At 42.8% G+C, this 72,089-nt stretch overlaps 1 long non-coding RNA gene across 1 annotated transcript; it reads left to right on the forward strand.

The window, feature by feature from the left end:
• Nucleotides 1-16,653: 16,653 nt before the first annotated feature.
• LOC149868029 (uncharacterized) lies at nucleotides 16,654-45,996 on the forward strand. Its single transcript, XR_016440942.1, has 4 exons — nucleotides 16,654-17,122; nucleotides 30,270-30,328; nucleotides 43,785-43,909; nucleotides 45,700-45,996. It is a non-coding gene; the product is annotated as an uncharacterized LOC149868029 (long non-coding RNA).
• Nucleotides 45,997-72,089: the final 26,093 nt, after the last annotated feature.

A 72,089-nucleotide genomic window follows, 5' to 3' on the forward strand; every position in this document is an offset into this window, starting at 1 on the left:
GCCACACATGCATTTTTTGTGTAATAACTGTGTGGATTATTCCTTGTTTTATCACACCATTAGGTCCATTCACGTGTGGCCAGGGAACAACTTAAGATGTGATTAACTGGTTAATCATGCGTTAAGTGCAACATGTGCCAGGGCCTCAGGTTCATGTTCATGGGCCCCAGCATGCCCTGCAAATTATCAATGCGAAAACGGATTGTTTGGAAATCCTCTGGTCTAGCTTTTCTGGTCAAGCACAGTGTGTTGTTGAATGTGCTTTCCTGGGCAGCTGAACTCTTAAGTAGAAAAACGTTTTCAACATTATTTCCTTCAAGATATAGCGAGTGCTGTGCATTAGGGTAAAAGTAAAAGAACTAACATATTTTGGGGCACAGTCTGAGGAGTGGAATTATTTTATATGTTCATAAAGTTCTCTAGCATAAGAAGTAGGAATATGCTAATGCAACATTTTGGTGTGCCAAGTCTGAGGAGGACTGGAATATCAAAAAAGCTGAATGACTGAGGTCAGGAGTAATAGAGATAGGATAGTAATAGAGTAATAGAGAGTCAGGAGTAATAGAAATAGGATTAGTGTAGTGCAAAATCAGACATGTAGGAGACTAACAAGAATGTCTCCTATTAAATGAGGACTCAAGCTACTAATGGAAAAAGGGGAAAAGATTCAGGTCAGTCATAGGATAACTTCATAACTACTAAGTTAATATGGCTACGAAAAAGGCCAGTGTGATCCCAGGATGCATCAAGCAAGACACTTCCAGGAGAAAGTCACCGTGCAAGGTGTTGGAAAGAATATTCTTCAATATTATGTGCAGTTCTGGTCATCTGTGTTCAAGCAAGTTGCATTGAAACAGGTGCACAAAAGAGTTATTAGGATGGCCCAAAGAAAAGAAGTGAATGAAAGAGCTAGCACAATGAATGCTGAAAGGGGACACATCTGAGCTTTATAAATCCATCAGAGTGAAAAAGAAGGGGCAACACCAGTGAGGCAGAAGAGCCATTTAGCTAAAAGATAATGCTAGCATCAAAATAATAAACAGTAATAAATTTATGTTGGAAATGAGGTTTCTAATGGTCAGAGCAGTGAGGTTCTTGTATGGTTTTCCTACTACAGTAGTAGGGTCAGGAAATCTAAACAGTTTTTGAGCTGGAGTTTGATGAGTTTATAAAAAAGGCAGTATGACATGCCTGCCTGCAATGGAAGGGGATGGGACTTGGTGACCCAGGAGGTTCCTTCCTATATCATGATCCTATTACAGGCCCTGCTATAGTACAAGGATATCTGTAAAATTTCACACCCTTCATATTTCACCCACCCTACAGATTTGGGAAGCTGGGGTTTCTACATCTGAGTTATCCTTTTATGGTTGCTTTTTCTATTATTAGATTTTACTCAGAGGCATGGTTTTAGTAGAGTTTGAATAAATATCTCTCTCAACTTTATGCCTTATCTGGAGGAGCAGCAAGCCCAGCCTAGGACAGCACTCAGCACTGCCTCTGAGCCCAGCTGGTCAATTAATGTAATAGGTGATGCATAGGGGGTGCACATGGGTGCACATGCACCCCCTGAGATTGGCAGTGCACCCCCTATGAAAAGCTCTGCCGATGCTGCCAGCAGCGCCTGCAGGTGAATGCCACTTGCCAACCTGCCTCCCCTTGTCACTGACACCACCGGTGGCAACTGCGGGTGGTCGCTGACCACTGGTCAGCACTTGCCCCACCCCTCTCCCACCACCGACACCATCACAGCTGGCCTGTCCCCACCGCCAACACCACCATGGCTGCCTGCAGGCAGTCACCATGTCCTCCCAGCCTCTGGGGATGCACAGTGTTCATGAGTACTGTTACAGTCTGTCAGTAATCTGATCTGCACCAGATGCACAGATGCAGTCCAGGTCATAGTGAAGTAAGGTTGAAAGGGACCTCAAGAGATCATCTAGCCCACTCTACTTCCTAAGGCAGGATCATCCCTATCCAAACTATCCCATACAAATCCATAGTCTAAGCTCTTACCAAAATTACAGAGTCAACCCTGACACAACTCAAGACATAGCACCTTAATCTGCCACAGGTAAAGCAGAGGAACCACAGCCACCAATGTCATGCTGCTGCAACAGTTGTTAAAATATGCTTGAGCAATCCCAGGAGGAGAGTCACATTTTGTATTAGAGAGGATGACAAAACCCCCCGCAGTCAGTACCAGTCTGACCATGGGCTAAAATTTCTTCCTGACCCCAAAGATGGAAATTGCTCTGACTCTGAGCAGAGGGGATCTGGCCAGAAGCCTCTGGGTTTAAGTCCGAGGGAGTATTGGCACACCCCAATTAAAATCTTCACCCAGTGCCTCCAAGAAAGGCTTTAAAAAACAAAACAAAAACCTTGACACATGTAGCAGCAGGAAGGGAGAAAAAATGCCCACCTTGCCTCATGTGACAACCAACAAAGCCCAGAAGCATGGGAAATGCTTATGGTGAACAGAGGCATAGCTATGCTGGCTCATCCTCAACCAGTGCCTATCTAATTTCTTCTTGAATGCCTCCTACAGTGGTGATTTCACAACTTAGTTTATTCCACTGCCTCATGGCATTAACAGTGAAGAAGTTTTTCCTGATATCTAATCTAAACCTACCTTGCTAAAATTTCAAGCCATTGGTCTACTTCCCAAGACAGAAAAAGTATTTTCCCTCTTCTCTATGGAAGCCCAGCAAGTATTTGAAGACTGCTGTCATGTCCCTTCTTAAGAGGCTTTTCTGCAAACTGAACATGCTTATTTCCTTCAACTGTTCCTTATATGACTTGCCTTTCAAGCCATCATCTTTTTTGTCACCTGCCTCTGGATCCTCTCTAACTTCTCCAAGGCCTTTTTAAGATGTGGAGCCCACAGCTGCACACAATACTTCAGATGAGGCCTAAGCAGTACTGAATAGAAAGGCACTATCACATCCTATGTTTTGCACCTAATACCTCTAGTGATGCATCCCAAAGCCACATTTACCTTCTGCTGTATCACATGAAACTCATATTGAGCCTGTGATCTACCAAGACACCACGATCCTTTTCTGTAGTGTTGCCAACCAACCAGGTGTCATCGTATTTGTATTCGGGGTTTTTTTGGTTATTTTTCTCAAGTTGTAGCAACTTGTATTCGTCAAGCTTGAACTCTACCTTGTTAGCTCTAGCCCAGGAGCTGGGATGCAGAAGGGTCTGGTGTTAGAACTGGAACCAGGATCTACAGCCAGAGTCAAGAAAGACCCGGGTCAGAAGCCTGATTCCCACATAAGAAAACTGTTCTTTGACACTCCTTCACCATGTGCAGAATATTCCTTCTTCCACAATCTGTACATTTTAATTACTCTTCTCCCGCAGTCATTTAGCAGGAGACTGGTATTGAAGGAGGAGGAATCTTTATGAAAAGGAGATGCCTGTTGTTGTTAGTGTTCTCCGAGACGTTGTCAGCCAAACTGTGCATGGCATCTGTGTGGCTACGTATAGAAGGAGGGGGTGTAAACAAAATATGATTCCTATATTCCCTAGCACTCCCTTTGATGGGATTCCCAGTGAAGGGACTTGGTGCAATGGCATCCTTGGCACTGGTGCATGTATTAGCAGTCCCAGTGATTCAAAAACTCAGTCAATCCCCACAAAAAGTCACACGCATACATACACATGTCAGTTTGCCTACTAATAGTATAGTATAGTATAGCACAGTATAACAATATAGATTGTTACATTGTATAATATACCATTATATATTATACTACATAATATACCCATAAAAATATATAATAGTAATATAATAGACCCATCAATAACATTAATGATCCATAATTCATACATTATATTATATTATATTATATTATATTATATTATCATTGGCACATGTATATTATATATCAACAAAAATTAGAAGGCAATTTGAATTATATATATCCAAATGCCTCATTTTTGAGACTTTAAGGTGCACTTAGATTCAGATTTTCTCCCCACACAAAAGGGCTAGAAATATACATTTTCCCAAATTCACCTGGCTCCAGCTGCTGGGTCTGTAGGGGAAACACTAGATACCATGAAACTTGGGGTAGTGGGAACTGTTTCAAAGGTTATTCACTGTGAACAGCACCCCTGGCATGAGAGACATGGGCAGTGCCCTTCATTCCCAGACCTAGGAAGACCAGGCTAGGTACAAATGGGTGCTGACACTGTGCTCTGAAAGGCATCGCTGTGGTTGTCCTCTCCCTCCTTGTGCAGATGAATGGAACTGCACTTGAGGTGGATGTGCAAGGCTGAGGCTGACAGAGCCCCACTGCTGACACTGTCAAGCTGGCACCTAGTTTAAGGTACAGAAGCCCTGAAGGCTGCCTTACATTGTGCAACATTTGCAGTGGTTGGCAGAAAGCTTGTTGTTCTTAGGTTTTCCTTGGGGAGGTAGCAGTTAGGGCTTGCCTACACAGGAAATGTTACCAGTATCATTACATCAGTATAATTAAGCTCAACATCATGTCACTTGGAGCCAAAACAGTTCTAGGGCTAGGATGAATTCCTTTTGATTGGCTACTATCTTGAACATTGTCTATTCATTTGTAATTAGGACTGTCAGTTAATCTCAGTTAACATACTCAACAGTTAACGTGAAACAAATTCATGTGTTAATTTTTGCAACGAGCATTAAATGCACACATCCATTTTGACCAGGGGTGGGCAAAATACAGCCCACCCTGCACCGTCTCCAGACTTGGCCCAGTGGAGTGGACCAGAGCAGACCAGCTCTGGACCAGCTGGAGCTCATGTGCACAGCCCTGACCCCAGCCCACCCTGTGCCTGCTCCAGACTGCCCACCCACACCGAGCAGCGGCAGCAGTGGTGGCAGCCAGGCAGAAGCTGCTGCTTGATGCAGGGGAAAAGCAGCCCCTGCCACTTGCTTCTGCCAGGCCCTTCTTGCCTGGGCTGCCCTGCAGCTCCTCTCTGCCACCATCACTGGCACCTCCGTGCCGCCCAACAGGGCAGTGGTGGCAGTGCAGAGGAGCCGCAGTGCAGAGGAGCCACAGTGCAACCTGGGCGTGGGTTCCAGGCGGCTGCAGCAAGAAGGGCCCAGCAGCGGCAAGGGGAAGAGGCCGCTTTTCTCCTGCACTGAGCAGCAGGTTCTGCACAGCTGCCACTGCTGCTGCTCAGTGTGGATAGTGCGAGTCCAGAGTAGGTGCAGCACAGGCTGGGGTCAGGGCTGGGGCGGTGTGCTGTTGTTGGGGGGAGGCGAGGAGCCACAGGGTGCATGGGCTCTGGGGGATGCTGACTACTGATAACTGTGTGATCAAAATTTTGATTAATTTTGACTTTTTAAAAAAATCTCATAGTTAATTACAAATATTTTTTTTTCATCATTTGGCAGCCCTGTTTGTAATACATCATGGTAAAATGGGTGTTTAACTAATAACATTCTCAGTCATAGCTTTTCACTCGGGTGGAAGGACTGCACTTGGAGCTGGATCCATGTCTACAGAAAGCAGACTCCTCTCATCTTAGTGGACTTTGGATGAGTATTGCAGTGTAAAAGAGGAAAGCCAAACTCTCTGTCGAAGCCTCCAGACCAGACACTTGCACATCTACCCCCAGTGCAGGCTCTGCTTTTGAGTTTAATTCAGGCTTCAATGGATTACCAAGTGCATACAAACTTCTACTGTAATAAAAGGAATGGTGGGTTGTTCTTTCTAAAGTCTGGCTGAAGGAGAAGCATCCAAAACCAAGACTTTCCAAGTTTTGCATCTCTTGCTGTGTATAGTGAGATGTCCCAGATTAACCTTCTAGGTGGCTACCAGCATACAAGTTAAATAAGTGCTTCTGTAGATATGTAGAGTTCATAGTTTCATAGTTACTAGGGTCGGAAGGGACCTGAGCAGATCATCTAGTCCGATCCCCTGCCATGGCAGGAAAAAGTACTGGGGTCAAACGACCCCAGCAAGGTGTTCATCTAACCTCCTCTTAAAGACCCCCAGGGTAGGAGCCTGCACCACTTCTCTTGGAAGCCGGTTCCAGACCCTAGCCGCCCTGACCGTGAAGTACCGCCTCCTGATATCTAACCTAAATCTACCCTCTGCCAGCTTGTGACCATTATTCCTGGTCACTCCTGGCAGTGCTTGGGGGAACAGGGACTCCCCCAATGCCTGCTGATCCCCCCTGACTAGTTTGTAACAGGCCACTAGATCCCCCTCAGCCTTCTCTTTTGGAGACTGAACAGGTTCAGGTCCCGCAGCCTCTCCTCATAGGGCCTGCCCTGCTGTCCCCTGATCATGCAAGTGGCCTCCTCTGGACCCTCTCCATGCTGTCCACATCCCTCTTGAAGCGTGCCGCCCAAAACTGGACGCAGTACTCCAGCTGTGGCCTGACCAGTGCCGCAGAGAGGGGGAGGATCACCTCTCTTGACCTGCTCGAGATGCATCTGTGGATGCATGACTAGGTGCGGTTGGCCTTCCTGACTGCCTCTCCACACTGCCGGCCCATGTTCATCTCGGAGTCAATGATGACTCCAAGATCCTTTTCCGCCTCCGTGCTGACAAGAAGGGAGTTCCCCAACCTGTAGGTATGGTGCCGTTTGTGCCTCCCGAGGTGCATCACCTTGTACTTGTCTGTGTTGAATCCCATCCTATTCTTATCCGCCCACCCTTATAACCTGTATAGGTCTGATTGTAGCCTGTTGTCCTTCTAGTGTGCCCACATCCCCCCACATCTTAGTGTCATCAGCAAATTTGAACAGGGTGCTTTTTAACCCCTCATCCAAATCACTGATGAAGATGTTGAACAGTGCGGGCCTGAGGACCGAGCCCTGTGGATCCCCACTGCCCACGTCCTTCCAGATTGAGAAGGACCCATCCACCACCACCCTCTGGGTGCGGCCCTCCAGCCAGCTGGCGACCCATTTGACTGTGTGGGTGTCTACACCACAGCCCCCCAGTTTCTTAATGAGAACGGGGTGAGAGACAGTGTGAAAAGCCTTCCGGAAGTCCAGGAAGACTATATCCACTGCTACCCCTGCATCTAATGATCTGGTGACCTGATCATAAAAGGCCACCAGGTTGGTCTGACAGGATCTGCCACTGATGAACCCGTGTTGGTTGCCCCTAAGCATGCAGTCCCCTGCTGGCCCCTCCTGGATGTGTGCTAGCATAATTTTCTCAAACAGCTCGCCTAGGATCGAGGTAAGACTAACTGGCCTATAGTTTCCCGGGTCCTCCTTCCTGCCTTTTTTGAAGATGGGAACCACATTGGCCCTCTTCCAGTCCTCCAGCACCACTCCTGAGCACCACGAGTGCTCATAAAGCCCTGCCAGGGGTCTTGCAATGACCTCGGCCAATTCCTTTAGAACTCTAGGGTGGAGATCATCTGGACCGGCTGACTTGAGTACATCCAGCCCCTCCAGAAGCTCCCTAACTAAATCCTTGCTAACCCTTGGCCCAGGTGTGCCTTCCCCAGGGCCCGAGGGGGGCCCAGCAGGGAGGTGGCTGTTCTGGTCCCTACTTAGGAAGACGGAGGCAAAGAAATCATTAAACATGTTAGCTTTGCCATCTGGTGTGATGACCAAATTTCCCAACGCATCCTGCAAGGGCCCCACATTACCCAGGACCTTCTTTTTACCCCCTATGTATTTAAAAAAGGACTTTTTATTGTCCTTAATCTGGGAAGCTAGTCCTATCTCCATCTCTGCCTTGGCCTTCCTGACTGCCCCCCTACATCCTCGGGCGACTGTAACATAGTCCTTCTTGGTGATGACCCCTTCTTTCCATTGGGTGTAAGCCTCCTTTTTAGCAAGGAGACATTCCTGGATGCTTTTGGTGAGCCACGGAGGCTTGTGTGCTCTCCTGCTCCCTTTGATCCTCGTTGGGATTACCTTCCTTTGGGCTTGGAGGATCGTCTCCTTAAGAAGTGACCACTCTCCTTGGACACCTGGCTCCCCTCCCCTCCGGGACCTCAGCGCTTCTCCAACTATCCTTCTTAGCTCGCTGAAGTTTGTCGTCCTAAAATCTAGGGCTGCTGTCTTACTGCATGCCTTTGCCACCCTGCGCTGGATGGTGAATTCCAGCAGGGGATGATCACTGTCGCCCAGGTGGTCGAGCACCCGCAGCCCCCTCACCAGGTCATCACCCGTGGCCAGCACTAGGTCCAACAAGGCGTCAACACACTACAAATGATAAAAGTATTTTATTTAAATAATCAATTTTAAAACACGGTATCATGGGCTAGCTTTATTAACATATTCACATCAGAAACCTGACTTCCTTAGCTTTTCAGTGAGAAAAGATTGCCACAAATATCACTATACTGTGGCATTGACAGTCCAGCTTTACATGCATACATCTTTCATGCATAAATACTTAAAATTAGTGATTTTGATGACAGACAAATGAAAATAAAATAGTACAATTAATCCTCTTAAAAGTGTATGAGCACTTTTGCAGAATAAATCTATACTTTGATATATTACCACATTCTCGGGGCATAAGTTTGTGGAAGTTTGAAAAATATATGGTTGAAATTCTGGAGTGTGCTTCCTGGGACATGACATACAGCCCAGGTGGAAGGTAGGGCTGAGATGAATTAAAGCACCCTTTGCACCTATGGGATTTTGCACTGCCCTGGAAGCTAGTGCATCTCTCGGTGTAAATCCAAACTGGCACTAACTATAGAAAACTCCTGTGTGGAGCTGGCTAGCCTGCCAAACACCTTCATTGACGTGTGCCTTTGATGCCCCCAGTGCTGCAGCTTTTAAGGAGGCCAGCACAGCTTGTAATGTATTTGTGTATGCCACTGGTGAATGCATCCACTACCGTACCAATCCAAAGATCATATCAATCGTTATAGCACCCCACCTGCCTATGCTTTCAGCTGGTTTAATACCCAGTATGTCAGCCAAGGAGGACAGATAGTGCTCCTGCACAAGAGAAATAATTCTCTGGTTCCTAGGGTGACAGTTCAACAGTACAGGCCACCATTTTCCCTGCCCATCCACATGTTATCAGCTAAGCCTTGTTTCAGACTAAAATTTCAGGCGCAAACTCTTGGGCAGAAATACTCAACTTCCACCATCCTGATGTTCTTCCTCACATTGGCTTACACCTAAAGTATTCATAGCCTGCCTGGAACCTGGAAAAGTGGATCCAAAGTGAGCTCCAGCAAATTCTGGAAATGCAACTCCCTTGCAGACCAGCCACCTGTCAGCTTCTGAGAAAAGGTGAGTTAAAAGTTATGACACTGGAGGCACTTTTAACATTAGAAATGATCCTAAGCAGGGGAGAGGCCCTGCCTTTGGGAGATACAAGTACTGGTCAGAGTAGAATAGCACAGAATAAATCTGACAAAAGAAAAACACCTAGATAAAGAGAGACCTGAAGCCCCAATTAGCACTTATAGATTAATTGAATGAGTCACTGAAGTTGCTTTGAATATAACATTTTGAATAGTTACATTTATGTCCTGGTAAAATACTCTAAGAAACCTCTTGTCCTCCTCTCCCAGTGCTAATTTTTCTAATCCTCAAAGAATGATTTGAGGATTTGCTCCCTTTTTGGTAATAAAAACTGAAATTCACAGACCAGGCCTTTTTTTTATAATCATCCTCAACACTATCATCAGTGATGTCAGCACTGCTCTGAGAAGAGGGCATGTTAATTAATCTGTGGTCCCTCTTCTGGCTGTTTCTGCAGTCACAGAGCAAAAATGATTTCAGGTTATGCATCAAGACTGGCTGTTGTTTACTTTGTATTTGCCTTTCCTCAGTATGGTGCAATTTGAAAAAGAAATGACTTAAACTCTGGGGGCTAGATCCTCAGCTGCTGTAAATCAGTGTTTCAGCTGCATCTACAGATTTGGTCATGGACCACATTTCTAGATAAATTACTGTCCTGCTTCTTCTTTGTCACTGTGAATCCAAGAGAAGAGAAAACTTCAAATACAAGGGACGCAGGGGAGCAGTGTTTCACTGTCCTGCTCGTCCTCCCCATAGTACATGGCAGCAGGTGGAACCAAGGTGTTTTGGGTCCTAAGCAACTGGCAGAAAGTGACTGTGGTAGCGAGAAGTAAAGACCTGCCACTCTGGGAATGACACCCCACCCTTCTTAAGCAGCAGAATTTAACTGAGATTTGATGTGGCTGTCCATGCTGCTAGATGTGGCAGAAATTATGTTTGTACTCCTCTGTTCCCAAGAGATATAGGGAGGTCATGGCTGGAAAATACAGTGGCAGTACAGGTCTTTTGGGAGACTTATTACTAGGATGGAGGTTGCTGAGGTTAAGAGAAAGGAGGGGCATTGATGGCCTTTGCCAATGCTCAGGGATCCATAGCTCCAAGAGCATTGATCTCCATGAAACCTCAGACTCCTCTATGCCTGAGGCGTATATCCTCTGGAGCCAGGTAACCCATACCAAAGGACAGATCCAGGAGGATATGGTGTTGTGGTCGCACTCCCCCCAACCCCTTTGACTGTACACTAGACACCAGGCTTTTCAGTGTGGTTGCTGAAACTGTTCCATTAGCATGACTCCAGCACCCAGGGATGAACATCACCACCACTCCCCTCCACCATTGTCTGCCCACAACCCCTTGCCTGCCACCAAATTCAGGGGCTTCAATTGCTATTGGTAACTAAAAGTGATGATGGGGGCAATGGGGGAGGTGAAAGGTGGTGTTCACACTCCAGTTCTGGAGCCACGGCAATGCAGCAGTTCCAGCAGCCTCACTGACAAGTCAAGTCCCTGCCCTGCCATTGGAGGTGGGTTTTGTGGCCCTTGAGAGGCCTGTGGTCTGGATCTGGCCTGTGGGGCCATCTGCAACTCCCCCCCCCCCCATCAGAGTTTTGGACGACCTATCAGGGTCCTTTCCTTCCATTTGCAGAATTTAACCAGAGGATTTTCTGTTGTGGTAATTTAACCATTTTAAGATTGCAAGCTAATTTATGTCACTTTGGGAGCAGAGTTGGCTTGTTTCCGGCACAGGGTAAAACGCCACTTCCAAGGTTCTTCGTCAAGAGGTGGTACTTGGGCAACAAATCTGGCCCTACACGTGGAGCTAAGCAGCACACGAAAATAGAGGGTTTGTGTAAGTAGGCTACAAATAAAGCTATGTATCCATCTATCTGGTCTTTATTACCATAGAACCCGAGCATCTTAACACATTTAATGTACTTATTATTCTCCTGCCATGGCTGGCAGGCAGGTAAATACTCTTACCTATATTGGGAATTTAAGCATAGGCAGACTAAGGACAAAGTCAATATAGGTAAATTAGGTATCTAAATGAAATGGTAGGCAGAGAGGTGCACAAAATACAGAAAGTTATCCAGAATAACCCCACTCCAGTGGTCATAAAACACTTGTGGTGCCTCGGCATTCTTTGAACTTACATATTAGATGAACGTTATCATTTGAATTTGGTATGAGGCTCAGTTATTTCCCATGAAAAAAATGGAAGGAGGACAGTATTTTATGTAACACCCCCACCACACACACTGGGTTGTATGCTGTCTTTGTGTGTGTGTGTGTGTGTGTTTTGAAATGGGCAAGGTGGCCCCTGTTGTTCTGGCCATGTGCTCAGCACATGGCAAGCAGGGCCTGTATCTAGGGAAAATATGTAAAACCCTATAGCCTCATTGGCCATGGGTAGCAAAGGATTCTTTAGGCTGATTGGTTGGGAGAGAGACTGCAATGTGGCAGTCGCTGACTGGACAAGGCCAGGGTGATGTTATGCAAAGGGATATAAGGAGACCTGGGCTGGTTTGGAGGAGAAGCAGCTGCTAGCAGCTGCTGAAGAGTGATGTCTCCTCCAAGGGAGAAGGAGTTGCACGGTGTGAAAAGGGAAGCTTAGTTAGAGGGGAGAGAGAGGGAGAATTGTTTCAGTGTCCAGGAACTCCTCTCCTTTTCTTCTCCTCTCTTTTGAGGTTTTAAGGGCTTACTACTGGGGAAAGAGCATTGGTTCCTTGCATTTGCTGGGCAGGATTTAGGCCTGGCAGCTTTAACAGGGTTGGAACCTGGGAGTTCCTAATCCTGCCGGTTTTGGGCCCAGGTTGAGGCTTGCAACTTTCTCCTCCCAGTGGAGCTCTGATCCAAAACACCTGCATCCCAGGCCTAGAGGATAGGCTTGGTCTTTCCTCCTGTTTCTTTTGATGGCCTTTTGTTTTAGTCAGCTGTGTGGCTGGACCGCCTGTAGCCATTAATCAACCTGGTTCCTTTGGAGTTTTTTCTGCAGTTTTCATTTCAGCAGGCCATGTAATCCAGCCCAGGAGTGCATTCTGTCTGTAGCCACGGTCACTCCCCACTAGGGTTGCCAACTGACTAAAGCTATTTTGGGAGATTTTTTTCCCCAACATGACATAATGTCATTAATTGTACTGTTCAACCTGTTCACAATATCGATCTCCCTGATTGCTTTCAATAGATAGGATTCAGGTAGACTCCTGATCACTCCAGGGGGGTTGACAACCCTACTCCCCACACACATATACAGCAAAGATTTCCATGCCTCCATGAGCACTGAGGGCTCCCTTGCACTGCTGAAGGACCTGCGCTCTCAAGCAGGTTCCTCTGGCCCAGTGCAACCTATAGACTATGTTATATAGTTAGTAGTGTTTCACATTGCATTTGGTGTTTTCTTTTTTTTCTGTATTAAATCTGTTTTGGTTATAGTCCTTGTGAGGACAGGGGTTTTGTTTATGTGGAGCTCCCCAGTCATTAATTTAGTGTTCCCAGATTTCTCAGTGGTGGCTTGGGCCAAAGTAAATAAATTTAGTACCCCAAAAATTGAACTTGGCCCTTGTGCTGCTGGTTGACGCCCAGCAGAAGGGTTACATTTATATTCCAGCTTCATGGACAGAGCACTGCCCAAGGAAATGTGATCCTTAGGTTCTAGGACTACCTTAGCCTGGGGAGATTTGACCATTAATACCTTACCCACCCGGGCATGGAACAGGCTTGGGGTATCTTTTTCCTCTTCTGTTAGAGCTGGCTCACTATGCAACCCACAATGTAAGATTCATGGGTCCCAAAGGAAAACAAATAAGTGGGACCCTCTTTGTGTTACCCCAGTGGTTAGGGCACTGAGCTGGGAGGGTCTAGTCCCTGCTAGCAGGATTATTTGGGTTTGAGTTGTATACAATGGCTAATTTTTTCAAATAGTCTAAGAGCACGGACTGAACTCATTATTCTCCTTTCCCAGCTGGATCCTCTGTGATTGCTTGCTCACCTTCTGGTCCCATGACTCTCACATTCATGCCTGCACAATGGCCCAACTTCAGCAGGAGGGGTGGAGAGTGCCTCCTCCCTACCCAGACTATTCTACAGCCTTGGGATTATGGCAGATCCCTAGTCAGTGGGAGAGCATGTCATCTTGGGCTCTTGTTTCAAGGATGATTGCGTTAGCCACTAGAGCAGAGCAGCTACAGGCTATACGTGGCACCTGCATATGGCCCTGGAGCTGCACATTGCACAGGCTGCATGCTTTGGGGGAAGCTACCCCCAGAATGTCTCCCACCATGAGAGATGCAGCAGCAGCATGTGCCCACCCCCCTCACCCCCGCAACTGGACAGTTTTCTGGGCCCTCTCCACCCTGCAGCAATGGGAGAGGCAGCCTCCGGGGCCTACAGGCTGCATGACCCCAATTGGGTTGCATGCAGCCCACAGGCAAGCAGTTCGACAGCCCTGCATTAAACTAACCTTGGCAGCTAACCTTGGTTCTTTGAATCCCCAGAAGGTAGACCACTCCACTGTACCATCCCTCATCTCTATGTAGTTGAGAATTTAATTCTCATTATTAAATTGCTGTTCAATGCTGTCCATTTGTGAATTTTCTCACTTTTATTTTTTTGTAATAGCTTTTAAATTCTCCCAAGACTGCTGATCTCGTGAACTTTTTCATTTGTAAAATGATTAAAATTTGCTTTCCCCAAATTTTCACTGCTCTATCAGAAATGTCAACCCAAAGCTTTCCCCCACCAAAACCAAAATCTTTCATACAAGAGGATTAATAAGGAAATCTATTTTGCACTATTGGAATATATAGACTAGATAACCCGGGGGGTTCTTTCCAACCTATCTATGAATTCATGACATAGAGCTAGTAAATCTTTACTAATATTTGCAGTAGAAACAGCACAGCGATGAGATTAGCAAACTTCACAGTGGCTTACTTGCAGCTTTTGAATTTGTAAATTAGGGGTGGGAAGGGGAGTCTGGGTGGTAATACACAGGGAAAGCCAGTTATAAGAATTTATCCTCTTCATTAAAAAAATACTAAGATCTTCATCTCTGGTATTTAATGTACCAAGTTCAATATTCCAAGCATAGTTTGCATATAAAAAATTGCAATCTAGTATTTTTCTCAAATGGAAATCTTCCTTTTAAGGCAAAGAAAAAGTTTAAATAAGCCAGGCACTTTAATTGTTTTTATTCATCAATCCAGGCTTCAGGAAATATTTATCAGGCAATAATAAACTCTTTGCCATCACTGAGAGTTTTTTTCTTTTTTCTAATAAAACTTGAATTTTCTTGTAGGCTGAGCAAGATGCCCTGAAAAGCACAAATTTATACAAACCTTTGTTAAAAGAAAAAGATCTGTTGCCCTTAGTGCAGAAAGACTCGGCCTTGAAAACCCTGGATTTATAAATGAAGAAAATGCATGAATAATAAAAAACACACCACCTAAAATCTAATTAATTTGAATGAGTCGATAAGTTTCTGTTTCTGGATGCCTGTAACAGAGGCGGGGGGGAAAAAAAAAGATGTGAGAATTTCAATTTACCTCTTTCCCATTCAACCAGTTGGGAAAAAAAAGGCTGGAAAAAATCATCTATACAAAGCATAATAAATAGAAATATGCACTTTATTTAATGTGAGTTTTCTCTAAACTACTTCAACTCATAATCTCGTTATGTGCAGCCACATATTTGCCTGTCAAGAAATTTTATGAATCACTTTGGTTATGACAGACACCCTGTAGCCTTTCAGCAAATTCAGACAGACCTTACTTGTCCTTCAGAAAGGGAAAACATCCTGTTTTAGTTAATGGGCTTTAACAAAAATACAAAAGTAAATTGTGACAGCAATTACCCTGCCCGGCGCGCATGTTCGGTGGGTTTTTCCTGTTGCCAGGCAACTGGTGGGCGGTGTGTTCGAGAAGAGGGGCCCGTATAGAAGAGCATACGCTCCTCGGGCACGGGTTTCAAGTATAAGTGAGCCAGGTGAGGCTCTTTGGGTCATAGCTTTCTTTATTGTACATATCTGCCTTAGACCATTTCACCTGCTGGGGCAAGCTCAGCGTCCAGACAGAGGAATTTAAATAAGGCATTGCAGCTGGACCTTGCTCTTAAAATGTCTACTGAAGTAGAGCAGACCAGGCTTGGTTTTCATGCAGACCTCCAAAATGCAAAGTAACCCTACCAAAATTGTGAGAGTTGCCTTGGATTTACAGATCCGGCTGAAACAAAGCATGGCCCCGTAACTTGGAAGATACTCACTTTTCATTTGAATTATTTGCATTTCGCTCTTAAAGGCTGTACAATGCCTTACCAACATGTTACTGAGAGACTAAGCCTGCACGAGATCTATGTAAGCGCAGAAATATGACATTTAAAAACATTTCAAGGAAAGTAATTTTCATGTCACTAAATTACAGAACATTTCTAGTTAAACTCCGTTGCTAAATTAAAGGTTGGAGCCCGCTTTCAAAAGCCCATTCGCACTCTCCAGGGTTCAGCTGAAGAATCCATTATAGTAGTTAAGAGAATGATATGGTAAGTAAAAATGAAGCACCTACAGAAACTATACGGCACGTTAAGTCTTCAGCTATTATAGTGCCATTTCTACCAGTACCTCTAAACAGCAACCAAGCCTAACACCTGGTTCGGTCCGCAGTGACAGCTCAGTGCCTCTACAGTGGTAACAATTTAGAAGCAGGATGCTAAACAAGATATATACATGATGTCAAATATTGGCTGCACACATCTAAGCCAATCACTTCTAAATAAATTAACCATGGCACTGCCTAATATGATCCACCTGCTTTCTTCCTTGTGTTGTTCCAGACCCTACCTGAACCCCCCTTTGATTAAATGTCAAAAGCTTGCCTTGTGCCTGCAGATTTCACTGAAGGCGGATAACAGAAAGGTTCCTCCTGTGACTCCATAAAACTGAAATAAATTCCACTGGCATCTTGTAAATTTTTATTTTCTACAATGACTGCAGGCCCCATCTGCGACCCAGCTGTTATTAGAAGGGAAAGCGTTGGCCCTTCTGCATTACAAAACAGCATAGAACAGTAATTGCCAGTGGAAGAGATTAAGTGTAGACACTAAAAATGTTTACTCGCAATGAATATGCATAACGATGGGTAGGAAACAGCACTGGAAGATTAAAAAGAGAGAAGGGTTTGTTTACAAGGCTGGGAAAAAAAAAGAGTGGAATGTCAGTTGGCCCCGAGCCTGAAATAGGAACGAAAAACCTTTGGGCAAGGCATTAGGGAGAAAAACAGATGGTTTGTGAACCTTTTATTAGATAGAAAAATCATTAATCAAGCCCAGGCTGGAAATGGCAGGGTTTTTGGTAGTTCATATTTTAGTTTATTTTTTCTTAAAGTGACAGTATGCTATTTCTTTGACAGTGAGCGGTATGGATCCTTCTTCAATAGAAGAGCAGTCATTTTAACATTCAGCATTGAAAACATGTCTAACTTTAGGTCCATGCTTGCACCAAGCTGTTCTGCAAAGGAAATCCCTCAGTAGGGTTTCACATTTCAGCACCTGTTTTGCCCGTATACCAAAGCTATTAAAAAAAAAAAAAGAAGAAAGGAAAAAAAAAAAGGGCGGGGGGCAGGGGGAATTGCAGCAGCCTGGTGCATTTTTTCATGGCTGTTTATTTCTTCCCCAAAGTCGGAATAAATGTGGGGACAAAATCTTCTGCAAGTGGCCTCATTGATACAAGGCTGTTTAGCAGACTTGTCAAGAAGTGCATTTTAGATTGGGTGTCCTCTCACTCTTGATTCTGTCATCAGAAGAACTACAACAAACAAAAAAATTCACCACATTAAAATACTGATAAATGGAGCTGAACGCTGATCTGGCCACCTACTATACTAGCTGGAAATGTCCTGTAAGTAGTAACTCAAACTGCCTCACCCATTAAATATCCCATGCATGGCTTTTTTATCTCCTCTTTTCTTTTGCATTTCTATGCCATTCTCAAGACAGGCATTTCCTATAAATTAGTGGTCTGCTAGGATTCAGGTTCATCAGTTTCTATCCCCCTCCCCTCCCCCCCAGGCTTCTTATGAATCTTTATTAATCCCAGGAATTGCCCTGAGCTAAAGTCAGTATTGTTTAAGTAAAAGCATCATCACCAGACCTCTGATAAATGAACCAACTTTCTGGATGTTTTCTTTCCTTGGAAACACCCTATTAAACCATCATTCAGTTCATACAGGTTTTGCTGGACTACAGCAGGTAGTTTGTCCCTCTGTTTCTTTCTGTGTCGACGAGCATGCCCATTTTGTAAGTGTATGCGACTCCCTTTGAAAATAACACATAGAGCAATGAGTTCGGCGTGAAGATTGATGACAGCTGAGGTATCAATCCTAAGGACTGCTTTTTGGGTAGGATTTTCCTAGGAATGGCATTTCAGCACAAATAAAATTACCCAGGGGTACTCAGTAGATTAGCCTTTTCTGTTACCTTTGACAAAGGCTACAATATTTGTCCTTTAAGCTGCTCCACCTAATGGCAAGAAGAAGTAGAGGGAGGTGAAAATTTACCCTGTAGCCTGGCTAGGGTGTTTGTGCTCATATCTAAGTTTAATATATGCAGCAGAATTTGTTTAGCACATTGGCCCCGAGAAACATTTGCCCCTGTGCAGAGGATCAGAACAAGGCCTGCATATTTGTTTTGTTTGGGGAGATGGTTTGAAAGCATTTCATGGAAAGATTTTTTATTTTTTTTTACTGGAAATGGACGCTTGGGTCATGTGAGGTGTTTCTGTGTGCCAGTTGGATGAACTTAAATTTAAGACTCAGCTTTCTGGTGTGAATATTTCTAGTTACAAATCCAGCGTTCTGCAAAGGGATATTTACTCGCTTTCAGGGACGGGATATATTTGAGAACTGTGATTTCTTCGGTTACTGCAGTGCCAGTAACTGTAGATCAGGATTTTTAAAGCAACTGTAAAATTGTTAGAAATAAAAAAATATTTTTCTCCCTTCAGTTTGTTTAAGCCTTGAATTCCACAGCATTTAATGTCACTGCTTTTCTTGATGGTCACTTCCTGTCTCATACACTACTATGATCATTCCTTCATCTTTTTCCTTCCTATATAGGTCTTTTTCCTATGCTCAGGAGTGTAGTCCTTCCTTTGTGGGTAACTCATGTTAGCACCGTTCCCCATGTAATGGAAGAGGATGTATCCCCGTAACAGCCACATCGCAGCTGAAAAATTAAAGCGACGAGGCAGCAGCATGTGTGTGAACAAAGAAGGGAGGAGGGATGACTTGAGTAGATTTTATATTATTCTTTTGGAAATCACACAAAAGACCCCTAAAATAGGAGCAGAGAAGCAGGAAAACCCTCTATATTTTAAGGACTATTGCATAAAAAAGCCTGTATGTACTATTTATAAAGCAAGCAATTAGAAACCCAACTGGTACAGAAATCTAGGTTTTAAAATTGCCCAGTGACAGGATCCTTTTAGAACTTGCTTTTTCCATTAATGTTCTGGTCATTAAACATCTCCATTCGGAGCATACCCAGGAAAAGATCACAAAAGGTGACATGAGCACACACAAAGCTAATTAATTTAAAAATGAAATAAATATTTATAGGGATTTAGAGCATTTGCCCAGTTCTGAAAAAAGGCAATTAGGTCATAGAGTTGATTCCTTTTTTTAATGAAAACTCTAACAAATAATAACATCAAACATTTTTTGTGCTATTCATCAAAGTGCTTTATAAGCACGGTGCCTTACTTGCCAAAGTAACTGCATTCATTTGCCTACTAAGCACATGTTGACCCTTACACATTGGATGATTTGCTTTCTCTGATGGGCCAAACCACCACACTCTCTTAATTTAAATGCTCTCCCATCTCCATTATATCTATAACAGAAGTAAATTGTAATCACCTACAGCTCAACACCTATTTATTTTAATGTATATTGAAGGCATTTAGATCAAAACGATGCATTCAGCATCCTGTGGGAGATAGTCACCATAGTTGCCTCCTTTTTACAACAGGACTCAAAACAACAGAGACACAGGGCCTGATCCAAAACCTGATATAAATCAATAGGAACATTTCTATTAATTTGAAAAGGCTTTGGATCACACCCTGAGCGTCTCTGTCTCAAGAACTTATGCCCATACTCAACTTTAAGCATTTATGCAATTCTTTTGGCTTCCAGTGTTAATTAATTTGATACTGTTTGTAAAATGTTTTGAACATACAATGGAAACTTCTTCAATAAGCATCTGTGAAAGGACTAGACATGTTCGAATAACACGTTTTTCATATAAACATGGTTATGCTCTTTGAAGGGTTTCTATTTTCCTAACAAAAAACAGACTAACAGCAATTAGCCGGAGATAGTGAAGTCCAGTTTGGTAAAATTTCCTTCTGCTTCAAGCTGCACCATTTAACTCATGCCATATTTTCTGCTGCTCTATTACCCCGCTGAGTTTTGCTGCTTCTTCCCATCTCACAAGCCTACAACATAAAAAAGATTTACTTTGAGTGGGGTTGAGCATTCAAAACTCCTTCAAGCAACTGAACAGCAGTTTTGCCCTGGTGTAAACCTGCAAACATGAGTTGAATTGCTCCAGATCTAAGTTTGAGCTGGATGCAGGATTAGGCTCTTACTTTTCAAATTTGGATTTCATTTATGCTGCTGTAGTACTGGAAGAACTCCATTAACTTCTGTGGAGTTAAGTTGGATTTACACTTATGGAAATGAGATCATTATTTGGCCTGATAATTCTTCTCAAATCACAAAAAAAAGAAAAACCCCCCACCAAAACCCCCCAAATAGAAACCCCTCAGTTTTATCAAAACATCGAGCAAATAAACAAGGGATGACATTAAGGCTGAACAATAAAATATTTAACAATAAACTCAGGACCAAAAAGCAAGCCAATAACTTTCTTTGGGGAATAAAAGGGAATGGTTTCTTTTCCAATTTCTTTTATACCACAGAGGAGCTGCCCACACATTTCCTAATTCTTAGACTAATAACTCTGGGATGAACTTCCTGAAACATATGAGCTTCATCAGAGAGGTGGGGAGGGGGGAAGTGCAGAGGGGGGAGTACAAAATGATCTTTGTAAGAAATAGTAGCTCAGATTGCTAGCGTTGCATATGTTACGGCACATCATTAATAACAGTGATCAAAAGAAAAAGAACATCTTAGCAGCTGCATCAAATTATTATAGAAATTGGAATTTTCAAATGAGCTCAGAGGAAAAAAGAAGAAAAGGCAGCACCATGTACTGTAGGTCAGGTCACAGCGTTGTGCCATGGGATAATCCCAAAAGGTATTGAAATGGCTGGGATAAAACAGAAATTCTTCTTCCTATTATGGTCTTTGAAATATTATTAGAAAAAAATGCAAAAAAAATTTGACTCTTCTTCAGGGGGGAAAGGATTATTTAATGGAACATTCTTTCTAACAGGCTTGGGAAAGATATAAGGTTAGATTTTCAAAAACCTCCGAACCCGTTAAGAGCTGCTTGTTGTAGCTTTTCCTGAATTCAGCCCGACACATACACATACATACACACACGGAGAAAAACCCCCCAAAATGACTGGCCCATGTTGAATTTTTTCATATTCGTAGAAAAACTTTGCTGTGAACTGTCAAAGCTCCACTTAGAAAAGCTTTCTAGCTATCTTTTCTCTCAGGCTCTTATGCAGGAAAACAATTAATGCGGTACTTACATACACCTATATATATCAGGACTGATTCAAGTAATACATGTATTTAAGCCCTGTTCTGAATAGGGTTGCATTCCTGGACTGAGGTCTAAAATAGAGTAAACCTGTTGGAGGCAATGGACCTGATTTTTCTGCTTTCAGACCCTTGTGCAGTCTGTTTACACCTATGCACAGTGGGCATGAAATGCTATCTTTCTAGTTCAGTTTTATCCTCACTTTGCTATCACTAGCAGGGGCATGAAGGAGTAGGTCCTATACAGTCACTGCTTTGTACCTTGGGGACAAGAGAGCCCAGAACCCAGTGATTCATTTCATATTTATGTAAAACTGGAGTTTCTAGTAAAAATATTTGGTTTTTTTTCCTGTATAAAAATTCCACAGCCTTACAAAGCTACAGTCCCAAATAATGCAGTTACCCTGATGTACACATCAGTGTTTTGTGAGCACTGCTGGTAAATACTGAAGTATATTTTTAAAGAGAAGAAACCTGGGAAGTGCGCTTTATCGCTATGTTCCCCCCTTTTATATATAATTTTATCACTCATTGTAGTTGTAACTGAGTTGTAATGCCATCCTCAGATAAACCAAAGAGAAAGATAACTTCTTAAAAGGAAAGGACACCAGAATATAGGCTTAAGAGTCACAGAATCTCTCGATGATTTTCAAAGCAATGGCCTGGCCTGAGAACGACTCCTGCTTCCGCGGAGGGCAATGAGAATTTCACTACTGATTTCAGCAAAAGCAGGAGTTGGCCCTTAGAGAGCTAAACAGTCATAGCACCCGGACCTAACTCTAGCCAAAATTTTTACTCCTATATTTCTATAAACCCACTGAAGTACCAGGGAGCTCTTTGGAATGACCTCCTGGGCAAGATGATTTACTCCTCAAGAAGTCAGCTGGATGCGGCCTTCCTAACTAGTAGACACGGCAAGATTTATGTGGGATTCCTTAGATGTTTAGGTAAATGCTGTTCACTGTGGCATTCATATACTGTTTCAATGTCCTAGGTCAGGGATCAGCAAGCCTTCAGAGCGGCAAGCTGAGTGCTTGGGACCCAGCAGCTGCTGCTCCACTCCTCACCTTGCTCTGTGCCCTCCTCTACTTCGAAGGTGCCACCAAAAGCCATGCCAAACATCAACAGGGAATGGAAAATTCAGTGGCAAAGGAACAGAGTGGGAGGCTTGGAGTGGCTGCTTTAATGCAGCCCCTTTAAGTTGACACTTTAATGAGGCTCCTTTAAATTGGCACCCTCACCTTCACCTTCACTGAATCAGACTTTTGTGGACTACATACAGCTTGAGGGCCATAGGTTGCCAGCCCCTGTCCCAGCTCCATCTCCTATGGTGGTGTTTTACTTGTACTCCACAGGGTACACGGTACATTTCTAGACTATATGCAAGAGGAAGGAATAGGAAAAGCAAAGAAAGCAAAGAGATGTAAATAGAGGGAAAAGAAGGAAAATTAAAAAATAAATAAGAACTCTGCACTATCTCTTAGGTTGCTGGGGGATCACTGTGTTCAGTGACATAAAATGTATTTTTTTTCACTAACCATAATCTGGACTCATAGGGGCACATTGCAGTATAACAAACTAATAGAGAGGCACACAGTCCCAATCTCACTGAGAACCATTTGCATGATAATATAGTTCCCTCTGGTGATTTTGGCTATGCCAAAAGCAACTAGTCCCCAGAACCCTCTAGAAAGGGCTTGTTTGTGCATAGGAGCAGATTAACTTCGGCAGGATATATTTAGAGTTTTTAGGTGGCCAATTTATAAAGCAGTTACAAATAATGACTATGGGCCCCACCCCTCTTTCAGTGACTCTAATGCAAATCTGGAATAAATCATCTGAGTTCACAGAATTGCTTGTTTGCACCATTATAAATAAGGGCATAATCTGGCTTTTATTAACTCTCTCTCCCAAGGAAAGAAATAAGGGTTATGTAGGCATTGTTGTGACTGAACTACATAGCTACTTAATGTTGCACTGCACAATACTTAGGACAGGACATGATGAATACTGTATAAAATTGAAACTATCTTCATGAACAGATATTCCCTCAGAGGTCTGGTGTGGGATGAGGCCATGAAGAAAAGCCATTCTTTGTTTCCATCCCCAAACCATATCCCACCTTCTCTCTTTCTAAACACATTGATGCTCCCATGTAGACTTCCATGGGACCAAAATAAAAGGTCTGATGATGTTTCCTAGGATGAACACAAAATAATGCCTTCTAGGATGAAAACAGAAAAAGGAAGCTTACAAGAACTGGAAACTCAGACAAACTACTAGCGAGGAGTATAAGAGTATTGATTGGACATGCAGGGAAGGCATCAGAAAGCAACTGAAGTTAAAGCTAGCAAGGAACATGAAGGGTAACAAAAAGGTTTTGTACAAATGCATCAGCAACAAAAGGAAGATCAGGAAAAGTATGGGTCCTTTACTGAATGGAGGAGGCAAGTTAGTGACAGATAATTTGAAAAAGGCTGAAGCATTCAATGCCTTTTTCACCTCAGTCTTCACAGGCAAGTTCAGATCTCAAACTACTGCACCTGGTGGCACAGTTTGGGGAGGAGGTGAGCAGCCAACAACAGTGAACTACAGGTTTCAGACTATTTAGAAAAGCTGGATGTATACAAGTCCATAAGACTGGATGAGATGCACCTGAGGGTTTTCAGGGAGTTGGCTGGTGTGACTGTAGAGCCTTTGACCATTACCTTTGCAAATTCGTAGCAATTGGGAGAGGTTCTGGAGGATTGGAAAGGGTGAAATATAGTGTCCATCTTTAAGAAAATGAAGAAGGAGGATCCAGGGAACTACAGATTAGTCAACTTCACCTCAGTCCCTGGAAAAGTCATGGAGCAGGTCCTCAAGAAATTTATTTCTAAGCAAATGGATAAGGTAGTGATTAGGAACAGTTGGCATGGATTCACGAAGGGCAAGTCATGTCTGACCAACCTGATTGCCTTCTACGGTGAAATTACTGGCTCTCTGGATGTGGAAAGAGGAGTGGATGTGATATGCCTTGACTTTAGCTAGGCTTTTGATACAGCCTCCCACAGCATTCTTGCAAACCAGTTAAGGAAGTACCGGTTGAATGAATGGCCTGTAAAGTGGATATAAACCTAGTCACATTGTAGGGTTCAAAGGGTGCATTTACACATCACTGTGCTTTAGTGTTTCCAAAAGGATGCACCCTTTTGGAAGTCCTAAAGCATGGCACACATCGTGCACGGTTACATTTTGTTGCTACGTTGCCATAGTGGTGCGCTAAAACAGGGGAGTGCACCGCTACTGTGACATAGCTGCTGCTCACATGTAGCCCCACATGATCGCTATGTTGTTGTAGCACGCCATAGTGCACCACCTGTAGACGTGCCCAGGGAGTAGTAACCAATTGCTCAATGTCTAGTTGGCAGCTATTATCAAATGGAGTCCCCAGGTATTGGTCCTGGGGCTGGTTATATTCAATATATTCATTAAGGATGATGAGATGGAGTGCACCCTTAGCAAGTTTGTGGATGACACCAAGCTGGGTGGAAGAAAGTAGGTCTAGGATTCACAGAGACCTAGATAAATTGGAGGATTGGATCAAAAGAAGCCTCATGAAGTTCAACAAAGACGAGTGAAAAATCCTGACTTAGGATGCAACAATCCCACATGTTACAGGCTTGGGACTGACTGGCTAAGCAGCAACTCTGCAGAAAAGGACCTGGGGGTTACAGTGGACAATGAACTGAATATGAACTGACAGAATGCCCTTGTTGTGAAGAAGGCGAATGGCATACTGGGCTGCATTAGTAGGAGCATTTCCGCAGATAAAGGGAAGTGATTCTCCCCCTCTATTCAGCACTGATGTGGCCATATCTGGAGTACCGTGTTCAGTTTTGGGTTCCCCACTACAGAAAGGCTGTAGTCAAACTGGAGAATCCAGTGGAAGGTAACAAAATGGTTAAGGGGCTGGGGTACATGATTTCTGAGGAGAGGTGAGGGAACTGAGCTTATTTAGTCTGCAGAAGAGAAAACTGAAGAGGAGGATTAACAGCCTTTTGGCTACCTACCTGAAAGATGGTTTCGAAGAGGATGGAGCTAGACGGTTCCCAGTGGTGGCAGATGACAGAACAAGGAGCAATGGTCTCAAGATGAAGCAAGGGAAATTTAGGTTAGATATTAAGAAAAACTGTCCCACTAGGAGGGTAGCAAAGCACTGGAACTGGGCACCCAGAGAGGTTGTGGCACCTCCATCCTTAGAGGTTTTAAAGCCTTGTCTGAGATTATGTATTTGGGGATGGTCCTGCTTTGGGCAGGAGGTTGTGACCTCCTGAGGTCTCTTCCAACCTTGAGTTTCTATGATTCTATGAACCACCCTTTCTCTGATAAAAATTGGTACATTTCCATGGATTTTATATTCCCTCTGCAGAACAAAAATGTGGGAGGGGATGCTATGGCCCTGGTCTAAGAACACATCCAAACGTTGTCTTTTATCACAATGAATGTTTTATAATGGTATTGCGCAAATGGAAACTGCCTTTTTCCAAGTTCAACCCTTTTACTTTTCAAGAGCAAGTCTGAAAAAGTTTAATCTGTGAACAGATAAAGGCTTTCTGGGAAGCTATGCATCCTGGGAATGGCTTGGAACAGGCATTCTTGATGAGTTATGTGAGGATTAACACACATCCTGTTTTCATTCACAATTCACAGAGGCTTTCAAGTAGGTCCCAGTCCATTCTAACCCAGTCATTCACTGATCATATTTACCTTTTTGACACTTCCTGCAGGAAATGCTGCAAAGAAGATCCTCACCAAGGCAAAGGTCCCTCTGGAAGAATGCCTCCCCCCGCTCCCAATTCTTCATGCGCGTTTGTTGAGTTGTTGGGTTTTTTTCATTTATTCTTCTAAAAGTCTCTCAAGTTTGTGCTCCAGTCTTTGTTTCCCAAACATCCCAGCTGTTTCTGTAAGACAGAATTTGGGAACATTTGTGTTTAGACGTAATCCCCCAAAGTTCAGATCAATCCCAGCTCTCTGACCAAACCCTGACAAAAATGCAGCAACTTAACATAATTTCCCCAACTTGCCACATTGTGTGCATTATGACTTAGTTCATAATGAACGAAGACATCATGCTGTAAATTTTATGACAACCAAACAGGATACTAGGGAAATTGATGCAGTTCACACTTGAAAACTTCTTTTAAAACAGATCTTTGCAGGATTTCAGAGCTATGCTCTTTTAACTAAACCACACTTCTAGGCATGTTCATTTTTGCAAATAAAGGTGGCAGCAATTTCAGAATGAATGGTTCTTTTACTGCTAAGAGTGATGATGACGACTACAGGAGATAGAGTTTGGGATCAGTTAGCTAGCTTGAAGTGAAGCAGAACAGCTTAGAAAACGCAAATGTTCCCTGACTGAGGAGCAGTTGTGGGACCTATAAATCTTTAGGGCCAGATTCTGCTACACTTTCATCAATCAGCAGAAATCAGTTCAAGGGGCTGACTGGTATCAGTGAGATTACTTGCAGAGGAAGGGACTGCTCAGTGAGAGTGAATGATTCTGAAGAAATTCTTTAATGATCTGAGTTTAAGCTCAGATTTTAGCGTTTTTTAAAGCACTGCCCAAACCCCCTTTATTCACCAGTGTTTTTATAACCTGAACCAGTTACTAAGGCTCGGGTTACACATCTGCCTCCTGCATGTGCTATTACAAGTCCATCTTAGCAAGCAATAAAAATACAGGTGTTTGGATTTTAAAGTAAGCCTTTAAAAATAACTATGAATGGGGCCTCTGATTATTACGTTTTTATAGCTGGCTATGTTCCCACTGCAGACTGTCAGCTCAAGGGTTAAAAGGCAAAGGAGGCTGGTTGTGACTTCATTGCTCTTCCATCTGGTGGGAACCCTGAAAACCATTTGTAAATTAATTTTTTACTTTGAATGCACACTGCCACATACAGTCATCATTGGATTCTGCACAGACAGCTTGCACTGCTGCTTCAACATGTCTCCAGTGACAAGCTCAGCTCCTACTGATTTTGAATGCTGGAGAATAAAATCATTAAGTATGTATGTCCATTCTGCTTGCATGCTTTCCCCTGTACTTTATGCCATAATTATCATCACATCACTTTAGTAAATAATGTTGACACATGGTTCCATAACAGCTGTAGAATGTCCATCTGACACCCTAACAATCATAAGTTCAGCTCTTCGGGAGAAAAAACCAGACAGATTGAGCCTTAATTTTCTTGGTCTTCACTTTTTGCCTTCATAAGCATAACAAGGAAGACCTGGGATCATGGGTAGCTCTGTCACAGATGAAGAAATCTATTATTTCCTATTAAACCCCTTCAAATAATCCATTCATCTGATCTTTGAGAAATGTAAAGTGCTCATTAATCATACAACTGGTGAGCACTGATTTACAGATTAATCTAATTAGACCTCATTTGTTTCAGGTGAAAGCAGCTATATTAACAAATGCTGCCCAGTGCCCAAAGCTCTTTACATACTTTATGATGTACAAGTCAGGATCAATTATAAAATTGATTTTGGTGTACACTCTAATGGTACACGCTTGCACTGCCATAGTTAAGGGTCTGTCAACATTTCCATTACAAATTCAAACATTGTTTTAAAGGGATTTATCGCTCAGCCAGAACACTGGGTTGACTCCTGGCATTCAAGACTGAAGTTCAGAGATATTTTATATTGAAAAATAATCACTCCACCAATTTGAAATTGCTTAAGACCAAAAACAATTGGGCAGATTGTTCCACCCATTTTTAATTCAGGAATACTTTTGTTTGACACAAAATAAATTCTGTAGAAGTCACTTGGATTCAGGGCTTTATAGTACTTAGCAATAATAAAATGCTAATTTTAGCATTAAGTAGCAATAATTTCTTGCTAATTATTCTAGCCTGTACAATGGGTTATAGAATGTCTGTCCCATCTGGGTTCATATCAAATTTTGAATGGCAATGTGGTAGACCAGAAGCCACAGGATGGTAGCTTGGTGGTCACTGCATGCAAATGCTCATCCCAAAAGCACCCAGTATGTTCAGGGCTAGAACCCAAGCCCAAGGAAGTTAGTAGAATTACTGATTTTAATGGAGTTTGGATCTGGCCCTTTGGGCCTTTCTTGGATTTATGATCTTGATACCTTGATCCAGGCAGACCCAAACCCTCATCCAGATCACAACCTCTCCATTCAATAATTAGCAAATTTTATTAATACACAGTGATATCAGATAAGAATAGTGCAAATAAATCTATATCTACCCATCCTAGAGCTTTCACAGAGTCAAGGTACATTTGGCCAGTACGTGAGGTTCAACTTGAGGTCAAAGGCTAATGCCCTTCCCGCCCCCCCACCCCCCCACCGGGGTTGGTGAGACAGTGGTGTAACCTCTGTCCATGGCCTTGGGTTCCCCTCTCAGGGATCCTTTGCTGCTCTGAAATCCCTCCTTTTGTATTCTTTCTCCCTTCTGATGACTTTTCATCTCTGGGCATCATTGAGTGGTTTCCCCAGGGTTGTCATACTGTCCACATTCTGTCCAGCCACCATATTCCTTTGTTTCACAAACCCATAACATACACACATCCTAATTTGGTTATTTATCAGTTGCTCCTAATTTGGTCCATCTACCAAAACCAGAAATCCCAAGGGCTCTGCAGTTTGGCACTGTGACCTGCAGAGTCCCTTATCTCTGTTTGGATACACTGTTCATGTTATGGAACAGTGTGGTACATGTCTTTAATTCCCCAGCCTGTGTGTCTGCTTGCTGCCTTGTTGTATCAGACACAGAGGGCCTTGAAGCCTGTGTCCCTAACAGGCTTTTAGAAACCAATTAACTCTTCCCATTCCCCTGGACCATTGCTCTAATGCAATGTCTACTTTATCTACAAGCCAGTTACCAAAAGCAAACCTCTAAATATCATTTTCTAGCCATTAGTTATGGGCTCTGGAAAATAAACACACACTATCACTCCAAGATGTCACCCATGAATAGCATTAAGTGGAAAAGGTTATAATGTTGTTTCCCAAACTGTTGCTGTTCTATGGATAAGTTGATTTTCAGTTTCTAGATCTGTTACTTTAGTTCCTTTCATCAAGTCAAAATTCAGTTAGTTTTTCTGCTCTAATATTTGATATTGACAGTGGGAAAAAGTTAATGCATCTTCTTCCATCCGCAGACAAAAGCACATTGCATTGTGCCCCAATTCACAGTTGCTCCATTCCTCCTTTCATAGCAGGGGGAGAATGCAGACATGGAGAGTCAGATAAAGCAAACAGATCTGGCCAGGAAGCAAATGCTGTACTTCATGAAAAACTTAGAGGTTGCAGGATTTTAGGGGGGGTCTCTCTCTCTCTCTTTCTTTCTCTCTACCCTTCTTTCTTGGAGATATTCCATTTTTATATAAAGAAGCAAAAGTTCATTAGTGCAGGGGAAAAGACTGACTCAGTAGCCTGTTGTCAAGGCACTCACCAGGTATGTGAAAGTTGCCTGACTTTAAAGGACTTAAAGCCTCAGTTTTGCTGTCCTAGGTGAGTGCCATAACTGCACTATTAAAATGTGGCTGTGCCTCTCTTTTTCTGTCTCAGGCTATAAAGTCCATCCTAGATTTGAGGAACTTTCTCAATAAATATTTAATTGAAAATGATATGTTTCTGCAAAAAAGTTCCTGTTTTGATTAATCACTGATTATTATTTTTCAGTAGAAAAAAATTCATCAAAAAGTGTTTCCCCAGTTATACTGGCAAATAGCCCCTTTTTCAATCTGTTCATTGTTCAGCATTGACAACATCATGGGATGAGGTCTTGAAGGACCTCTTGAGTGAGTATCTAAGCCCAACAGAAATGAGTGAAGGATCAGTGATCAGCCTGGAGTTGCCTTGCTTTTGTGAGCTGAAGCCAGATTCTTAGAAACCATGCTGAAGTATTGCTGGGATTTAATTATATTGAAATTGGTATGTATAAAGAGTCTGTTTAATCTTTAATGTCAAATTATTTTGTTGATTTATTGAACTCTAGTGCAGCCAAATATGTGGTATAATAAGAGAGCTGGCTCCTTTTTCTTGGGAATATGGTGAATAAAATAGGGGACCAAATAAACTCAATTATTCAGCTTTTTGTTGTCCTCACTGCAAAAAATCAAAAGCATTTGATTCATTTGAGAAATATTTCAAATGACTGACATAATTTTTAGCCAGATACTGTCTTTTGCTTTAGCAGATGTGCATGTTGGCCTAACTATTAGATGGTAGGGGAGACCTGAACATTTAACTGACGTGGTAATTTTTTTTTAACCTATTTGTAGGAGGAAAGAAAGAATTCCACTATCAAAAATCCTTTCTATTTATTTTCATCAGCATCTGGGTAAGTATAATATAATGGGAATATTTCAGGACCTCTAATCTTATTTACAGTCTAAGCATGAATACGTTCCCAGCACAGTGCAGACATCTGTCAAGACAAACAGACAAGACTCTGAGAAGATATTTAAAAAGCTCTTCTCTTAAGCGGCAAGGATGCTGTTCAGGGATTTTGGCAGGAGAACTATGTAAGATTTGCTTTGTAGGCTTTCTGTTTGATAGGGAATTTACTACGGAATTTGAGGTGGCAACTTAAGGCCCAAGGTAATTTGTCAGACATTTTATCTTTGAAGGTTCAGTTCTACCCATGCCTAATTCATGTACATTTTAGGGTTTCTCTTTACTTAAATAGGAAAAGAGAGTTACACAGATCACTTGTTTTATATAACACAAATCAATGGTAACTATTTCTGTTTAATCTAGTACATCCTCAGAGGCAATAATGCACATAGGTATGATCAAGTGTAGAATAAAATTTAGTTTTCTATAGCTCCTTTCATACTGCGTGTATCCCCAATTGTTTTGCAAAGCAGTCATTTAGATAATCACAGTGCAGGGGCTGTTTAAGCAAATGCAGCAACCACTGTGCGCTTGGCAATAGCTCACTTAGCCTTGGCCTTCTGTCCTGTTGTATGGAGAGCTGGCGCATGGGCAAGGACACAACTCCCATTGTTTCAGGGTGATAGAAGCCTATTGAGCCAAATTCATCTTATTTCACCACACTGCACCATACTTAGTCAATGGAGATACACCAAGAAAAATTTGGCCCTTTATCCCACCCCAAATTTAACCAGGTTTCACATTCTTTTCTCTGAAATAGAGCTTTCTTGTCATGCTTTCTAGCTTGGTATCAGACCAAATCTTTGCTTGTCAACTATTAGCTTAAAAAAAACAACAAAAAACAAACCAAAAAAATGCATTTCTTTTTTGCCAAGTAACAATTGCAATATAAGGCTTTACTTCCAGCCAGGTGGGTGGAGGCATTGCTTCTTCCTACAGCCATCACCTTGTATTTTCTATGAAGTGATGAAGTCTGCTGGTTATTACCCCTTGAGGGCAGGTACAATTCATATTCAGTAATGTTTAAGAAGCTAAAAGTTCTCCCACTTTTCTGAGGGTCACTTAATAATTAGTATTGGCCTATTTACAGATACCTGGTCCTGTGCTATTATTTATAGTCTATAAAACTGCAGGTTCTAGCCATAAATGTATTTGCAAGTAGCAATGCAAAACAACATTTAAACATGGATTGGTGCATTTGTTGAATGGTCTGCAGTGCTGTAGATTTGGGGTGAAAATCTCAGCATCAGTTGCCTAATTTGTTGCCCGAAGCATTCAGTTATAATACCAGTACAAAACAAATGGCTTTTGGATTTTCATAGGAAGTAAAAAAAAGGGCTGGATTGTTCTGCCCTTCTTTAACCTGTTTGCTTTCAACTGGGGCTACTCAGGTGAATAGTTCCTGAAGCACTGTGTTGCTGTGCAATCTTCACATAACTACGGAGAAGAGGGAAAGACCTTTTATCCAAAACATTTCCCCCTAAGGCCCTATCTATGACTAAGGAAGTATATGTTGCTTTATAGATTGCTATTATTGTGGTTGTTGTTGTCAATGATGATGATCTTATTAAACTTCAGTTATGGAAATCCGAGGTTAATAATCAACCCCATCATTTAAACTTTCTTCCATCCTGTTTCCTTTCCATGAAGGATAGGTAGAGTAGGCGGCTTGAATCATTTTGAGATAGGTCAACAGAAGAGGAAGTTTACCCTTTCTCTCATGACACAGATTTGTTTGTACCAACTGGCTGTCTTCCCCATTCCCTTGGAGCTGACAGAGGGATGGCAGGATTGTCAGCGCATTACTCAGTAATCTGCACCAGTTTGCTTGAAATCAGATCTACGTGTTCATGGCCATTGTGTATTTGCCTCAACCCATTATTCATTACTGCTTTGTTGGTCCTGCCTGTCCTGTGTCACTTTCCTAAGGCAAATAACAATTTCACTGCATTCACCAAGATCTTTTTCAATGCCCTGTTTGCAACTACTCAGCTTGTAATATCACTTCATAATTTGGAGTGTCTCCTTTCCATTTTTTGGATGTGAGACTTAGCAACAGAGAAAGGTGCTAAAGAGAGACAAAACTTGTGTGGGTGGCTGGAGATTAGCCATTTGGAAATCTATCCTTCACTTTGTACCACAAGCTGTTTTCATGTTTTCTCTCCAAATTGCTATACTTGGGTGCTACCACTCAGATACAGATGCCTCATTTTGATCCCCAAAGCCACCCTTGGGTATACTGATATGAAGAATATTTTTAATTTCTATTCTTTATGTCAAATCAGTGAAATGGGGCCCATTGCTGTTTTCCATTCTCTCTTTGCTGGCTTGCGTCTCAGGGGCCTGTTTCCACTGTTTCTATTTCTTTGCCTAACACAGGCTCCCCATCAATAGTTCCCACCCTTCACTAGTGTGGAGTATTTGTTTTTTATCCCATCTGCTATGTAAAAGCTGGGTCTTATATTACAGGGGTTTCCTGGCCCAAACACATTCTCTTGCAAGTGAATTCCCAGCCTCACAGCCCCGCACTGAAACGTGGCAGCTTAGCAAGCTGCTCTGTCTCTGTGTTTAAAACAGCCCCTGAAGTCAGTGGTGCTACATATATGCATAAGCACACTACCATGCCTCTTTTGGCGGCTAGCACAACCCTACCCTAATCTACTCTTGCAAAGACCTGATACATATGTGGCACTGGTGAAGGGCAGAGAGCGAGGGCGTTTTTGTATGGGCTTGCTCCTCCCGACTTCCTTCAACATACTGAAAGCACATCACTTCCACTACGTTATACCCTGGGATGAGTGCACGAGGCATTTCAAAATCCACCTCATGTCCTTAACACTCCTTAAGCACAACTTGAGAAGGTGATACGTCTTGGAGTTCCTCTGAGACCAGGCAGGTGATATGCTACATGTGTTTATTTAGCTAATACAATTTAGCAATTTACAACCGTATCAACTCTTGTTAGGTTGTCGTGTAGCATTTTCCAGTACATTTTGATTTGGTCTGTATCAGGTTCCCTCTCCCATCAACTTACACTCAGAGCATTTTATTTTGTTGTTGTTGATGCTGCAGTGCTGAGCCGTTGCCATACCCCTTGACTAAATGAAGGATAATGCTGCAGCATACATGTTTAAAATTCATGTCTTCCACTTCCTAACTTCATTGGTATGAAATTCAGAACTCCTCTTATTAAACACCATTAAATATTCTCTTCATTTTCAAAGACAAATATGAACAGAAACACAACCAAACATGTACTGTATTAAAATCATTGATTCACAATATTTAAATTTCCAGCTAGCCTCCAATTAGCAGGCTTTCCAATATTTGAACAGAAGACCATTTTAATGTAATTACAAACACATTTTAGGCATCTAAATTTTTTGCATAATTAGTTCCCTATTAAACTATTTATGTAGCCCTTTTTCCATCAGAAACAGAGAAAGCAGAACAATTTTATTCCTTACTGTTACAATAATTAACTATGCAAGTAGAACAGCATATTAATAGAGTATAATTTGTTTACATTTAAAAGAAAATTGTGTTAGATTAGCATAGCAAAAGACTATTTCCATATCCAGGCAGTAATACGCAGGCCTAATAGCAATTTACAGTGTAGTTAAAGAATATTATTAATAAAGTAATACAGTGTAATTCTGTTTGCCCCCACTATATTTCACAATGTCCTTAATTACAGCTAATTCCATCGAGACTAATTTGGGTGTTATTAAGCAGTAGACACAGGAATCTTAAATACAACCTTTGTTAATAATGAATTTAGAAAGTTACTGTGAAGATTGTTCCTATAAGGGAAAAGTAAATACACTGTATACATTTAATAGTGAGATTATTTTTCCCATGGTAGAATCTTATCACAAAGGTCAATACTAAGTACTACATGATTGACACCTAAGGAAAGTTTCATGGAAATCAGAACATCATTGTAACAGAGTTCAGCTCCACAATAGCTCCAGTTTTGCTACTATTTGTAATCAGTGTGCCTGGTCCTGGGTGGTACCGAGTACCTTCAGTTCTCATTGAGATCAGCTTTCATTAGAGGTTAGTGTCTCATGGGATCTTTGTTTTGCAACAGTTGCTTGAGAACAGCATTATGTTTGGAGCATAAAGAATTATATCACTTGAGATACACGACAATGGAATAAATCTGGGAGATAAATGTAATTTTCTAAGAGGAAAATGGAAATGTCACACGAAAGAAATACAAAATGTGAGATACGGTTCTATTAATCTCATGAGAAAATACTGTAAAAGGGCTATAGGGAACAGCCATAAAGGGTTTGACTGATTGATTGATTGACTGATTTTATCTAACATTGATTTTTATACTGATGTTAAGAGAGTTACACTAGTATTGATCTGATGTGAAGTAAGAATCAAGTGAAAATTCTGTTCTCAGTTACAAAGTGGCAAATCCAAATTAACTCCATTTACACTGAAATTCTTTCCCTCGTATAAATGAGACGAGAATTTGGGGAATATGGGGAAAAACAACGCCTCTGCCTAGATTCTGATCTCACTAAATACACGTACATATTTCCAGTTGCACTGTAAATCAACAGTCGGTGCCTTTGCTTTGGCAGGCTGGATTCTGATTCTTGCACTGAATTAAATACTTGACTAGAGCTTTGTTGACCCAGCTAGTATTGTGAGATCAGCATCAGACACTAAGTGAAAGTGCAGTAGAAGTGTCTGAGCAATATTCCTTGGTGATATGAATGGTGGTATAAATATGTTGGTGTGAATTGACTCGAAAAATTGATGAAGCAGCATATTCTACATGTATTTATCACTCTTGGAATGTACAATTTTAGTATAACTCGAACACCCTGCGGAAAAGCCAGTAAGAGGATAAAGTATGAAACAGCCCTCCCAAAACTGGGCAGATGCTGTGCTCTGCTGCTTTACTGGGGGAGATTCCAGCACCAGGGAATCCTCAGACATGACAGAGCAAGAGTGGCCAACTTCATGTTTTCCCGTTCTGCCATAAAGGTGTGACTAGGGAAAATAGGAGTGCTGTTGCACTCTGAGACCCTGAGGGCTAAAATGGCCTCCTGAGGACAGCTGCAACCAAGATCAATCCTGAAGCTGTTCTGCATTGGTTCTCAGGATCAGGCTGGGGTCTGGTTGCCTGGGAACTGGGGATACACAAGTTTGACTTACATCACCCCTCCCTTTAGGCTCAGGGGCAGAAAGCACCAGCCTTCAAGCTGTTACCTTGACTTTCTTATCAGTTGTTTTTCCGGCTCATGAAGCTCCTTCAACACCTTCCACGTATAAATTACACTAGCTTTGTACACCCAAATCAGTTCAAATTATGCTACTCTGACCCACCCAATTACATCCATTTTATGACCACTTACCACTCAGTGGGCATGTCTACCAGAGACGCTTAACTGTGCAGTAACATAGTTTACTGCACAGTAATCATGTGCTCCTACATGTGCACACGCTTACAGCACAGTAAAACCCCCTAATTGGGAGTACATTTGACACCTGCAAATGTTGTCAGGCCAGATGCAGGAGTGCGGGCACAACTGGTTGGTGTGACAGTGAAGGTCTTGTGGCACAGTGGGTTGCCATCATCAACCACAATCATGAGTCAGGGAGTGCCCATAAGTCCATACCCTTTATGCGGCTACTGATGGACATCCTTGTGCCCCAGGACCCAGGCTGCAGTCATGCTGTCTACAGCAGCACGGATAGCCTGCCTGAGCCCCTGCCCTAGGCTGGCACCCACAACGAAATGTCACTTGGGGAGGGCTCCTCAGGCATCCAGCATGCCATCCCACCAAGGTCCCTGGCTGCAGTCTCCACCAGCAGCTTGGGAAGCCCTGGCCAGTGTCTGCCACACCAGCTCCACAGCCCCAGCCCCCTCCATGAGGCGAAGCCAGCCATGACTGAGCCCTCAGATGGTGTTAATCAGAGTACTTTCATTAAAGCATCACCAGCAACTTAAGGAGTTAAGCAAGGCTGCATCCTCACTCCAACACTCTTCTCAATATTCCTTACTGTGATGCTGCATCTGACTACCAACAGGTAGTTAAACTCCTGACTGGATAAACTTTAATCTCAGCCAACTCCATGCCAAAACCAAGACCATCCTGATTTCAATCATTCAGTTCCAGTATGCTGCTGATGCTGTAGTGTGTGCACACTCTGAAGCAGACTTTCAGGCAATCATCAACATTTTTACTAAGTGTACAAGAAAGCACAAACTCCTCGGGGGGGTGGGGGAAGTGTCGCAGATGAGCACTGACCTGCCATGCCCTGCCATCCAAGGTCACTGCCTGGAAATTCATGCTGTCCCCAACAGCTGTGACTGTGTGTAGCTGCTAGCCATTCCAGCCCCAGCCATGTGCTGAGCCCCACAGTGGGAAGGAAAGCCCTCTTTGTCCCAGCACCTGCCATGTCCCTGGCCCCTACCCCTGCTCCCTCATACTGTCCAGTCTGGCTGCACTCCACTGGCCCTGGGTCCCCCCCCCCCCACACACACACAGAACACAGGGAAGAAGGAGACAGTGCCAAATTTTATTGAGTAGCCCTTGCCCCCACAGCTAGGCAGGCATGGGTCTCTCACACTCCAAGGAATGTGTCAATGCCAGCAGCCACATCCTCCCCAGCAGCTGGGGGCAGAGACACGTAGCACAGTCACAAGTAGCCCTCCAGGCAATGGTGAAGGTTGCAAGGCAGTCCAGGCTTGCCCCCCATGCCACCATAGCTCAGGGTTCCATGCAAAGTATGCATGGTGCCATGGCCATGAGCAACATCAGGACATAGTGGGCCAGGCACCCCTCGGTCTATGCAAACAGCTCCTAATGTACTGCCTGGGGTATGCGCAGCAGGGGCATGTTTGAGGTGCAGTTCTGGTGCAGGAGGGGCTGGCCCTGAGACTTCTCCCCAGAGAAGGGAGGGGTGCATATAGCTCCTCACTCCAATCATCTAGGAGTCGGTCACCCCTTGAGCCCAGGCACTGTGGGCTGGGTGGCAGCATAGGAGATAGCAGAGGGGAGGGGGAGCAGCAGGGTCAGGAGCCATGACAGCAAGTGCAGCCAGGAACCTGGACTGTCCTGCCCTGGGAACAGGGTGGTGGTGCAGGCAGACTAGAGCAGGGAGTACTGGAGGAGGTGGTCAGCCAGCACCTCTCACACTTGGTGCCCTGGCCCTTGTTGATGAATCTGCAGCTCTCCTTGGACCTCAGCAGTGGGGGTCCACCATACCACTGCTGTCCCAGATGATGCTTCCACTGCCAGGCATCCTCAGCCCACCATGCCTCCTCTGCCCAGGCCTTGCAGATATTATTCAGCATACAGGCTGCAATGATGACCCAGAGAAGTTTGACTTTGGTGAAGGCAGGTGGTGTGGGTGCAGTAGTGGCCCATGAGGTGGCTGAAGGCACACCACACCAGGGCGCAGGTCCAGCTCAGGCAATGGTTGAAGTGGGCCTGGCGGGAGTTCAGGTGCCCAGTGTATGGTCGCATGAGTCAAGGCAGGAGCAAATAGACAGGATTCCCAATGAGGAGGGGAGGGACCACCAAGGCACTCAGCTGTAGGTATAGCACCCCTGGTGCAAAGCAGCCACTCTTCACCAAGCCTGGCAGGCTGGAGTTTCAGAAGACATAGGTGTTGTGGACACTACCTGCCCAGCCGGGACTGACATGTGTGAAGGTGACATCTGACCCCGGTGCTCTTTCCTGCCAAGGCAGGGGGTCGGACTAGATGATCTACCTAGGTCCCTTCCGACTCTAGCTACTATGAAACTATGAAACTATGACTTGGTGGCCCACAATGGGCTGAAGCACCATGGAGTGAAAGCCCCTCCAGCTGTGATAGAGGTGGCCTCTGTGGGGCAGGCAGGTGATGGGGATGTGGGTCCCATCCAGAGCCCTGATGCACTAGGGAAATGCCAGTGTGGGGCAGGCAGGTGATGGGGATGTGGGTCCCAGCCAGAGCCCTTATTCACTAGGGGAATCCCAGTGCACAGAGCCCTAACACCAGTGCCAGGGGTCATGCACATAGAGCACAGTGTCCCTCAGCATGTCTTGGAGGGCACCACACACTTCCAGGATGGCCTCCTCAGTGGTGGCCTTGCCCACACCAAACAGGTGGCTAATGTACTGCAAACTGGTGGGTGTGGCTAGCTTGAGAAGGGGGAGGTCCACCCAACTGTCTGCAGGGAGGGGCGGCTGCATGCCAGTGTCTTGCCCCTTCAGAGGTGGCCAGAGCTGCTCCAGGAGATCCAAGAAGGTGGCCAGGGTCACCCTGAAGGTCTTCAGCCACTGCTCATAATCCCAGGTGTTGTCCTGGATGACATGTTGCCACCAGTCCTGGCTGGCCTGGTCGGACAATCGTGCTGCAGGCCCAGGGGGGTGATGGTGCCCCAGAAATGGCATCCTGGAACCTGTTGTTGGCATCCCTGGTGGGTTCCAGCCAGGTGGATGGGGTGGAGGTTGCAAGTGCATGACAGCAGCCCTGGGACAGTGTGCAGCAAGCAGTCACTGCATGTGGGGTAGCTGGGAGGGTCGAGACGGCCGTGGGACCAGGTGGTGGTTGGTGTGGTGGGCCAGCAGCACAGTGGCCAGCAGGAGTGTGGGACACTAATTATCATTGCCAGGGGCAGCCTTGGAGCAGGGAAGCAGAGGCAATGAGCAGAGCACTGCCGCATGCCCTTCCAGTGCTGCACAGGCTGCTTCTGGCTTTGGAAGAGGGCTGCTGACTAATGGCAGCTGTAGCCGGAGCCTGGCGCTCCCCCCGGTGGTGGCTGGGGCCTATTGTAGGGCCTCAGGAAGCATGAGCAGCTTGGCAGCAAATCTGCTCCCTCTTTCTTGTACATGTAGATACCTGCACAGCACTGTTTACTGGCAAGTAATTTACTCATGAGTAAACTGGTGCTCAGGAAATGCACATGTAGATGCATCCAGTAGTATGTAACTCATCTTACCATTTATATGACCACAAGATACAATCCTCCTGTATACCACAACTCTCTGCTAAAATGAGGGGCTAAAAGCTTTTTACTTTAAGAGTATAATCTAGAACGGTTTAGTACCAGTAATATTTACTAGGGCTGTGTGAAACAGCACCATTTTGTTTTGCCTTCCATTTTGGTGTTTTGATGGGACAGTGTTTCATTTCGAGTTTCATTTAATTTCAAAAGCATTGTTCTGTTTCATTGAATCAAAACTGTTTTGCTGTTTCAATGGTGTTTTGACATTAGTCTATAATGGGGAAGGATGAAACTGCCTATAACTTTGTCATTTCAGGTCTGATTTGGGTGAAACTTGCAGGAATGGTAGTATCTTCTGAGGTCATGAGGTCTGCCCAGTTTCAAGGAGATAGGTGCCGGGGTTTCTGGGAAACTGCACCTCGAAATCTTGAAAGCAAACTCATGTCACGTGTGTGTTAAGGCAGAGTGGGGTGAAAACTTCAGGCATGGTAGCCCCTGCTGAGCCCACAAAGCCTGCCAAGTTTGAAGGAGATCGTTGCAGGGGTTTCTGGGAAACTGCACCTCAAGCTGCTGACAAAACTTGTGACGTGTGACTGTGTGTGTGTTAAGGCGCAGCTGTTTTTCCATCTCTCCCCGAGAGCACTGGGATTGGAAGGGACCTCAGGGAAGGATCACAGTCACTGGCCAGCTACATGGTCAAGATCAGAGCAGTCCTTCCCCTCTCTTCCCCCTCCCGCTCCTTAGTTTCTGTTTCCCTGCAAGCAAGCCCAGCTTCGAAACTCGAAACGTTTTGAAACTTTGAAACATTTTGAGTGCCCTTTTTTCATTTCAAGGCTGTTTTGAAGCCTTTCCTTTCATTTTGATTTCAAAACAAGTCAAAACAGCGTCAAAACAAAACACCCAGCAAAATCTCGCATGGCCCTAATATTTTCACAAAAAGATGATCCTCTTTATCACCTGCAATTGTTTATTCCCATGTGATCTCAGATTGCTGGATTCTGATTTCTGAGTGGCATAAAGCAGATGTTCACAGTTCTGAGTCCAATGGGAGCTGTGAGGGCTTTGGAGACTTGACTCCTAATAGTAGATAAACTCCCAGGACCCACTCTGCCATCTTCATTCATGACGGTGAGTATTTACACAGACAGGCCCTTTAGTGAGATAAAGTAATCTCTTTAAGGGGTTCCAGTGTGAGTGAGAAGTGCACATCCATGATCTTGCATTGCAGGTGCCTTGCCTTTACGCTTAGCAGCATATAACAGATTCAGGGCTGAGCCCTCAGATGGTGTTAATCAGAGTACTTCCATTAAAGCATCACCAGCAAGTTAAGGAGTTAAGCAAGGCTGCATCCTCACTCCAACACTCTTCTCAATATTCCTTACTGCGATGTTACATCTGACTACCAACAGTCAGAGTGGAGCTAAACTCCTGAAAGGATGGTAAACTGCTTAATCTCAGCTGACTCCATGCCAAAACCAAGACCATCCTGACTTCAATCATTGAGTTCCAGTACTCTGATTATGCTGTAGTGTGTGCTCACTCTGAAGCAGACCTTCAGGAAATCATCATTGTTTTTACTCAGATGTACAAGAAAACAGGACTTACTCTTAACATTTACAAGGCTAAGGTCCTCCATCAATAAGCTGTTAATGAGCAGTTCTCAGCTCCAGTAATTCATAGTTATGGTGAGACTCTGGAGAACATCGTGTATTTCCTGTACCTCGGAAGCCATCTCTTGCAGAGGGATGACATCAACAAAAACATTCAACATCACCTTAAAAGTTCAAGTACAGACTTTGGATAGCTTAGGAAATGGGTGTCTGAAGATCATGACATTAGACTCAAAACCAAGCCTATGGTTTATCAAGCAGTTATGATGCCCACCTTACGGTATGGAGCTGAGAAGTGGACAACATAGTTTCATAGTTTCTAGGGTCGGAAGGGACCTGAGCAGATCATCTAGTCCAACCCCCTGCCATGGCAGGAAAGAGTCCTGGGGTCAAATGACCCCAGCAAGATGTTCATCTAACCTCCTCTTAAACACCCCCAGGGTAGGGGCCTGCACCACTTCTCCTGGAAGCTGGTTCCAGACCCTAGCCGCCCTGACTGTGAAGTAGCGCCTCCTGATATCTAACCTAAACCTACCCTCTGCCAGCTTGTGACCGTTATTCCTGGTCACTCCTGGCGGTGCTCGGGGGAACAGTGACTCCCCCAATGCCTGCTGATCCCCCCTGACTAGTTTATAACAGGCCACAAGATCCCCCCTCAGCCTTCTCTTTTGGAGGCTGAACATACAGGAGACACCTCAAATCACTAGAGAAGTACCATCAACACTGCCTGCAGAAGATCCTCTGAGTCCAGTGGGTACACAGATGCACCAATATTAGCATCCTCTTGCAAGCAAACACCATGAGCATCAAGGTGATGATCATCTGCTATCAACTTCACTGGGCCAGCCACCTTATCTGGATGTCTGACTCCAGATTCCCAAAGTAAGTTTTAGTCTCCCAGCTTAGTCAAGGTGTATGCCCAAAAGGAGGGCAGAGAAAGTGCTTTAAGAAAGTCCTCAAGGCCAACTTGGAAAAACGTAACATCAAGATCAACTTGTGGGAGATTATCACTTAGGACTGCCCCAAATGGAGGAAGAGTCTGCTGCAAGGATCTCAGTATTTTGAAATCTCATGATGATAGCAAGAGACAGACAAGTTGGAGCAGCAGAAACAATGTGTTGCGGTATGAATCAAGAATCCAGAGCCACACATCCAGCATGGAAACATGTGCCTGAGTTGCAACAGAGTCTGCTGAGTCCAGATCAGCCTCATCATCCATCTTCAGACCCATAAAGCAACCCTGGAAGACAATCATCCTTGACTGCGATGGATTGCTGATCTATACTTCCTTCAAAGCATCATCAGCATACCTCGGTCAAAGGCAGCCAGGGTGAGTGCTCAACACCCTGTGGAACTGAGCTTTTGCTGTTCATTCTTACTTCCAGTAAAAATCTACTTTATGGAAAGTTATTTTCGTATCAGCCAATGACAGGCCAAATTCTCAGTTTGTTTACCCCAGTGTAATTTCAGAGTACACCCATGTTTAAACTACATTGGCTTAATGGAATGGCAGTGCTCTTGATTTACACCAGCTGAAGATCTTGTCCCTGTCGCTTAATAGAAAAGGAGGTAGTGAAAAAAATACAAGATATAAAAAGAAAAATTGTTGCACAGGAGCTTAGGAATCCTTGTTTATCCTTTAAACATCTGTAAGCTCTATGGGCTAAATATGTGTGATTTATTGTGTGTTTAATCATGGGTGTGCACAACAGGGCTCCAGTTGAGCTGAGGCCTGTAGCACACTACTTACAGAACACAAATATTATATACAGATATAAATAATGTGTAACACTTTACATATAGATAACGAGATCTTCACAATTACAAGCAATAAGGGAGGACAAATAAGGCAGTGGAAACTCTCATATTTCAATGCATAATGCAAACACTAACTGACAGGGTTAGGAAGGAAGATCCGCCATAAGTATGTTATTTCATAAATGTCCACTACTAAGTTAGTTGTGCCATCTTTTAAATTAAGATAAAATATTTTTCTGAGAGAGGCAAACAAGAATGGATTCAAGGAAAGTCCTGAGTCATGCAAGAGCTCAGACTACTTGATCATGATGGTACCTACTGACCTGATAATCTCTGTATTCTCCGAAGCATGCGGTACTGACCATAGTTAGGGACAGAACACAGGGCTTGATGAAACTCTGGCTTGACCTGCTGTGGCAAATCCTATATTCTTATAATTACTGCTTTTTAAACTACTTTAAACTACATACCTAAGAAGTAAATTCAGTTCAGGTGAGGAGTGATTGGCTAGAAGTTTATTATAGAACAATCTAATTAGCAAGGCTGGATTACTGAAGACATGTCTAGTAAAATACATTGGTGACCCCCTACTTTGCCATCCAATTTATTCAAGAAAATATCCTCATAACAAATTCCATTTAATCCACCAAAAATGCTCGTGTGGCATACCACTTTTTGCAGTGGGTTTTCTTCCTTCCATTTTCTTCCATTCTTAGAATTGCCTAAGACTTCCGATCTTGATTCCTACTATAGAAATGATCCTTTTGTTTACATGAAATACTACAAGTTTCTAGCAATTATTTTGTTCTCAGGATGATTTGACATTTTTATTTCCTTGCTACAATGCTGGTGTTGAACACTGACCTACACTACTTAATTTAAGAACTATTGAAAACTCTTTGTGCTTGCATTAGAAATGTTAGAGCATAAACTCACTTCTGTGTATACCTCTACAGAGGAAAATGGGGCTACACCAAGAAATATTTATTTCTCACATGCAAGATTTTTCCCGTAAGAGGTTATTCCTTCTATGGGTAGTATTGATGTGTTCTTATTCCCATATTTAGATACACATCAATGCACTGGATTGAATCTCCCCATATGACAGCATGTCCCAGCATATGTTTTTAAGGAACAGAATACACATCCCATCATGCTAAAATGATTTGCAGTAAAATCACACAAAGCCCAGGTAAGTGTTTTTTTAATTGTGCTCTTGAAAGCAATTACATTGGGTTTTTTCTCTTACTCAAAAGCCCTGCCAGGGATGTCTGTACCTTTCATTTGAGGAAGTCTAAACAAACAGCTTTTTCTCTGCAGAGGCATTACTGGTAAGAGAGCTAGGAAAGTTTCTACTGTTTGGCCACACGCTATTTGGATGCAATAGGTTTGTCCTATATGATGTCACCTTTCAGCATCATACGGTCTATTCTTTCTTAAAGACAGAACCAAAATCTCTCATTGTCAGCCTGTATGATGCAAATAATGGGGGGGGGAATTAAATGAAGATTAAAACTGCATTTTTAAATCTGTGTGTGTTAATTATGGGGTGTAGCTTTTAAAAGAAAGCTGAAGCATGAGAAGCTGATGCATAATAGAGTTAGAAAAGGTAAATACATGAGTTTAACACACTGCTGGCATATATTACAAGTTTTCCTCTGGGCCTGATTTGCAGAGAATGTGACTTTGTTATGGGAGAAGAGCAGCTAACATGACTACCTCTCTCTATTCATGGAGGACGAATGTTTCTTAAGCCAAAAGGTATTCAGACTTTTAGTTTTGGCCATCATCAGTTCCTGGTCTCCTGACTAAGATGGTGACTATCGTGTAGGTGCCTTCAGCTTTGCTTTCCCTTTTTTTATTCCACTATTTTGGGCATCCATTTGGTAGAAATTATCAAAAGACCCACACTATATAGCGGGTGAGACTGCAGACCAATATTCAGTAAAGCTTGTCATTAAGTAGAACCCACACTAAAATCTTTTCTCTTGTGAGCCAATTGGGAATTTAAATTTCGATCTCCCCAGGTCTGAACCTAATGCATTGCAGGTAAGGCTGAACACACCAAAGTCTTTGGAGCTATTCAAGCATCCAGATAAATAATGCGCGTTTCAGTGCAAATTCTGAACATCAAGTACTCATTCCAATTCTGGATAAACTCTCCCTATCAACACTGTAATTTTCTGCACTTTATTCCCCTCAACATTTTTAAATAGATATTTAATTTTTTTCTATTTATTATTTTGTCCTCAGTAAAGCTGAATAAATACTCAAAAAATGTGCAGAAGTATTCATTTAAACTCAGGACTTCTGAGTAAACTCAGGACTTCAGAGTAAACATGGTTCAGTAATGGCTTGGTCCACCAAAAAAAAAAAAAAAACAACTCCATCAGAGCTGTATCATCATATCCTGCAGATGGCTAATATTCATATGTAACTCTCAAGTATTTCACAATGCCAAGCTTGAAAACAGAGAGCATCAGTTTGTACTTGCATCTGAGCCATTAAAACCCAATGGGTCCCATGCAAAACAAACTATTACAGACTGTACCCGGGGACTGGCAGGCTCAAGAATGCAAGCAGATTCCAGTATGCTGAAGCTTTGGAAAATGTGAAGCAACAGTCTGTCTGAATGCAGTTTCCTGGCCTGTGGTGCACCCAGGTTATTTCAGAGCATTTCCACTAGTCAGTGGAGTAATAATGCGTGTCTGCAGAAGATTGTATCATCTTAGATCCCTCCCACCTTACCCACAATGCTACACAAATGTTGCCATTTCTGCAAGAAAAGTTATCTGCCTTTTTCTTAGTCTGGCTGTATCCCTTGGCTAAAGGAATAGCTTATGTGAAGAACGAAAAGCATAACTATGCTTCAATAACCTTCTCTTCTCTTCTCTTCTCTTCTCTTTTCTTCTCTTCTCTTCTCTTCTCTTGCCTTCGTCACCTCAATTTTGTTTAACACAAATGGATTCTCCATGTGCCCAGCAATGTATGATGAGATGGGAAATGAAGAAGGGCACTGGATCTATCAGAAAGTGGGAGGATAGAAAAGGAGAGGAAAAAACTGAGCAACAAACCAGAAACAGTAATGGAAGGGGTCATATTTCCTTATAAAATATGTTGTGTTTGTGTCCCAGTCCAAAACTTTCCTGACCATTTTTTGGTCACATTGGCCATGTCTACACAAGATACAGTAGCGCTGCATGGCATAAACTGTGATATGACACTACTCCACAGTACTATTAGGCTACTGCACGATCAGCGTCACAAAAAAGTCATTCATCGGCACTACTGCGCAGTTACTGCGCAGTCATTTAGTACTTGTTTATACAAGTTTTAAATGACTATGCAGTAATGATTCTGCTGACGCTGACACACAGTCAGCCTCTCATGTAGACGGGGCCATCATGTCTATATTCTGCCTATTCTCATCCCTAACTCTCTTGCCGCAGAACATCTGTGTCTCAGATAATATCCCAACAGGCCTATTAACTGGGATTTTGAAGAAGATGTTCACAGCAGACCTGAAGAAGACTATGAAACACTGTACCAAATACTTTTCTAAACTTAAAGGGCCTGATTCCCTGCTCTCTTCCTTGGTGGTGGAACTGGATGTTATGCCAAAAGCTTCTAGTCCGTAGTTCTTGATCCACCCATAACTGTAGCATGGTCTTAATACAGATTTGAAGACATATTGTAGTTCTGTAATTGCTTCTCCTTTATAAAATCCCATGGCATGCCTTAGACATAAGGAAATATACACACATTAGAGATAAAGTGAAGCACCATCATTCAGCGCCAGACCTTCCCATAGTTCAAAATGGTTTGGTTCAGACCCATCTCTAATTTCTACCCAATGCTGCCAACTCACGCAGAAGCCCAGCACAATCTTCCTTCAATAAATTCTCCTAACAATGAAATCTTAATAGCACCCAAAACAATAGGCTCAATTTTCCTTTTCACTTTTAACAGTGCCCTGTGTTGAATACATAAAACACAAAGGCCCCTTTTGTGTAAACTCTGGCAGAATCTTTATTCACAGCCAGAAGCCTGGGAGGTTCCTTTTAGAATTGACAAGCTTCTCTGCCTGCAGAGTCTGCTGTGCAGAATTATAACCTCTCAAACACCCATAATCCCAAAAGGAAATTTGCGTTATCAACTTCCCACATGAACCTCTAGAACGCAAGCACACTGTCCTTTTTGCATGTAAGTCAACCCTCTGGGATGAAGAGCACTCCTTCTGAATTAGGCCTGATCCCTTAGGCATTCGGTACAAAAAATGTCAGCATCTACTTATTTTAGAACTGTGGTTCTTCATCTTTCCCAAAGTAGCCCCTATTCCTTCTCACCCTCCACCCCAACCTTCTTCTATATATCGAACTAGGATCCCCTACCTGTTCACCAACAGAGAAAAGACAGAATGGTCATTAGCTCCCTGACATGGTCTGTAAGTTAAATAAATGCAACCCCCTTTTTCCAAATTCTTACAAATACAGTCCAAAGACAGCTTCAAAATTACTTTTGGTCTCCTGTTCTCTGAAGACATTTGTTACAGTTTTTCACTTGTTTACTGAGGATCTTATGATAATGACACAGTCATGGCAGGTGATGGTAACGCTGGTGGTAAATATGTAGGTCATGTAATCCCAATCCCACTTTGCACTCAAAATGCAATGTGCAATGGTCTTTATGTCAGCAGTACCACATGGCAAATAGAGTGTTTGCTCATTAAATCAAGCATTGAATTTATAGCTAACTTCAGAGTAAAAAATAATTGAATTAATATGGCACAGCTGTACAAAATATAAAAGCTGGGCTAGATGCACCACTGGTATAAATCACAATGACTCAGATATGTTGAATGGACCTTTTCTGGCTGAGGGTCTGGCCCGGTATCTTTTCTAATGTATTAAATTTATTAAGAATGTCTCTGTGCTCATGGAGCAAATATGCTTTGGAATCCAGTTCCATAAAGTTATTGCAAGATCTTCACAAACAATTAAGATTAAATCTACTTTTTGATAACTATTTCTGCTATGAGTTAGTCTGTGGGTGAAGAAGGAAATACAATGCAATGGTGGTCTGCAAAAAATGAAGAGCCTGCCTCTTGATTTTTCATGAACATGAACTTTGTGACAAGAAAAATCCAAAGATAGAAACAAATTTTATTTCAAGTGGTGATTCATACTGCTGTGTTGCAGCAGTGTCACAGCACCACAGCTGGTGAGACTTGTAACCTCCAGAGCTCTCATGTCTTTTCTCTTGCTAATAGCAATTATAGCATTTACATTAAAATGACACAACCACAATCTGACAATACTCTCTCCCAGCACTCTTTGCAAACCACCTATTATAAATGTGTGTGCTATTTACCTTAAAACATGGCTGGCCAAATTTATCCTTGGTGCAACTCTACTGGGTTCAGTGGGATTAAATCAAAGATGAATTTGGCCTCACACCTCTTGTCAGCAAAATTTATTGAAATTAATTAATCTCTGTTTATGATTTCATTCCTTTTTTTCTTAACAAAAAAATGTTTCTAGGTTGTAATGCTAAAGGTTTATAACGATCATAATTCCAAGAGTATAAGAATTAACGAGCAAAAGGAAGAGTTAATGTCCATATTTTATCTTTCACAGAACTGAATTGATATTCATTGCTTAGTTTTAAAAGTAATTTGTCTGGATTAAAAAAAAGATGTTGTGAAACAAGTGCTGCTACCTGTTTGGTTTTTTTCCTCAGCAAACCCAAGTCCTTAGTGGCTTTTTGATCTTGCTAGATTTAAAAAAAATTCCTGAAATATATATTGATTTTTGTAGTCCTTAAAAAGTGTCATTCTAATATTTTGCAATATGGCTGTTTATCTAGGTAAGACAGTAAATGTAATCTCACCTGATGTAGGCTGCCAATTTTAAGATTTTTTAATCACAGTTATCTTGAAAGTTGACATATTTGTATGACTGGATAAGGTGCTTGTTTTTTATATTTTTTTCGTGGGGGAGCAGACTTTTATAGGTATTTCTATTTGGTATAAAGAATAACAGCACAAACAAAATACTATTGTAAAGGTCTAGATCCTTTATCTATGCTAAGATCTGTTAGTTATAGTGGATGAATGCAAATTTACCGAAACCAGCCATAAGGATACTGTTAAAGAATACTCTGGTCTCATGGGATTCTGTGATATGGTAAAACTCTCTGTAATCTTGCTGATGTGAAATTCTGCTTAGGTTCAAGCACTTTATACCACTTTGTGCAGTATGGCTGACAGTGTTAGGGGTACATAGGAAGAAGGAGGCTTCCAGGAACTAGAGTTGATAATGCCAGGGCAAGATCTGCTCCATCAATCCTCAGCCAAAAGAAGCCGTCTGAGGGACTGTTTTACCTAAGGTACCCCATGGCGGCCTTAGTATGTACCTGTGAATAGTTTGGCCCCCTACTCAGTCATGGACCTGGGAGGTGTAAATGTGGCTTATGATTCTTCGTCCCCAGGTGTGAGAGAATATGAAATAAACTCTGGGCATAACTGGGGATTACACCCATGAAATGCTATCTTAAATTCTTTTCAAACCAGAAAGTAGTTTTCCCATTTCAACATTCACTTGGGAAAAAAAATTAGATGCCAGAATATTGCCACTCTCAGAAGCTCACAAGTAAATATGTTTGTTGGGTAGATATAATTACCTAACTAACAAAAAATGCTTGGATGAAGGAATAGAGGTAGATGTTATCTACTTGGATTTAAAAAAAGGCCTTTGACACAGTGTCACACCCAATTCTTATAAATAAACTAAGCAGTTGCAATGTAGATTATTACACAGTCTGGTGGGAAGAAAATTGGCTTATGGGACGCACCCAGAGAGTGGTGGTGGACAGGTTGGTTTCTACCTGGAGAAATGTAGGCAGCAGAGTCCCCCAAGGCTCTGTCCTGGGACCAGTACTATTCAATATCTTCATCAGAGGGAGTAGAAAGCACCCTGTTAAAGTTTTCTGACCACACCAAACTATGGGGGGAGGTACATAAACTAGACATCAGGGAGTGAATCCAGGCTGATTTGGACAGGCTGGGGAAATGTGCCAAACAGAATAGGATGCAGTTTATCAAGGATAAGTGTCATGTGTTGCACATGGGGAGGAAGAATCATCAATACTCCTACAGCCTGGGAGGTACCACTCTAAGTAGCACAACTGCAGAAAGGGATCTCGGAGTCGTAGTCAACTCCAAAATGAACATGAGTCATCAGTGCGATGAGGTAATAAGTAAAGCTACCCGCACCCTTTCTTGCATAAGTAAGTGCATCATATGGTCCAGGGAGGTGATACTTCCCCTCTATGCAGCATTGGTAAGGCCATAGCTGAACTACTGCATCCAGCTTTGGGCACCACACTTCAGGAGGGATGTGAATGGCCTGGAAAGGGTTCAAAGGAGGGCCACTTCTCTGGTTAAAGGCCTAGAGAAAAAACACTATGTGGACTGATTGGGGGACTGAACCTCTTCATCCTCCGCAAAAGGAGGCTGAGATGTGATCTCATGGCCGCCTACGAACTCATCAGGTGGGGCAGCAAGAAATAGGGCATACAGTGTTTACCAGGGCACCTGTCGGGGTAATTAGAAATAATGGCCACAACCTGGAAGAGAGAAAATTCAGATTGGACATCAGGAAAAAATTCTTTACAGTAAGGGTTGCCAAAATATGGAATAAGCTTTCAAGGGAGGTGGTGCTGACCCCTTCTTTGGAGATATTTAAAAGGAGATTGAACATACACCTGGCTGGGGTCATCTGACCCCAGCACCCATTTCTGCCCAGGGCAGGGGGTCAGACTCAATGATCTAATAGGTCCCTTCTGACCCTAACATCTATGAAACTATGAATTAGGTTGGTTATTATGATGCATTTTCAGACTCTAAGTTTCTTCAAATGGGGTAGCTGCAAATATATAGGTCTTACTATGTTTGCTCCAAGAAATTCAAGCTGAGACTGAAACTCTTTTATGTCAGTGCTGTACATACATGCAAAAAGAGACATCTCCTATCATGAATCCTCTTTTGTTAGGGTGCCTTACTTCTGCTTTGGCATGTGTAGACTGGGAGCAGGTGGGTGGGTCTTTTGGCTACGGACAGCTATTCGGAAAGCCTGAATTGATTCAATCTTTACAGGTTAGTCTAACCTGACTAGGCTAAACTGGTTTGTAACTGGATAGACATCCCAGAAACAGAGGCACGTGCCTGAAGTGACTCAGGCTAGAAGCCGGGGGGGGGGGGGGTAGGTGGGGTACTAGAGCAGCCCTCCCTTCCCTTCTACAGTGCTGAGCTGGAGGGGCAGGGGCAGGGGCAGGGGCGGGGGCAGACCAGGCCAGGGCAGGACACTCTGATTAGGACACTTCACTGCTTCTGACCAGCCCAGCAGGAAATTGATAACACAGTGTTTATCACCCCTAACTCAGTGTTTATCACCTCATTAAGAAAACAATAGAGGGCCATTACCAGCTACCTGTTGATTCTGCCTTTGTCCTGTCTGCCACAGCAAGGACCATAGCCAGCATGTGGTCTGCTAGCTAATGCTGAGAGGTGTCTGTGTAAGGCAGAGGGCATGGGGAGGAGAGGGGGAGAGCAGGGGAAAGCCAGGCAGACTCCTGAAGTCTCTGCCAAGCTGCAGTCAGAGAGCAGAGGGGAAGGGTCAACTCTGTTGTGGAGCAGAGAGCCCCTCCCAGCCCAGAGAGCATGCTGGGATGCTGGGGGAGTCTGGTTTAACTTAAATCAGCAAGCGGTCTGATACATTTCATACACTGTTTTGACCTAAATCAGTTAAGTCTGATACTACATTCAACCAGGTTTATCTCAAATCGGGTTCGGCCATTTTCAAACTGGTTTATGTGCACTGAACAGCTGTTCTGTTACAGGTTTAAACCAGTTTCTGATCACTTAAACCAGTTAAATGTAATGTCTGTCTCTAGCCTTTGTGACACTACCAGGAGTGCTGCGTTAGGCACTTCTCCATTTTACAGCTGGGAACTGAAGTACAGAGAAATCATATGAGCTTCCTATAGCTAAAAATTGATCTCAATTTGCCTAAGTCCAGGCTAGTTCCTGGCAGCCAGAACCAACCCCTTTGTCTGATAAAGAATGCAACAAGGTTTTGCAAGTTAATCAATCACAATTACGAAGCTTCAAAAGAAACCAAGATGTTTCTGTTTTGGATTCATGTACCTTTTTTCCTTTCTCCTTTTTCAGCCTTCAGTCAAAATAATACGGATGCATTTGCTTTAAAAAAACCAACCCTCCCCCCCCCAAAACCCTCCTAGCTCTAAATCTTTTTGCCGAGATTTTTATCTGTACAATATTTCAAATTACATTACTAAAACAATGCTAGATAATGCATGCCCACTGATATGGTACTTCAACATGCATTTCTCCTCTGTCTTGTGAGCTAAATAATTGAATTACCTTTGAGTAATTTGATACATCTTTAATTAGAATCTTTGCTTAATAAAACAGCATACTAATATAACAATGCCTCTTCTCTACAGAGGGTTCTAAAGATGTATTTATACCATATGTTTCCTAATTTTTTCATAGTGAATCATACTATTTCCCCCTGTTTATAAATACATATATGTTGTTCAAGCATTGCCTCAAAAGGTAGAACAACTGTCAATAGCTGCAGTTCCAGAAAAGGCTAAAACCTATTTGAAAAGCCATACAAATTGTCATAAAAATGTAATTATGTATGTGCATAATGATAATAAAAATCTGGGTGATATACATAGCCGAGCAATTCAGATATGAATAATATTGGTATGGCTAGAGACTAAGGTCTCTGAAGAACTGGTGTTCATAGGAGACTTTACTGATTTCAATGAATATATTCACGTACATAAAATCATCCATTTAAGTTATTTTGGGAGGGATCAGGATCATAAAACCCTCCTGAAGTTACACTTCCTCTTTGACCGCTGAAAATAAGTTGGATACACAATTATTTTCTTCTCCAAGACAGATTGTGGCCCCCAGCTCTATTATCTTTGCACAATTCCAAAGATGTAAATAAAACCAATTCGATCTAGACCTCTCTGAAGCATGTCCCTCCTTCAAAACTCTGTTGAGTAAGTAACTGAGGAAGTTGAATAGAAGCATCCAATAGGGGGAAAAAAGGTGAATTGCTTAATGGTTCCCTACATGTTTTCATTGTGGAAGAACTCCCCTTCTACTCCCTAGCTTACATCACCAAACCAAAGATGTTAGAAATCTAAAAAGCATGTGAGGAAACAATCTTTGGAACCATGATGTTAACATTGGCTGCAATTTAACAACAACAGAAAAGGGTCCGAGGAATTTGTAAGCTCTTGGGGAAAACACTATCCCTGTTAGAATAGCATCCAGCATAAACAGGTGCTCATCTCAACTGGGCCATCTAGAAACCATTTGACAGCCACAGCGTGGGAAAGGGGTGTGGCTATCAAAGAGCTGCCTACCACTTAGATTAAAGTTGTGGGAGGCCATTTGTTGGTGGACAGACTGGAGGTAAACTACTTTTCCTCCTCCAGCTTTTTCCCTGCTCTGCCTCTATATCTCTCCTAATGAGCCTGGCACCCTGCATGGACTAGGAAACACTGAGCTAACATGATTAGAGACTGTAGATGGAAACTTAGCCTGCATAGTCAGAGAAGTGCCTGAAATGGTGAGTAATGCCTTGTAGGGAAAGACAAGCACACAATATATTTGCATTGTTGTACTTATATCATCTTCAGCTTTGTCAAATAATTGCCCCCTTTTGCTGCTTGTAGAAGGGTTTTGTTGATACCGGCACTACAAGATTACTGCTTCCTATTTATTCTTTTTTCCAGACATGTTTTTAGCTACAATACCTGATTTCTCTCAGTGGCAGTTAAAATGTGCCTCTGGCAGCAATACTTCCCTAGTGACATTTTCAAATGCCTCAAGAAGAGTAACCATACTGACTGTCAGATTTCACTGAGTGGCCGACATCAGCAGTACAACAGAACATCTTTTATTCCGAATAAAGATGTGCAAAATTATCAAGCCTGAGTTTATATGTAGGTTGGAAATACTTGTCCCCAATAACAGGATAGTTTACAACCCATCTCTACTTTTGACATGCTGATATCCTCAAATAGCAACAATAAAGCTTCTGTCTTCTTTCAAGATATTTGTCATCTTTTGATCTTAAGCCAGAAAAAAATGAATTCTGGGAGATCAAAACTACAGAACTGATAGCTTATATCCTCAGCAAGTGCTTATCAAGTGTAATCCAGAAAGATGGTACATTTCAAAAGTGACAACCAAAAAATAATGAATAAAGTTCAGCTTACTGAGAGGAGTAAACAAGGCTTCAAAAGGAAATGGCTAGAGGAACTCATGGACTTTTTTCTAATAGCATTTTAAATAATGGTGTAATTTTTCCTGTAAATAGAGCCCTATATCAAAGGAAGTTGAAATGAAATAAATATAGAATAACAGCTTAGTTAAATGTTTTATAAAACATTTCTCTGTTAACAGGACACAATAGAAAGGTAAAGAATGATGACCAAAATTGTGGCCTCTATTTACACATGTCCAAATCTGTGCACGCAGACTGTTTTAGGTGAAATGTTATGAACTATGAAACTCATGCACAACCTGTAGAAGTGATGCATGGCAGCATGGGTAGATCTTGTAAAGGGGTGGGCTGCAGGAGCAGCGGCTGGTACTGCAGGGGCAGCTGGCCCCCCACTCCCAGCTCGCTCCCCACACAAGGCTGGACAGACCGTGACATGAAAACAGAAGCTAGGGACTTCTTAACAATCGAGGGAGAATTCCCATACCTCCACTTTTGATACCTCCTCCCTTCCCCTCTGCGCTCAGTGGCATGTCCTTGTCCTCCCATTGTTCCCCTACCCCATCCACCTGTGTTACTGTCTGCGCTGTCCCCTGGGAAGCCACGGGTGGGGTGGGGCGGGGCTCCAGGGCCACTGCTGCCCCTCTCCAGCTGTGCTGAATGGGGAGATGGGCTCAGCCAGAGACAGCAGCAACTGAAGTGGCAGGCAGATTCCCTCTCCCTGAGCCTGCTCCTGGGCTAGCAAGGGGGGACTGGGAAGAAAAGGGGATCCCATGCCTTGCCATAGTCTCCAGCTGAGCCTGGATCCCTGCAAAGCCCTGATGGAGAAGAGCAGGGGTGACTCTGGAGCTTCCCTCCCCCCCGCTGCCCCCACCCCACAAGTCATTTGGATACAGCAGCAGGGGCAGGAAGAGGACAAAGAATAAGAGGAGGGAATGTGCTTGGAGGGGAAGGGAGAGGGTTTCTTATCTGCTTCAGAGAAATAAATAAGTCCCCAGCTGCTGCTGCCATGATGGGGTCAGAAAGGGGGGCTTGACCATGCCACCACCCTGCCCCCCTCTGGATCTGCCCCTCCATGTTAGAATAATTGATGGGTCTCTCACTTCGGTGTAACATAAAATACAGCCTCCCATCTGTAAAATGAGTGCAAATCAAGGGTACAATGCTACAAACATGTACATGCTGGTCTCACTGATGCTTGTGGTCTTATTTCATGGAGCAAATGTGCACAAGTGATACTGGCAGCCTGTCCAAGCAAGGCCAGCCAAGAATTTCTGTAGGCACAAAGAACCTTTGGGTTATGCAAAGTCAGTATGACTGGGTCTCTGCCTTGCAGTCTTCCCTGCACCTCTGCATAGCTGGCATATCAGGGTTCAAAAGGTGTGTATCTAAGATGAAGGGGATGCCACCCATTGGTGAAGTAAAAGTGAGGAAAATGAAACATGGATTCAAGGATTTGAAAAGCTCATTTTAAACTTCTTTTTATACTAAGCGATATATATATATATATTTGTTGTGAAGCCCTTTAAAGTAAAAATGACCATCTGGTCAAAACCAGGAATGCCATCCACGTGCTGTGTAATCAGCCTCCTGAAATAATAAGAAAGAGTTCTCAACCTGCTTTAAAAATATTAGCAGCATCGTTTTTCTGAGGCCAAGGGAGAGAATTTTCCCTGCCTCCAGAGCCACAGGCACAGGCATATAGATTTAATCCTGCTCCTCAAGTTTCTGCCTGCTGCAGTTTCAGCCTTCAGGGATTCAGAAGCTGAGAAAATTATCTGGGATCCAGCTCATTAAAGGCCCTAAAAGTCAGGCTAAAATCCTAGAATCAGTCCATTCCCCACAACAGCAACCCGTAAAGTAAACACAACAGCAGGTAGACGTAATCCCCTCTGCCCTCCTCTGACAGTAATTGAGCTGCTGCATTTTGTATTAGCTATAAAAGAAAGATCAGCCTTTTTTACTATCCCTTAATAAAGTGCAGCGTAGTAACCTAACCTTGATGTCACAAAGGCATGCATCACAGCAGGGCAAAACAAATTTGCCAGCTCACCAAAGTATCTTCAATATCTTTTATCGTATCAGCAAGAGATAAACTGCTTAAGAACACACCGGTTTGTGTTCGTGGGTGTAGACAGGGCTGCAAAAGAACTATTTACAGCCCCTGTCATATAAACAAATTCTTTCCTGTGGTTAAAAATTGTGCCTCTATTACTGCAAGTGAAATTCCGTTTAAGGAGCAGAGCCTCGGCCAGTATGAAATCGGTGCAGCTCCGCGGACTTACATGTAGTGACATCGCTTTGCTCTGTGAGTTATTCCTTTTGCATTTTCCGCAGTTCTGGACAGTAAAAATAGGTGGGTCAGCTTCCCTTACAGATCTCATGCTCGTGTCGGGGGAAGCCATTTTGGGGCAGCTAGGAATGCAGGTCATGTCTGAAAGCAAAACCAGTAGTTCCCACTGAAACATTTAAACGTGTTTAAAAATGAAATGAGACAAGCAGTTAGTTAGCTGTGTTATTCTGAAGTCAGGCAGAAGGCGGGGTAGAGAGACACCTTATAAAAAACTGAATTTCAGGTCATGTTTAAGGGGCGTCAGTATCCTGCCTACAAATTAATTAATGATCGGCTGTCTAACTTGTTTTTATATGGAACCTAAATTTGGAGGCCTCAAGTACCTAACAATTTCCATTTAGCTATCACATGTTAAGTGATCGGCTGAGGAAGCTAGAGAGCCTCTGCTAGATGGACTGGTCAGGGCTACGTCTCAGATGTCCCAACCACCCTTGCTGCCAGGAATCCCCAGCCTCTCTTTGTGTCCTTCCTCCAACCAGTGATTCCTAATCCTTAGTCAAACCGTATGTCCTCTTAATCCTCTGCTCCCTTCATATCCCATTTGGACTCCCATCACCAACCGGAGCCTAACAGGTATTTTTACTGAGAGAGTACCTAAAGGCCAATTTTAACTCCCCCCTGCTACTGAGATGCTATTCCTCCATGCGATGCACTATTATACTGCCATTTCTGCTAAGGTGCGTAGTGAATGCCACCTTCTTGAGCTCCTGGCACCTCTTCTGCAGTACATTGCCAATACTGGGGGATTAATGCTGATAAACTATAAATACTGGATCTGTTAAATAGTAAAGGCTGGAATCTCTACCTTGTTCCACCTCCCCTGTCACTGCACAAAGAAAACAGAGATGGGCCCCACCCCCGGTTGGGGATTTTCCCAGTGTGGGGGAGTTCCCAGAGCGTAGAGCTGGCTCCTCTGTCACTGTTCCTGCAGCCACTGGCACAAGGGGCATGTTGGGCAGGGATGGCCCTGTTGGATGCACAAAGTACTCCAGCTATCTTCAGCTGGCAGATGGTTCCTTGGGGACCACTGCCAGCTGGTGGGGGCTGCTCTAACATGTTCTGGGGCTGTAGTTGGCTCCCCAATGGCTTCTTCTCTCTGCTGAGCCAAGCAGAAAAGCCATGCAGCAGAGAATGTTGCCCTACACTTCCCTGGAGAACAGCTGCTGCTGTCTGACCCCCTGGCAATACACTGATATCTGTGATGATAGCACAGGGCCAGGAAGAATTGGGGGCTGATGCAATATCTCTTGGCTGCATGGGAAGTTCTGAATTAGGCTCCCAGACTGCAGCACTCAATTTTGTGGCTGACGCTCAAAGTGTGAAAATAAAAGAATAAAGAGCCCAATGGTTCTTTTCCTATTTAAATACCACTGAAGCAGACGCCTTCACACTTGAACACAGTCCACCCGGAGGTCAAAGCAGGTGCAAAGGAAATTATGAATATAAATTAAAAGCAGGATGGAGTGCTGCCGATTGTAGCCAGGCCTATAGGAAAATCACAGTCTTGTCTTGGAAATATGCAGGAGCCATTATTATGAGACAACATGTATTGGCTATAACTTCCCAACTTGCAGGCCTTGTAAGTGCCTCTTCCCTCATTGTCCCTCTTCCCAAAAAATCTTTCTCAGTCTGGATCTTCTTCAGGCTGGATGTGCTGGCAACAGAAAGAAAGTACTTGAAAGAATCCGGGCCTCTGTACCTTCCTCACCTGATAAGCATTCAGCAGGGCTATGCAACGATCAGAGAGGGTTGATAAAACAAGAAAAGAGGGGGACATATTTATTATCATTGTTAATCAGTGTGTTTATTCATTGGCATGCTTCTGAGTATCTGATACCCATTCTGGCTGCAGACACTGCTTCCTCTTCTGTCCGGGATGGATTTCACAACACGTCCACATAAGTGAGTGGAAAAATAACAGGGCAACCAAAGTTGGCCCAGTAGTTACTGCAGAGGAATGGGAAATGCGTTCTTTTAAGGTTTGCCCCAGTTATCTCTCAACATCACTTTGGACCGGTCGGTTAATGTTTGGGGCTGATTTCTCCATTGGTGAGGTAGAAAAGAAATTTGTGACTCAGGTGAGAGTGATGAAGATGCATTTACAGCTGTTAAGTTTGCTGATATTCTTGGCTGGAATATGTTTAAGGATTAAATTGTTTAAGTTCAAAATCTTACTGATTACTTATTAATATTAACATTAGTCAGGCATATGGACTCATGGAATATGCCATCATTAATCCTACATTTTAGATGCTTATCTGTATAGCTTCTAAAGGCTCTGCTCCATTTACAGTCTGCCAGAAGTCCATAGTTTGATGCACTCATTTGAAGAATTTCTATCAGTCTAATTGTGGCTTATCCTTCTTATCTTATGCTTACATGGAAAGACACAGTTGAACAACCACTTCAAGTTGTGGCTGAATTATACTATCACATACTCTCTTCTTGACTTCTGAACTTCCATTACACAGTAAACAGACTTTGTTTTCTGATTATTGCATTGCCCCCAAAGATTAAATCCACGTCACTTCCTGAGGAGAGAAAAAAATAGGAAAAAAATCTAAAGTATTTTTAAAAGGCCTTTTATCAACACTACAAGCACATAGGCTACAAGGCATAGAGAAGAAAATGGAGTCAGCAGTGGCTGTAAATTGTCTGGAAATCATAAATTAAAATTAAAGAGTTCAAATATGATATTGAATCATTTAATCTGGATGATTTATGCTCATTCTCAGATGCAATTATTTACTAACGCTTCTGTTTATTGCTCTTTTGACTTTTTTAATTACTGTATTCCAAAAATTCAATTACAGAGCGTAGTATATATTTCAAGCAATAGTATTGTAAATAAAAAGGGAACCAATTAATAATGTGCTTAGTCTAGCAAAGCTAAATCAAGTGTAATACAAAGCGCCTGGTAACTTGATCAAGGTTTTGAAAAGTAATGAAAAAAAGATCCCATCTTATTGTATTGGAAAACTTATGGAATGGAGAAGAGCTGTTCAATGGAGCACCTACGCTGAAGGGTTTTGTTCAATGAACATGCCCTTGATGCAGAGCTGTATAGGAATACCGGGATTTCTCAGGTTGGTAGTTGTATTGACTGCTGAGCCTGACAGGAAGATTTGTATTTCTGTCCTGTAGCTGTTGAGCATGGCTATCTCCTGCTTTTCTGTACGGGCATATCAGAAAGGCAGCCCTTTAACTAACTATAGAAAAGTTAGAGTTATTATTATTATTATATTATTATTTCCATGTTAGTACACTGTGAAATAGGAAATGTGTAATCACAAAGGACACAGTATAGATATGTAATGATCATCACCTTGGTCATCACCATGAGAGTGAACATGAGATTTCTAAAACTGAAAGCATAAGTCTTTACAGTTTGAATGAGGACTAGATTTTCAAAGCCACCTAAAAATACTGACAGGTACTGTATGGGACAGTTCCAGAGCACAAAACTCCTTTATAGTTTGATGGCAGTTAAGTGTCTTAGCATTAGGTATCTACTAAATTTCCCTCTGGGTAAATATCCCTCTGGGTATCCCTTCAATAAATTTAGGTGCCTAAAAACTCAGTGGAAGTTAAGCTTTTAAATATCTGTGACTATATGAGCCAAAGTGCTTAAATACCTTTGAAAATCTGGCCCTACATTCCCTACCTGGCAGCTGTTATAGAGTCATATACTTTGGGCACAGATAGGGACTTATCATATTCACTGAAGAACTGGTTATTAAGTGATATTTCCTAAATTAAAAGTGAATTAATTTTGAATATATATTACTGATATATAACATGGGTGCATAGGCATGCACACCCCCCCATATAGTATATTATTATAATAATTATCTATATAATGCATAAGTATAATATAACAATATTATTCACAAAGGGAATATGAAATTATTTTAATTAGCCTAATTCTTAGAAAAGGCTAAATAGTTCTGGCTAAATTTGAGGGGAGGAGAATTAATTGGTTCACCCAAGATGCTCTAAATCTGAACCCAAAGGCTAAAGTTTGACAATGTTAAAGTATCTGTTAACAGGGTCTTGTAATGGAAGGTGTTGGATCATTTAATAATAGACAGTGAGTCCAGCTCCACTTATACTTCATTGTTAACTATTCCTGCTGCTTGAATGATGACCTTATCCACATGGCATTGTTTCCATTTCCTGATTTGAATGTGTATAACTATATTAATAAATGAGGAAACATGAATAAGTTGAGGGACCTAGGATTTTCTCAGTGAAAAGATTTTCATAAAATTAGTATCAGATACGTTGACTGGGTTAAGGAATTTTTTAAAGATATTTTCATCCTTACCTTCATTAATTATGATTTGTTGGAGACTGAGGCAATGATAGCCCAAATTTTGGAAGTTAAAGTTTGATCTTAGTCATGGACTCATGAATGCATGGGCAAACCTCAAGGTTTAAACCAGTGGAGCACAAGTAGGACCCTTGGTAGAGATCCTGCAGGCATATACTGGACTTCAGCATTTTTTGTCATTTAATACTGGAATACCTATTTTTATCATTTACCTATTTTAGACATTTTTTAAAATATCTATTTTTATCATTTAAATCAAAGCAAGTGAGGTTTCTATTATAATAATGGATCCCCCATCAGACATATTATTATTTGTACCTTTTCAGGTGGTAGAGGCAGTGATATTGGCTATATGTGGCATAACAGCATTTTTCTCATGCTGCCATTTACCCACGAGAACGGTATCATCAGCCTGTGTTCACTCAGGTACATCCAAGAGCAACACACACCAACCTATTAGCAAACATTCTTAGAGAGCAAGTAACACGGGAATTAACTTCATTTCATAATAATTTACCAAACAGACATATTTAAGAAATTCACTTACCTGGAAATCTTCAAGAGGAGACTGGATGGTCACCTTGCTGGGGTCACCTGACCCCAGCTGTCCTTCCTGCTTGGTGCAAGGGGCCGGACCCGATGATCTTCCGAGGTCCCTTCCAGCCCCTTGCAGTCTATGACTCAATGAATCTAATTCAGAGGACTAGAACTGGTGTCATCAGGTGCTTTTTCTGTTTTCTAAGCCGGGGGCCTAATTCTGAATATAACTAACTCACAGAAGAGCTTGTCTTTATCTAGGGTGCAGTTCTGTTTCCCTCTGTGCATATCAACGGCAGTTCTCTAGCAGCATAAGGCAGATAAGTAAGCCGGGGGGATATATGGCTCAGTAAGCTGGCTGCCATGACAGGAGGGGCCCCTGGGTTTCAGCATGCAGCCTTGCTTCCAGGGGAGCAAAAAGTTCCCTGCTGCACCGGTCCCCTTTCATTTTGTCCAATGATTATTACATGCAAGGGCCAGTGATTCAGCTTCCAAAGGAGTGCCAGAGAGAAGTCAGGTTCATGCCTGACTTATTGTGTGCTGGTTTGAGCACTCTACTGGGAAGGCAGAGAGAGATGCACGTTCAAGCTCCCTGTGGGAAACAGGGACCTGGAACCCAGCTCTCTGCCTTCCTGAGCAAGCACTCAGCTGTTGCAAATGAACTATGGAGGGTCCTCCTCCCCAGGCCCTCCTTCCCATTTTTCCCAGGATGTTCACATGTGGCCATATACTTTCTTGGCCAGTGTCTATTCCTACTGTTTGTTCTTAGTGTATGCACACAGGCTTATGCAGCCATTGTGTAAAATGAGGGCCAAAACCAGCCAGGAAGACAGGTAGAAAATTGCCATTTTGACACACAAAGGGAATTCCACCCTTTTTTCCCCTTTCTTTTTAACTTTTATTCCTAAAATATATGGATGGGTAGTATCTGATAAAAATGGCTGGCAGTCTTTGGGGGTCTCTGATGGAAAGGACAAATTGCAAATTGCAAATTTTCATGAACACAGTGACCCATAATGTGCACGCACACCGGATTTCTGACTTAAAGATTCTAGATCAGCGCGAGCATTCGCTGTGCAATAGTGCCAACTTTGACTCCTGTTGGAGCCTAACCACAGTTCCTGTTATAGATCCTCAAAGGGGCTCTTCTTAGACTGTCACACTATAAAACAGGCTATGCCTTCTGCTTTCCTGTTACACCAACATAGATTAGGGCAAAATGTACAGCCCAGTTCTTTGTGGTGCTGAGCAATGTTGCTAAGTGCTGAAGCTCACAGCACCAGTTGCCTTCAGCATTTGGCAGGGTAGGTCCCTAGCAGCTAGATTGGGCTGTGGACTTGGAAAGGCTCAGGAAATGATGACCTTCAATCATAATTTTTCTGTTCAGATTCTTCTCCTTTAATTGATTGCCTTGGATTCACTCACCTCCCACCGAACAGAAAAATTGTTCTGCTGGTACATGGAACTAATTTCTCTTTCTGCAATCTCTGACCAGTAAATCAGCTCACAGTGTAGCTGCTCCAATGTTTCACATGTAATGTGGTACAAGAAGTAGTGATTTGTGAAATGTGATAGCTACTTTGTCTGTAAAAGCTGTAGTTCACATAAAATTGTAGTGTTTTAAAGCAATAAGTAAAACTTCAACCAGAACAGCAGAAAGAGCTCTCCAAATCTTCTGTTCTCGGGAGAAAAAAGTCTTATAAACTGGAATTGATTCTTGTAAAGCCTTCATAAAAAATAAATCCAAACATTTAGAAACATCTGTTGTGAAGCACAAGATTTCTTTGAATGAGTCCAGCCTAAGAGATCTGTGACTGGTTATATCCTATAATAAAGACAAGCTAAAATGTTTTCTACATACATTTTAGTGCTGGTTATGGGCTATATCTGACACGTCAGAAAAGCTATCTGATATGTTCCCTAGTCACATTTTGATACAGGTGGAGATCTTAAAATGACTTGATATTACATTTAAAGTATGCATTTGGTTATGCTTCAACAGTTCAGATACTCTTCAATGATATTAGTCACAATACTCAGAGGAAGGATGGTATAGCACACTGGATTAGGAAACAAAGGCAATAAAGTTCTCATCCTGTCTGAAACCATTTTCTCCATGCCTGACTGTGGCCATATTAGCATTTCTGTGCCTCAGTTACATCAACTGTCGCAGGCACTTAAATACCTTTGATATCTTAAAGATGGTAAAGCACATGAAGATATCATGTAAGGGTTATTTAAGATTAAAGCAAAATCTTGGACGGGGTGGGAAATGGCAACTCCACACTTTGCCTAAAATTATAATCCAAGTTAGGGGGTGGAGGTTAAAATTTCAAACTGGGAATATTTTAACAGCTTTAGTGATGTATTGCTGTGTATCAGCCTTTACTATAGGAATCCAGGTTAGAATTACTTAGCTCTATGGGTGGATACAGGATCACAGTGAAGGAGGTGCAGCCCCCCCCACCTTTGGGGGCATGTGCAGTGAAGAGATCTTGTTGCAAATGCCCCACAGAGCCAAAGGGGTAATGCCCACAGCCCCCTTGCCATGATGCCAATGATCTCTCTGAGCTCTCCACTCAGCTCCTGTTTTCATTAGCTCTGAAGCCCAGGGCTGAGTGCCAGGCCACTTGTCCCTGATTTTCCCCTGTTGTGAATTCCTGGGGGGAGGATGGAGGGGCAAGGTGGTGCTCACCCCCTGGGCTCCAGAGCTGCATGAAAACAGGGGTTCTGGCCAAACCTTGCACAGACCAGCCGGTGAGCTCAGAGCTCGCTGCACATGTGGAGCTCCCAGCAAGGGGTGCACTGACATGCCAGCAAGCTCAGAAAGCTCACTACGCAGGCAGCCCACAGCCAAAGCTGCCCCATCCCCTGGATCTGCCCGGCTTAGATCTATTTAAGACCATTAGGAAGGATAAGGAAGATGCCAGAACAAATCAAACCATAGCTATTGGAGAATAAGTATGCCAGGCGAAGCAAGTTACCTCCATTTACCTATTATTGGACCAAACCTTTGAAGTTCCAAGCAACTTGAGCTAGTGTTTGCATCAGTACACGACAGGATCTGATGCTAAGGCCATGTTTGTGCTGTCTCTCTGCCAAATCTAGGATTGCTACAGATGGAATAAGTCCCCTTCACCCCCACTTCCCCCATGGCCATGCCTGGCAATTAGGAAGTATATATGGTGGGGGGGGGGGGGGTCAAACACAGCACATGGGCCAGGTACAGTCCATGGAGAGCCTGCAGCCTGATACAGCCTGCAGGATGCTGGACTGACCCCATGTGCCAGCCCTGGCCCTGTGTGCTGTATGTGGGCTGGACCGCATGTGCACACTTCAGGCAGAACATGGGGTTGGTCTGGGGTGCTGCATGCAACCCATGCCCCAGACCCCCTTTGCCACATGCAGTGATGGATCAGCCCACATACCTTGTGCTGGCCCTCAGTGCCATCTGCAAGCAAGCTCCAGGGATGGCATGTACTACCCATGGCATGTAGGGTTGGACCAGCCATGCACATTGCATACGACATAAGGGCTGGACCCTGGTGCTGCATGTGACACAGGGGGGCTGGGGCCTGGGGTGCTGACTGCCTCCTTGTGCTGCCTGCCACGCTTGGTCCAGCCTATGGACTGGAGGCAGTGGGCACCCTGTCGCAGCCCTGGGCACAGGCACATGCTGCATGCAGTGTGAAGGCTTGACCTGGTGTTCTGGCTGCTACACAGCGAGTCAGGCCTGGTTGGGCCTGCAGACTGGCTCAGGGATGCTTATTCAGCCTGCTGGGGCAGACACTCCCTCTGTATAGCTTAGAATAATCCTAAAAGAGCGCTGCAGGATACGGGGCCTAAGGGCAGCTCTCAAGCACATGATGACGACTGTCCAAAGCCATGTACACTGCCTACTTGCCAGGCCTGTTTTTCTGTATGGAGTGGGAATAAGTGGTCAGAGTTATTTCTTTGGATGGCTCCTGGGTCAGTACTCCTGGGTCAGTAAGTCTTAAAATACTTAAAACTCATGTTAACATAACCAGACACGGTTCTTTGGGTAAACCCAATATCTTTTATTAGACCAACTTAAATACTTGAAAAAATTCTTGTTAGCCAAAAAACCTTGTCTGCCTATGTCCTTAGACCAACGCAGCTACAACCTACACCCCTGTTAATATAACTATTAACTCTTGGAGCTGTTTGTTTTTAGGATGGATTGAAAAGTGTTAGTGTGCTCAAAATTGCATGAGCAAAACAGATCAATATTTTAGCAACTTAAGGTTTCCTAGATTTGCAAATTCCTTCTTGTTTGAGTTTTATTGCAAATTCCCTAGTCAGTGTGCTATAATGACCCATTCATATTAAGGCTTTTAAATTAAATTTCAAACTTAATTTCACTTGAAATGTTAGTTAGGAGTAATCATTCCATTAAATCATTTTCCTAATTTAATAGAATTGCTTATTTACAACAGACCTATTGGACCCATATGTATACATATACAATGATGGCATATTGTGATATAAAGGCTTTAGTGATACAATTTTGGGCTGACTGCATGAGAATGGCAAGCCATGAGTGATTTATGGATCTCATCACAAATAAATGCCAATAAAGCCTTTATCGCTGCTTTCTGTATCAAATTCAGATGTGGCTGAAAATGATATAAACCAAGACTGTCCGACTGGCAGCCCACAGGCCACATGTGCCCCACAAGTGGTGAAATTGCAAGCTACGGGGCTCGTTGCTGCAGATGCTGGAGCCACTGCATTGACGTGGCTCTGGAATCTGGGTGGGGGAACATTGCTGCTGCTCTCCCCCACCCCATTGCTGCTGAATTCAGGGTCTTCAGTTACCACTGGTGACTAAAATAGGTGGAAATGGGAGAAATGGGGGGTGAGCAGCACTGGCGTAAAACCCTTGGATTCCAGTGCTGCCCCAACAGGTTCTGCCCTGGTGCCCGAAGCAGGTTGCTTGCCCTGCAAGCAGTCTGTGGTCTGGATTTGGCCTGTGGGACCAAGTGATTTGGACACCCTCATGTAAGCTGTGTAAAAATAGCGGAGAACACTCGACAAGTTTTGGGAACAGCTGAATCTAGACTTGGCCAGATGCTGAACACTAGCTTGGAGCCCTATCCTTCACCTGATTTGGAACAGAAACTAAATACTGTCTATTTGACTGTTTCCTGAAAGCATAAATACATACTATTAAAGTATTTAGTGATTACTGAGAAAGTAAGAAAAACACCATGCTAGACTCTTTCCTCTGCTGCTTCACATTCGGAGTGAAGAAAACACGAGGAGCTTTCCCTGAAAATCCCTGAGAGTCAGCCACGATTCCCTCTTAGTGTCCAGAAAAGCCTGAGACAGAATGACTTGTTCTCACATCAGGAAGTGCATCTTGGCTCTGGATGGATGTGGCTCCATCTTTCTCACTGCCTCATGTCCTGGAGTCCTGACTTAGCTAGTGTGATCTGTGAACCGCTGAACGTACTGGCCACTTTTCCTGTATGCCCTTTCACCCTGGAAAGGGGCCTGCTAAAATGCTGCGAGTAAGTGGGGAAGAATTATGCACAGAGTCAATTTGACATAAACCATTTTATTATTATTTTTTCACCTTGTGCTTCGCTGTTCTCCCCCACCTCTTCCAGACTACAGGGCCACCTGTATGCTATGTTTTCCATTTGAGGTCACAAATATAACCTGTTGGCTTGTGTGTGTTGCAAGTCCACCACCATACCAGCCGGCAGAGGATGAGTTGTGACTGCCTTCATGTATAGCACCACCTCAGATGTTTAGCTCATGCTGTAAGCCCTCATGCATGCAGCTCTGGAGATCCTCCTGCTATTTCCTGGAGCATCTGCTAAAATGGTAGTAACCTTGTAAGTTCTTTGGAGCAGGGAATGTCTTTCCTAGAGGCTTGTACAGCATCTAGCACAGTAGGGCAGGGGTTGGCAACCTACGGCCTGCGGGCTGGATCTGGCCCTCCAAAACATTGGATCTGGCCTGTGGACCTGGGGGATTTCAGTGGCATCCCAGTGAGGGGCTTTGCCTGTGTCATAGCATGCTGTAGCCAGGTGGTGAGGAGCTTTGTCCATAATGTGTCCAGGTGGCAGGGAGAACTGGTGGCGACAGCTATGACCAGGTCCTACTGCTGGCTTGCCTCAGACCTGAGCCAGGTCATTCCAGCCCTCCTCAGCAAAAGGGTTATCAACTGCTACAATAAGGATCCAACTTTTCTCAAGCTTCTGCGCACCATGGCACTACAAGGTGAATAAACTATCCAGTTTTATTTAAGCACAGAAGCGAAGCTATGTTGAAAGTGTTTGTAGTCTAGCGAATAGAGTAATGACTTTGCTTCTGAGGATCAGAGTTGCACTCTTGGCTTTGCCCCTGGCCTTCTGGGTGACCTTTGCTAAGTCACCTCTCCTCCCTGTGCCTCAGTTTCCCAGCCTGTAATGTAGAAATGCTGATCTGTTTCCTTTTTTGACATGAATAACTGATGAATGGAGCTATATATTGTTCAAGACTTTAAAATGTTTCATGGAATACGGAGCCCAAGAAGCCTTATCAAGAGTTCCCATTGCTTCTTCTCCTCATCCCATCCTCCCCCTATCCAGCACCATTTCCCAGATTAACACTTTCATGGAGCAACCTAGCTTAAAACAATTACATAGTAGTTGCTACCCTTAAAGCAATCAAACCCATTTTCTGAATAAGTGACATGTCCCTGGCATGTGTGGTGAGGGATATCTTTTCTGTGATCTCATTCAATACTGGCCAAGCTCAACCAGCCTTGTAAGGTCGGATAAGACCTCAGCCCAGGGTCAGATGGATGCAATGCAAGTATTTTTCAACAGATGACAGAGCCACTTTCTAATCGACTTCACCTCTAATACTCAGCTATATTGAGCTCTTGAAATGTTTTGCTTTTTGCACATTTTTGTGTCAGATTAAGGGAGCGGAGGTATATTTCCTGCTTCTTGTATTCATTAATGGAAGTCATATGGCTAAATCCCAGTGTGCCCTGCTGAAAACTTCCCACTGCACATCCATATGGTCATGAGGGTTTCAGTACACTGTGTGTCTGAAGGTACTGAATGGCTTAATTAAAATATTAAACTGATTTACAGTTCCTAAATAATAGGTATCATTAAGCTAACTCTGCTTAAAAAGGGTTTTGACACATATACACTTCCAGCCATAACATATGGAGCAGAAAACTGAGCACTCAGCAAAAAGATGCAGCAGCAGCTAAAAGTTGGACATCAAAGCATTTTGAAATGAATACATGCACGATAATAAAGCAACCCAAGGTGAAGGGTATCTTGAAGACTAAAGAATCTCAGCTGTTTATTTTCAAGCAATATCATATGAATAAGTTATGCAAGGTAGACTGTGCAGGGTACCAATGATCACTGAGATGGTAATACAGAACTGAACTGGTGGGTTCTGTTCAGCCAGACCTTGGCTGCTACAAAGTGCTGTAACTCCACGGACATCAACTGCAATGAACTACACTGATTTACACCAGCTGAGGAGCTGGGCCACTTCATTTTCTTTGGCCTCAGACTGAAAGGTCTGTCAAAACCAAGGTGAATCCTGCTGCTGAGTGAAAATGAAATAAATCCTTTTTTCGCAAAATTTCACTAGGAAAAAAAAAAGCCTTGTTTCATTTTAGGCTGCTCTGTGCTTTACAGGGGAATTGATACCAGAATCAAATGCCAATGGGGGAGTCTGGACTTGCCTTTGCTATTTCAGGGTATAAGCAAAAACCTTTGTCACATAAGAGAAGCCCCCAAATTACAGATTGCATGAAACACGTTATTATCAGTTAAATAGTGAACGTGCTACCTGGCTAAAAAAAAGTATTAAAACATATTTACACTTGAAAAGAAGTAATTAGTAGTGGTTCAATCACTATAGAAAGTGGCAGACCAGGACAGAGGAAAGAGAGTAAATAAAGACAGAGAGATTTATTATTAAATTTAAGTCACTTAATTACTGCAAATGTTAAATATGCAGTTTTCTGACATTTAAATGATATTTTTCACCAAAATTAAAATGAATTGTCCATCCTGAATTCCCACTTCTTAGACTGCAAGTAAATGTCAGTCCTAAATTAAAGTTAACTAGGTTTGGTGTCTGCTATACATTTAAAAAAGATTTAATTAGAATCAATAAACCCCTTTTTATTGAAGTTTCCAAAGTGTTCTATTATTCTAAACATACAGAAAGCCACTAACTTGAAATGTTCAAAGATTTTAACAGGTTTAGGTCAAAGGGGAGTCTCTGGCCTTGTCAGCTCAATAACACCATCTGTGAGAAGAATATGGAGACTTTTGCAAGCTTGAAAAAGAAAGCTGTTCTTTAGGAATATCAAAGCGTGTGCTGAACACACAGAAAGCACACCCCATCCCCTAACCCCACTCCCGTTTCTTTCTGCTTTTCTCTCTCCAAACGCTGAGCATCACGGAAGAGGACTGATTTCTTCTCTCTCCTTATACCACAACAAAACCTGCAGAGATTTCACAGCAGTGCACAGAACTGTGCTTGGGTGAGGGCGGATAAATTCAAGTGCATATTTTAAGCTATGCATTACCTGTCCTCAGATGGGATGTAGTTAGATGTACATATAATATGAGTCTGTCAAAAATAATTAATTGCCATATTTCCCCCCATTGTTTAAGATATTTTAGGACTGATCTGAGATGCCAACAGAAGCTGAGGAACAGGTGTCTCATTCTGATGTGTGAGTGTGAAGCAGTTGCATTATAATTAGTGTAACAGTCCTAAACAAACAGGCTCTGGGAGTGTGCTGGAGCTCCATTCCAGCGGTTTAAAATTTCTAGCTAGCAGGTGGGAGACTCCATTTAATACCTGGGCCTGGTTTCTAGCACACCCTGCGCAAGTGAACAGAGCTAAAGGGACTGACAATTATTCAAACCTTCTCCGCTACTCTGATTAAAAAAGCATAAGAAACAAGCAGGAACAGCAACTGTAAGAAACGTTAGTTTCTGTAGAGGGCACGGGGTGGCATTGCGATGTAGCTCCCTGAATTTCTCGTGCACTTGTCAGGAATATGATGGAAGATGTGTGTCCTTAACTGAGATCAGAATTTAGCCAGTGGCAAGTGTTTGCATAAATACTATAAAAAAGGCCAGATCTTCAGCTGCACAAAGTCAATAAAGCTACATTGATTTACAGCAGATGAGGATCTGCCCAGCAATCTTTTCTTATTACTGTTTGTATTTGGATCTTCTTGTCTCAAGCCAGAAGGTTAGCATGCTGCTTTCTCATCTCCATAGAAAAACAGGGTTTTTAATTTAAAATATGCTCCTCCCTAAAATCCTCATGGTATTTTGTCAAAAAAGCCCCCAAAAAACAAGGCACATATTAAAACACTTGGTTAAAAACAATACAATATGATCTGCCACAAATACTCTTGTCTGCATCTCTACATAGCATTAAGACTTTGGATCAGTAGCCTGCCCTGGTGAGCAAAGAAAGCACCCATGTGTTTAAAAGGGCTGTATTTAAGCATAGGGCTAAATGATTTCCTGAACTGGCACCTACGAAGAGCCACAAAACATCTTCGGTGGGGGTAGAATTTGGGCCCGTTTATTTAAAAGAAAAAACTCAAGATCTCTGTTCATTTTCATGACCAGATTTGAACTTTGGAGCTTTTCTATGTCGCCTGTTTAATTCATTTGAAAAAAAAATCCATCTCTGTCAGCTTGGCTGCTATATGGCTACTGTACTCATAATCACCACTCTAAGCAAGTGATTATATTAAAGGCCTTTTTACAGTGCGTGCACTCAGATCAAGATGTAATATGCATTTCATGTCCCCTGACTCCCCATCCTAAAATAGAGACAAAGCATTCTGTAATCTCAGATTGCTTTGAATTAGTTTTAATTTGATTAGAAATATCCCACAAGGCTACCCTAGTATGTAGAGATTATGTATAATTAATGCTGTGATCAATTAGATCTGAATTGTTAGTCCATCAAGAAGCAATAACATGGGCTCTGATTTTCAAAGAGTTTTCCCCTAATCCTCTTGTTCTAGTGCTCTTTATGATGAGATACAAAAGCTCCTAAATTAGGACAACTTTATGCCACACATTTGAAAAAATCCTTCTGCTTATTATTTATAAATATGTAACAGATCTATCAGGCCCATTTCAGTCAGTGTAAAGAATGTAATTCCAAATGTACTGCAAAAAGAGTAGTACCCATTTACACCATGTCTGAAGTTGCTCCATTGCTTATAATTAATTATCTGACTCCTTCCCTAGTGTAACTCCACTATGTTTGAAGAAAAGCAAAATTCAATCCATTTTCTTTTCATCACAGTTCCTTTAAAAGGCAGTTAAGTAAATCTTGAGGTTGATATAATTATCTGAAATCTGCAGCTCACACAGGCAGCACAAGAAAAAAACATTCCCTGAACAGATAGTGTTGGATGTTATTGACTCCGAACGTCAGAGACATTTGAAAGCTGACCTAAACTTTGCCACGAACTATACGTGGCAAAATATTTAAAGCTGCCTTGATGCAAGCAATTGGGTAGTCCTGATGCTTATTGTCCTTACACCAGTCATCCCTAAACTTCAGTTTAAATATCCATTGTGTTCATATATTTATCATTCTTTTTATGTATAACATTGAAGAGAATATTTTTAAAAGAAAAATAACAGCTTTTATTCATTCTAATATTTAAGTTTTAGATAGAAGAAAAGATTTCAAAGCTCTTAATCTTAAGAAAGCCTTGTTACTAGAACTGGACAGATAGGACAAAAACCTGATGAATTGATGTATTTGCTGATCC

This window comes from Crocodylus siamensis, chromosome 3 (genome assembly GCF_052110815.1).
Source record: "Crocodylus siamensis isolate JL-2025a chromosome 3, ASM5211081v1, whole genome shotgun sequence".
NCBI lineage: Eukaryota > Metazoa > Chordata > Crocodylia > Crocodylidae > Crocodylus > Crocodylus siamensis.